General features: G+C 37.6%; 9 protein-coding genes across 9 annotated transcripts in view; 1 reads left to right on the forward strand and 8 right to left on the reverse strand.

Moving 5' to 3' along the window:
• Positions 1-1,640: 1,640 nt before the first annotated feature.
• Positions 1,641-2,579, reverse strand: LOC117668841 (olfactory receptor 2AP1-like). Its single transcript, XM_034422896.2, has one exon. The coding sequence runs from the start codon at positions 2,577-2,579 to the stop codon at positions 1,641-1,643; it is 939 nt and encodes a 312-aa protein (XP_034278787.2).
• Positions 2,580-4,811: 2,232 nt separating this feature from the next.
• Positions 4,812-5,678, reverse strand: LOC117668842 (olfactory receptor 2AP1-like). The gene has a single exon (XM_034422897.2). It carries the CDS (start codon positions 5,661-5,663, stop codon positions 4,812-4,814), a length of 852 nt encoding a protein of 283 aa, XP_034278788.2. The 5' UTR covers positions 5,664-5,678.
• Positions 5,679-16,938: 11,260 nt separating this feature from the next.
• On the reverse strand, positions 16,939-17,904 carry LOC117668843 (olfactory receptor 10A2-like). The gene has a single exon (XM_034422898.2). The coding sequence runs from the start codon at positions 17,902-17,904 to the stop codon at positions 16,939-16,941; it is 966 nt and encodes a 321-aa protein (XP_034278789.2).
• An 11,418-nt stretch (positions 17,905-29,322) lies between these two features.
• Positions 29,323-30,352, reverse strand: LOC117668844 (olfactory receptor 8U3-like). The gene has a single exon (XM_034422900.3). It carries the CDS (start codon positions 30,259-30,261, stop codon positions 29,323-29,325), a length of 939 nt encoding a protein of 312 aa, XP_034278791.2. The 5' UTR covers positions 30,262-30,352.
• A 1,945-nt stretch (positions 30,353-32,297) lies between these two features.
• Positions 32,298-33,266, reverse strand: LOC117668845 (olfactory receptor 6C3-like). Its single transcript, XM_034422901.1, has one exon. The coding sequence runs from the start codon at positions 33,264-33,266 to the stop codon at positions 32,298-32,300; it is 969 nt and encodes a 322-aa protein (XP_034278792.1).
• Positions 33,267-38,349: 5,083 nt separating this feature from the next.
• Positions 38,350-45,243, reverse strand: LOC117668846 (olfactory receptor 2AP1-like). Its single transcript, XM_034422902.2, has 2 exons — positions 45,224-45,243; positions 38,350-39,316 (listed from the first exon to the last, which is right to left on the reverse strand). Exons 1-2 carry the CDS (start codon positions 45,241-45,243, stop codon positions 38,350-38,352), a joined length of 987 nt encoding a protein of 328 aa, XP_034278793.2.
• Positions 45,244-52,709: 7,466 nt separating this feature from the next.
• Positions 52,710-54,159, reverse strand: LOC117668910 (olfactory receptor 5B21-like). The gene has a single exon (XM_034422963.2). The coding sequence runs from the start codon at positions 54,072-54,074 to the stop codon at positions 52,848-52,850; it is 1,227 nt and encodes a 408-aa protein (XP_034278854.2). The 5' UTR covers positions 54,075-54,159; the 3' UTR covers positions 52,710-52,847.
• Positions 54,160-69,890: 15,731 nt separating this feature from the next.
• The window catches only part of LOC117668849 (olfactory receptor 10A7-like), an 8,534-nt gene continuing 6,335 nt past the window's right edge, over positions 69,891-72,089 (forward strand). Inside the window, exon 1 of the mRNA XM_034422906.2 lies at positions 69,891-69,912. Coding sequence (XP_034278797.2) covers positions 69,891-69,912 — 22 coding nt within the window. The remainder of the gene's footprint in view (positions 69,913-72,089) is intronic.
• LOC117668848 (olfactory receptor 11L1-like) overlaps positions 71,732-72,089 on the reverse strand; it is a 936-nt gene continuing 578 nt past the window's right edge. Inside the window, exon 1 of the mRNA XM_034422905.1 lies at positions 71,732-72,089. This exon is cut by the window's right edge and continues 578 nt beyond it. Within this exon, the coding sequence (XP_034278796.1) occupies positions 71,732-72,089 (358 nt within the window).

Raw genomic sequence — 72,089 nt, forward strand, 5'->3', positions numbered from 1 at the left:
GGAATAAATTAAAGCAAAGGCTGTTGTTCTTAGAGTGTTATCATCAGTGCCCCAAGCTGTTCCAGACAATCTGTTTAGTAAATTATTATGGCTTTTCAATTTTGCAGCTGTTTGTTCCAGGTGTTGCAGGAAGGTTAATTATCTATCTAATGTTACCTCCAGATACTTTGGAGAATTATTACATTGTAAAATCTGAATCTGGAACTTCACTGAAAGCTGGTAATTTGCCAACCTATTGCTGGGGTGGAATATGATTGTTTCTGTTTTTGTTAGGCTTGGTTTGAGGTGTCATTTTATATATTAAATTTATATTGTTCCTCCTCTCAAATATATGATTGTGGCTAACAAACAAAGTAATAAATAACATAGACAACATCCAGTATAAATGCAAATTAACAAAATCAGAATACAGGCTCAACAACATATATTGTAGGCTTAGTACATAACAGGTCTTTGAGGCATTACAGAAAGTCAGTGGGGCCAAGTCTAATCTCCCAGAAAATAATGTTGCAGAGGCCATGTGACACGATAGAAGAGGTTGTCTTCCTGGGTCCCTCCAGATGGCAGAAACCTCCACAGAATGCTTCTCCTGCAAAATTTAATAGGTCAAGTAGGTAAGCCAGGAAGAGGCTTTCCTGCAGTTGTGAATTTCTCTCATTTCCTCTAGATGAAATAGCTATTATAAAGTTATGCGGCTGCCATGGTCATGGCTAGAGAATTTTGTTGAAGATGTAGCACTAGCAAAGAATATGACAAGCATCTGAACCTCAGAATTTACTTCCACATCTCTAAGTCTGATAATTCCACACTTCCTATATGTATAGAACCTTCATGTTTATGTGAGATCTCTCCCTCTCTCTCTTTCTCTCTCTCCTGGTTTTATATTGGAATAGCTGTACTCATTAACAACCTCAAGATTGATTTGAAGTAACTTGATTTGATTTCATTTGATTTGACATTGAGCTACTGGAACTTCCCACTAAAGAGAAACTAAAGAAAATCTTTAAAGCTCATGTATCTAGTTTCGAAATCCTGCTAAAACATTATGTGAAATTAGAATATTTTGAGAATGTATAGATATTTTATTTTTTTAATTTATTAGTTAAGCAAGTATTGAATTTAAGACTAAAGACTAAAAAAACAACAACTCCTGATGTTTATGTAGACTATCTTCAGGAAATGACTAGTTGTCTGAATAGTGTTCCATCTAATCTATGAAAGGATGTGTGTGTGTGTGTAGATGGCAATAAACATAAGCATAGTGCATTGATTTCAATAAATGTGCAAGGGCAAAGCATTGTTATATTTATTTATAGAGAACGTGTATTATTATAAAAGTAAGGCAAAATTATTGGAAGGGCTAACACTATTAAAAATATTGCTTAGCACTTCATTTTATTGTATGACTGAAATTGTTAGTTTTTTTCCTTCATTTTTGATGGGGTTTTTTAAAAATATTTTAGTTTATAAACTCTATTAATGGGCTGGAAGAAAGGTGGGATATAAATTGAATCAACAAATAGTTAAAAGTTTCTTTGTGTATTTTATGTACAGAGTATAATAAATATATATCAATGGTACCATAACACGATTTTTCATCATTTCTCAATTGTCCCATTTTATAAATCATTATAGCTGCCTTAATGAACTTTTGGGGATATAAGTTTTCTTGCTACCCTCTTGATGGCATCCTTTACTTCATTATTTCTCAGGGTGTATATGAAAGGATTGGCAACAGGAGTTAAAATTGTGTACAATAAAGAAAAAATTTTGTTGACATCACTAAGTATTTTACCCTTTGGTAACATATACACAATCATGATGGCTCCATAAAACAGAGAAACCACTATCAGATGAGATGAGCAAGTGGAAAAAGCCTTTTTCCTCCCAACAACAGAAGGTATTTTCATGATAGTAGATATAATGTATATATAGGAAGTCAAGGTAAGAAGAAAAGGTGGTAAAGTAAAAGCAAAAGCAAGGATAAAACTTATAAGTTCTACAAAGCTGGTGTCGCTACAGGAAAGTTTCATAATTGGATATGTATCACAAAAATAATGATCAATTTCATTTGGACCACAGAATGTAAGCTGCAACATGACACTTAAGAGGATGAAACCAGCTATAAGGCTACTTATCCATGAAGAAGCTGCTAGCTGGATACAGATTCGAGTAGTCATACTTGTTGTATAATGCAAAGGTTTGCATATTGCTAAATATCGATCATATGACATTGCAGATAGGAGATAACATTCAGTTGCCATAAGGTAGCTAAAGAAGAAAAATTGTACAAAGCAACTGCTGAAAGAAATGGTGTTTTTATCAGTCAATAAGCCAGCCATCGTTTTGGGTACAATATTTGAGATGTAGCAAGTCTCTAGGCATGACAAATTTTCCAGGAAGAAGTACATGGGTGTATGAAGATGTTGATCAACTGTAACTAAAGTCACAATGAGAATATTCCCAGCCATGGCTACAATATAAACCAGAAGGAAAACAAAGAAGAGGAGAGATTGCCATTGTCCAAAGTTTCCAAACCCCAAAATGATAAATTCTGTGATATTCATCGTTATGTTCATTCTTCTATCATTGAAATATGCATATAGCAGGGAAAGCACAGATCGTCTTATGCATCTTTGGAGCAGTAATGGGGGATGGGGAGAGAGAAAAATAAGCAAAATTTGTATATTATAAAATAAACATCAGTTCTTTTTCACATGGGGACTGGTATCTTTAAGATAATCACGACAATTTTCATAAATGAATTTCTTTTCGAGGTCATGAATATGCTATCTATATCATATTAAAAGTATTCCATTCAGAAAGCAATTTCTCTAGTTCTGAGTGAATAAGTAACAACTCAATATATGAAACATTGATAGAATCCTGTTTGTAGAAATAGATAAAGTTTGGCACATCTATTTGTCTTGATCTTGATACTTGTAATACTATCAAGAGCTTATCCCAATGCCTGGAGCCTGGCAGGTTCTGGATAGGAAGGAACAGCCAAAATTCAACCAGACAACCCTGAGTAGCTTCTGTGCCAAGTTTCTTCACCCTTAGTTTTGAAGGCAGTTGCAGTTTCCCAGACAGAAATGGTGAGCAGTTTGTGAGTATTTCTGACTTGTGCAAAGTAATACTTTGCTTTAATTTACTAGATCACTAAGTAGCTGAATTTCATGCATGGTAATATTTTCAATGCTATTTGATTTTCTTTCAACATGAAATTAGTTTTCATGGATAAACTCATTGTTTACCCCAATTTGTTTCAAAAAGAGTTATGAGAAAAGAAGGTGATTACCTGTGTGATATCAGATCAAGGACATCATCATGATCCAGAATGAAGATCATTATTCATATCCTCACTTTATGAACATTCATCTTATTGGTGATTACATCAGTTTAGGAAATTATAACTTACAATGTAATATCTTTTTAAAGACATAAATACCCCAGAGGGGAAGTGTTAACCAGATACTCATTGCTTTTATTCACTATCATGGGAGAATGCTTTCCTAGATACATTACTTAATTGGCTTTTCAAATAATTGGATACTTTTAAAATATTTTTAAACGTTTTAAAGAAATAATATATTCTCTTTTTTCATGTTGTTTCTGGTTATATGGAAAGCAAGCAGGCAAATAACATTGGCAAGTTTGGATTTGATAGTAGGCGATTCCAATCAGAAACTGTAGGGCTGCAGTTTTATTTTGCTTCATTTTTCTGATTAACACTATTTCCTTTCAATGTATCTAGCAAAGGACATACAAATACTGCATGTATTGTACTGAAACTGATACATACATCCACAATAATATCTTCATGGTTGGGTTATATTTATTCCCCAATATTCCTTGGAATGTTTCTTGAAAATCAACTGGTCAAATTTATTTGGGACTTCATCACATTTAGTCCAACATTTAGTGACTAATGGATGTGAAACTTCCAAGATAGGCTAAAAACCACATATCAAGCCTTTGTAAAGTGAAATAACATATAACAATGTTAGGCAGAGTCAACAATAACAATGGAAGGCTGAGTCAACCTTGAGCTGGTTATAATCGAACTCTTGGCAGTTGACAGTAAGTCAGCCTGTAATACTACATTCTAACCACTGTGCCATCATGATATAACAAAGCAATGGTAAAATGCCTGTTTGAATATAGAGAATATTAAATAATAGAAATATAAAAATATTACTTATATACATAAATATAATAATGGTTGACAATTTCAATCTATTAGAAAATTTGAAGAAGAAAAGATATCCTTCCAATCTCTACACTACCTGACTCTCTACTACTATGATAAAACAATATTCATTTTCATTTCCTATACATTAACATCAAATAACTGGCCTAACCACAGTTAGGTTCAAAAGGAAAAGAGTTTTTATAACAAAATTAAAATAGGCACATTTTTATGGATGCTACATTATATTATTTGTTCAGAATGGTATTTATATTCATAAAAATACTTCTCTTTCTGCTGGCCAATAATCTTCCCATGTTCTAAACAATGAGATTTTCCTGTCTGATATTTATTGTAACATTTATTGTATGATTCTGAGCATCAAATCATAATTTCATTGGAAGTAGTTTTGTCAGACATAGTACAATTAGTTCTAATTTACAATATAATGCATTTTAATAATTTACAATATATTACAACATAATATATTTTAATAACGTAACACTTCCAGACTTTTAATTTGAAAAGCTCTTCTGTATATATTCAGAAAATGAATCAAGTATATAATCTTTCTTTCATCCATCACTATGTTCTCCTTCAGTCTTCTGCTTTTTTTTTTTTACATAAGCAATTTTCTTCTGATTTTCTTTAAAAGTAAATGAAAATTCCTGCAGATATTTTTTCTTAGAGCACCTTTGACTTCCTTATTTCTCAGACTGTATATAAAGGGATTGAGCAGGGGAGGCAAAACTGTGTATAACAAAGAGGAGATTTTTTGCATCTCCCTTCCAATTTTAGCCTTTGGTGTCATATATACAATAATTAGAGATCCATAGAAAACGAAAACTACAATCAAGTGAGATGAACAGGTAGAAAAAGCCTTCTGTCTTCCAGTAGTCGAGGGGATCTTTAAGATGGCAACAATAATATAAACATAAGATGTAAGTGTCAGAAGAAAAGGAGGAAATGTGAAAACAGAGGCTACCAAGAAGCTCAAAATTTGCACCATGCTAATATCACTGCAGGAGAGTCTTAGAATAGGAAAATATTCACAGAAGTAATGGTCTATCTCATTGGAGTTACAGAAGTTTAACTGCAACATCAAAACGAGGAGAACAGTCAAAGCCACAAATCCATTGATCCAAGAGATGGCTACTAGTTGGATACATGTCCAGCTTTTCATGATGGTTGCATAATGCAATGGTTTACAGATTGCTAAATATCTATCATAAGACATCACACAGAGTAAACAGCATTCTGAAGATACCAATGAACCAAAGAAATAGAGTTGTGTGAAACAGCTGTTGAAGGAAATTCTCCTGTTCCCAGTCAAGAGAGCTGAAATCATCCTTGGAAATATATTTGAACTGTAGCAAGCCTCCAGAAAGGACAGGTTTCCCAGAAAAAAATACATAGGACTTTTAAGATGTGGATCCAAGATGATCAACAGAAGAACAAGAATGTTTCCCATTATGGTCACAATGTAAATTGTTAAAAAGGTCAAGAAAAACAGAATCCGCAGTTCAGAGAATTCTTGAAACCCCAACAAGATAAATTCTTTTGTCTTTGAATGATTTCTGACCATGATAGATATGGGAACAAATCCTGAAAGAATGGGAAATATAGTTAAAGGGGAAATAGGTAAATATATATATAGGAAGATGAAATTTAGCTTAATTAATGGCCTATTCAAAGCAAAATGCTTATAAAATAATTTTGATCTTAAGTATTTTCTACTTAAAGAACCAATTTATTAACTAGGATCCTACCCAAGACACTGATTTAAAAATTATGGCTTATTTTTTTAGCAACCATAGAAATACTGTTGTGGTACAATGCACTGGTGAACAAGGGGAGTTATATGTGTAAGCAATTTCAGCAAATCAGACTGCACATAGATATCTTTTTTTTTTTTTGGTTATTTTCAAATGCATCTCACAGCAATAAAGTAAAGTAAAATAAAACCTCTTAATACTCTGTTTCCCCCCAAATAAGACATCTCTTGATAATAAGCCTAATCAGGCTTTTGAGTGCATGGCAATAAGGCCAAGCACTTATTTCAAGGTTCAAAAAAATATAAGACAGGGTATTATTTTTGGGTAAACATCCCCAAACAATAAAACATATAAAATTGAAACAAGAGTTTATAATCATTGTAAAATAGGTTGATGCAATTAGCTTTCATCACAATTATATCATTTGATACAATATTTTTTTGTGCCTATATCGTTTGCTTGAGGGAGACAAAAGCTATCTCTATAACTTATCTCCTCTGTTTCTGTCTTTATTATCTCACCTTTATATATCTGCATTTATTTCCTTTGATTTTATTCTAAAACACAGTGAGGTAAAACTCATTAATGAATTGCATTCAAATCCTGTTACAATCAGAATTGACTTACAAATGTAAGATGAATTTTTCATGTGTCCCTGAAAAACATTTATTCCTGTTCGTTACTTTTAAGTTATTGATGTGCTAAGCATCATCCTATAAATAATTCCCCAATATTTTCTGATTTCCATAATTGCTTGCAAGGCAATAAAGGCTACATGATCAAGGGAAAACATAAGGCAATTATGAGTCTCCAAAGTCTTTGATCTTCGTAGAAGTATTAACAACAACAAAAAAGACAAGTTGACATTTAGGTTGTAAAAAATAATATAAGGGAGAATAATAATAAAAAATAATATAAGGGAGAATAGATATGTGTGAAATTGGAGACCCACAAAAAGGAATATTGACTTGGTTCCATTGTTGTAAAAGGGTTCACCCATCAGTCCCATTACTTTTATGGATCTCCATTTATCTCATCAAATGAGTAAGGAACTAGCACAAGGCAGAACAAATTAAAAATTGATCCTTTAAAATCCAGTTCAAGATGAACTGTCTATAAGGCCACTTATCTATGAACAAGCTACTAGCTGGATGCACATTCATGCATTCATACCGTTACATAATGCAAGGATTTGCATATTGCTAAATATTGATCATATGACATTACAGATAAGAGATAATATTTAGTTTCCATGAAATAGCCAAAGAAAAAAATGTAAAAAGCAGCCATTGAAAAAAATTAATAACTCCACAATCGTCCTGGGCACTATATTTGAGATATAAAAAATTTCTAGGGATGACAAGTTTCCCAGGAAGAAGTATATGGGTGTATGAAGTTGTTGATCAATTGCAACTAAAATTGCAATGAGAATATTCCCAGCCATGGCTATAACGTAAACTGAGAAGGCAAGGACAAGGATAGATTGCTATTGCCCAAACTTTTAAAATTCAAAAATGATAATTCTGTGATATTTATCTGTTATTTTCATTTTATTTAATACCATAATTGAAAGAACTCCCACAGTTGGTATTAAACAGATCTCCTATTAAATCCTTGATAAAAAAAGAAGAAGCATAACGTTTAGATGTTGCAAAACAAATTATAATATATTCTGTCTGAAAATGGGATTGGTAATTCTGACATACTTTGAACAAGCCTTAAGGACAAATGCGTGCAAAGCCAGAATTGAGAAGACAGCAACAGACAGTAAATGCCACCCATGCAAAGAAACTGAAGAAATAGTGGGCCATCTAGTAAGCTGCTGCAAGAAGATTGCACAGACTGACTACAAGCAGCAGTATGACAAAGTAGCAACAGGGCCGGATTTTCCTATAGGCTAACTAGGCTTCAGCCTAGGGCCTCAAGATCAAGAGGGGCCTACACAGTGGTGGGATTCTGGGGGTTCTAGGGGGTTTGGCCGAACCCTTTGTTAAATTGCTGGCTCGCCCACCCCTCGCATCCCACCTGCGTGGCGCCAGCCTACCGTAGCCAGGGGTAGGCAATTGTGGCTCTTTTACAACCTGTGGACTTCAACTTCCAGAATTCCTGAGACAGCTTGACTGTCTCAGGAATTCTGGGAGTTGAAGGCCACAGGTTGTAAAAGAGCCACAATTGCCCACCCCTTCCCTAGCCTGAGTTCCGCTGCCTGGGATCCACTTGGGCTGCCACGTGGTTCCCCACTGGCTCCGGACGCAAGAGAGCAGGATGGAGAAAGCAGCTTCCACGCCTTCACTCACCCTCACTCTCTGCTCTGTTGGGTCGCCGGCCGTTCGCTTACCCCGCCCACTCCCAATCTATTGCTGCCTCCGATGGCTAGAGGAAAAAAAAACTTCAAATTCTTGCCACGGGGCTTCAAAGGGGCGCTCTAGAGCCAGTGGTGCAGCCGAACCCTTTGTTAAATTGCTGGCTTGCCCCACCCCTCCGCACCACTATTTATTGCCAATAAATAGTGGTGGGCGAGGGGTGGGGGAGCCAGCAATTTAACAAAAGGTTCGGTGTTTTTTTTGTAATTTTATTGGCCCACGGAGCTTCAGCATAGGCTAATTGGCCTCCCGGCTCTCAGCTGATTTGTCTCAGCTGTTTTGCTCAGGGCTCTTCTGCTTCCTTGCAAAGAGTGCTGATTTTTTCCCCCCTAGCTATGCTGAGAAACGAAACTGAAACTGCTTTGCTGTTGCTGCAAGGTTGGACAATTAGGCAGGCAGAATTCTTTTCTTTTTCCTCACCAAAAAAGGTAGGTGTAAACAATGGGAAATTTAGGGAAAAAGAGGAGAGTTCAGGATTTTAAAACACAAAAGAAAAAAAGCTCTATTTAACTAGGGAATTGTAATAATTGAGATACTATTAATTGTATATTTCTGAAAGCAGAAATGGTTAAGTTGTGGTTTGGAGGAATATATGGGGGAAATTATTTGGTTTATTATTATTGGTAAATATAATTAATTGATTTGTAAGAAATTGGATTGCATGGAAATAATTGGAATATTCATGTTCATATTGATTAATATACAAAAAAGGTAGTTATATAACTAATTGCTTTATATTAAAATGTTGAATTTATATTAAACAACTAATATTACATAATTAACCAATGTGAGGATGGATATAAAAATAGATGACAATGGGAAGGGGTATAATATAGAATAGAAGGGAAAAAATGAATTTGATTAAGATTAGAGATGAGGATGAAGGGTAATATTGGTTTTTTACAAAAATAGATGGGGAATAAATATGGCAAAAAGGAAATATAGAAATTGTAAATTTAATTGAAATGACTAAACACTGTTTAAATTTGTGAAGCGGCCAAATACTCTGTTCAAAGAAAATACATTGTATGTTTGTATGTGTGTTTCTAATTATTGTTATTTATTCATATTTGTTCTCTTTTATTCTTTAAAGTTTAACAATTCATTCTTTATCTTAATATCTTTATATTTGTTTGGGGTTGGCTTTCTTCCCTTTCATCTTTTTTATTGTACAGCAATCTTTCTCCTCAAACCTACTACCTCTCTCTTTTCTTTCCTTCTTACTTTCTCTTCCTCCCCCTCTTCTTCTCCTCCCTACTTCCTCTTCCTTTCTCCTTCTCCTCCTCTCTTCCTCCCTCTCTTACCCTCCCTCCTACTCTAATTTCCCTTCCCTTCCTTCATCCCTCTCTATTGCTGTATCCTTTCATGCATATGGACTACTCAGAGGGCTGAAAAAATTATTTTTGACTGGTCCTCGCACTTTTGACCAGTCTTCGAACTTACGACTGTCCTCACATTTTACGTTTTTGCCCTATCTTGTCACCATGGTGAAGAGAAGCAGTTGTGAAATGAGTGACATGGTTGTTAAGAATGCTACAATGGGCATAAATGATGACCAGTCATAAGTGCAAAGACCAGTCAAAAGTGCGAGGAGGACCTGTCAGAAATCACTTTTTTCAGCCCTCTGGGTAGTCCTTTTGTGCATATGGACTACTCAGAGGGCTGAAAAAGTTATTTTTGACTGGTGCTTGCACTTTTGACCAGTCCTCGAACTTACGACTGTCCTCACATTTTACGTTTTTGCCCTATCTTGTCACCATGGTGAAGAGAAGCAGTTGTGAAATGAGTGACATGGTTGTTAAGAAAGCTGCACGGGCATAAATGTGAGGATGGTCATAAGTGTGAGGACCGGTCAAAAGTGCAAGGCCTAGTAAGAAATGACTTTCAGCCCTCTGAATAGTCCCTATGCACATAGCCACGCCCACCCGGTCACATGATGAGCTACCCACGCCTACACAGTCACGTGACCAGCTAGCCACGCCCACCCAGTCACATGATTGCCAAGCCACACCCCCAACTAAGCCACGCCCACAGAACCTGTTGTTAAAAAAATTGAATCCCACCACTGGTGAAAGGGCCTCATAAGGGGAATAGCCTAGGGCCTCTTTTCATCTAAATCCGGCCCTGAGTAGCAACATTGGAAATTCTGTAAGAAATATATTTGCCTGCAAGCAAGATCTGTGGGATCATAAAATAGAGAAAGTCACAGAAAATGAAGAAGTTAAATTGCTCTGGGACTTTAGAATTCAAACAGACAGGCATCTGCCACATAACACTCCAGACTTAACAATTGTTGATAAGAAAGACCAAAAAAAAAAAGTCTGGATAATGGATGTGGCAAGGCCTGGAGATAGCAGAAGAGAAGAGAAAGAACTGGAGAAGATAACAAAATACAAAGACCTACAAATAGAAATAGAATGACTATGGCAAAGGCAAGCAAGGGTAGGACCAATAGTAATAGGTGTCTTGGGTGCAATCTCAAAACAGCTAGAGTATCACTTGAATACTATTGGCATTGACAAATTTGCCATCAATCAATTGCAGAAGGCAGAACAGCTTTCATCCTGCGACAATATCTGCAATACTATTAAACATCCAGATCTGCCTATCTTATGTCCTTGATAAGGACTCAATAGGTAGACAAAAATGCCAAACACAGTGTGAATATCTGGCTGATTGTGCAAAGATTAATAATAACAACAATAATAATGAAGTTGAAATCAAATGAAGAATCTTCCAAAGAACTCATTGTCACTTCACTAACAAGCATTTTGAACAAAACAAACTGTGGCTATGAATTGGCTAAAAAGGGATAGAAAATTTCCCATTTGCTCTACATGGATGATTTAAAACTGGAAAAACAAAAGCTGAATTGAACTCACTACTAAAAATCACTGAGGAAATTAGCAGAGACATTGAAATACAATTTGGCTTTGACAAATATGCAACAATTGCTGTTAAGGCAGGAAATATTGTTGAATATGATGAATTTGAACTTGAAAATGAGGAGCTGATAAAAGCAGTAACACTAGAGGAGGGTACAAGTACTTAGAATTTTTAGAAACAACTGACCTGTTGTAGAACCAAATCAAGGAAACTACTTCAATAAAATACATAAAGCAAGTCTGGAAAATCTTGAGATCCAAACTAAGTACAGGAAATATCATAAAGGCAATTAACACTTGGGCAGTGCCTATAATACAATACTCAGCTGGAATAATTGATTGGACTCAGCTAGAACTTGATAATTTGGAACTAATGACAATATACCATGTTCTGCATCCAAAAAATGATATTGGTCAATTGTACTTGCCTAGATCTCAGGATGGAACATGACTCTTTATAGGTGAAACTCTTATAGGTGAAACAAATTGTGGAAGAGGAAAAGCATGGCCTAACCCTAACTCTAAGTGACTAGATTTAAAAAAAAGCAAAAAAAAAAAAAAACCCTTTGCTGAAGAAGATGAACAAAGGAAACCTCTTGAAAACAATGAGATTAAAAACAGAATATCAAAAGTAATAATTGAGCATCAAGTTTCTAACTGGAAAAAGACATTTTTGCATAGTCAGTACCTGAAGGACATTGAAAGAAAGATAGATACAAAGCTAACATGGAGATGGTTGAGATCAGGGGTGCTAAAGAAAGAAACTGAAGGCTTCATTTTGACTGCCCAAGAATAAGCCCTGCTGACCAATTCCATAGAAGCAAAAATTCAACTTGTTAGTAACAATAACAAATGTTGCTTATGCAGTAAGAAAAATGAAACAGTGGATCACCTTATCAGCAAAATGTTAAAAACTGGTTATCTACGTCATGATCCAGTTGCAAAAAACATACATTGGAAGCTTTACCAGAAGTTTGGGTTCAAATGCAGAAAAAATTATTGGGAACATCAGATTGACAAAGTTCTTGAAAATGAACAGGTCAAGATCACATAGGACTTTTGTATCCAAACAGTCATCTGGACCATAAAACACCTGACATTACTATTGTGGAAAAGAAAAAAGTTTGCTTCATTGATATTGCAATACCAGGTGATGCACAAATTGAAGAAAAACAACTAGAAAAAATAACAAAATACCAAAATCCAAAATACCAAAATTAAGTTATTGTGGAGGAAGAAATTAATGCTGTACCAATAGTATTAGGAGCCTTTGAAGCAATGCCCAAAGGGTTGCCTAGATGCATGGAAATTTTGAATTTATCAGGCCTGAATATTCTGACTTTGCAAAAAACTACCTTACTCGGAATTGCTTATATATTCAGATATTACTTTAACAGTTCTTAGGTCCTTGGTTAGAACTTGAACTGTTAAGTTTTTACCAGTTCCAGATTGTGAATAGAATTCTTAAATAATAATAATAATTTTACACGGCTGGATTTATTTAAAACATTTCAGAATCACACTTTAATTTCCATGGTGTTTGTCTTTTTTATGAGTTTTATTTTGCAGCATAGTGAGCCAAGGTATAAAAACTATGCTAATGCTTTTGATCAGAGCTGCTCAGTTCATTAGAAATCCAATGCGTATTGTATGCATATTAACAAATGTATGTTGTACCTTCAAACTTATTTGCTTGGATTAAGTAAGCCAGATTTTGGCCACAACAATGCTTTGAAGACAACTTAGTAATTGTAGATGATGCCAAATTTGTCAGTCTGTTTGTAACAGCATTTTAGCAATGTGACTCATGCCAGTTTCTAAGTACAATTGTAGGTGCTATTTAAGTCCTTCAGAAATCAGTGTTAGCTGTGAGCAATCTTCTTCCATTTGAAGGAAATAATTAGCAATTTAGGGAATGGAGAAGGTGGCTATTGATGGTTAGAGTAGCTCATACTTTGAGGTTGCAACGATATCCTCATTGCAAGCCTTTGGAAACAGCTAAAACATATTTTTCTCAGTGCATTTAGGATTTAAAGTATTATTACATATACTTGCTGTATTTATTTATTTTTGTAGACTATGGTATTATTTTAGGCTTGGTTTTATGATTGTCATTGTTAAGAGAATTGAGTAATTGGCTAATCTTGGTGCTATAACATACTATGTTTGAATATAACCATTCTAGAGTATCTTGATGAGTGTTCTAAAATGTTATAAACTTGATATCAAAAATGCTATAATCCAGACTCAAGACTACACTGAGATAAGGAAGCTTAAGTAACTTTTGTCATGAAAATAAAATATAAGATGGTTAGAAGTAAGTTGCCTTGACCTCCTTATGAAAAGGTGGGAACTACATATAGCAAAGGAAATGTATAAATAAGGGAATCTGCATTTAAATGAGTGTGTACAGATATCGATTTGTGGATGCTCATCATTTTCAAATTTTGGAACTAATGATAATGACTATGGTCATAAATATACAAACAAAGAAATAAAATGAAGAAATAAAATCCAGGAAGTGAGAAGTATAAGAGCATATGTATTATATATGTAGCCATAGACTTAACAGTGGATATACAATATTTAATGCAATTATATATATGTGTGTGTGTGTGTGTGTGTGTGTATATATATATATATATATATATATATATATATATATATATATATATATATATATATATATATATATATATATATATATAATATATATTTATATCTCCGGAGACTCAGGGCAGCTTACAATGCGCTAAGCAATAGCCTTCATCCTTTTGTATATTTATACAAAGTCAGCTTATTGCCCCCACAACTGGGTCCTCAATTTACCTACCTTAGAAAGGATGGAAGGCTGAGTCAACCTTGAGCCTGGCGAGATTCAAACCTGCAGTAATTGCAAGCAGCTGGTCTTAATAACAGGGTGCTTTAGACCACTGTACTACCAAGTCTCTTGGTAGTACAGTGTATATTGTTATTAATATAAAATTTATAACAATTTTTTGTTATTGTTAATAGATTTAACAATAACAATCCACTGCATGTTGAAGACTACACCCAATTATCTATTACATTAATATAAAGCCTATTAGTGTATAGATTATTGTTTTGTTTTTGTAATTTCATAGTTTAGCTTTAAGTGAAATGACCACCCCAGAATTACCCACCTATATTATGGTTTGAGGACTAACAGTCTTCTGATTTCTAATATACTGCCTTTATCAGTATAGCAAACTGAATGTGTGGACAAGCTGGCTGCAACATCTGTCACTCCACTGATCACCAGGGTTGATTGGCTGAACTGGCTGGCTAGGTGGATTTGCTCTTCCTCCATCACCACTTCATGTGAATCTCTCCTGAAGTTGCACACTCAGATTGGAGTATATCAAACTTCGGTCAAGGATATAAAATAACAATACTCGTCTGCTAGAACCTTCAAATAAGCTCAAGCAAATTGACTGTTTTCTGTCTCTGTTTCTAACTTAGAAGCTTTTTTTTCTAAGGAATAGAATGTTCCATATAAGTTTCTAAGTGCTAAAATGAAACATTGAAGAAATGCTTTTTGAATATAGAAAACATTTACATTTTTGTAAATAATAGTATTACAAAATATTATTATTTACAAAAATGTAAATGTTACATGTAAATGTTAATATTACATTATTACAAATATGTAATGGTTGAGATCTTCCATCTATTGGATGACTTAAAGAATTTTTTTTCCAATTTTACATAATCTACTTAACTACAGTCCTATAATATCTCAAATATTTGGTTTATAATTCAAAATAATCCTATTAAGAACAATAAGTCTTCTAAAACAAAATTAAGAAGAGAAAGCCTATTATTTTCCAAATGCATAATTTCAATGTTGATTAATAATCTTTCAAAGCTTTTTATTAAAAAAATGGAAAATCTCATGTAAGGTATTTATTGTAACAAGTAGTATGATCCTGAGCATCAACTCTCAAACGCAAAATAATTTTTTTTTAACAGATGGCAGTGAAATAAAGTAGTTTTAGTTTTGATATAATATATTACAACATTTGCAGATTTCTATTTATAAACAGTTTGGGAAGAAAGTAATCTGATATTGACTAAAGGAATCTCACTATTCTCTTTCTTTCCCACAACTTATCTTCCTTTTTTTTTAAAAAAAGTTTTTTTTATTAATAATAACAAAATTTTAAAAAAAAATTGGACATAGATATGACATCACTGGTTCCAAACATCTTCCACCACTTTACAATAATATTAGTACTCATATAAAGATATAGTTCTTAAGCTTTGTTCACTATTTAAGCATAATATATGATATCAATACTTTTCCCCTTATTTCTGTATATTTATTTATCTCTTAAACATACATTATCTATAATAGCTATATTTTTGTTCTAACACTATGCATTTATCTTGGTTACCCTCTTGTTATCTATCCAATCATAAAATTGTTTCCAGATTTTGTAGTACTTAGTTTCGCTTTTATCCTTGAGTTTCAAAGTGAGTCTGTCCATTTTTGAGCAGTTAAAGATTTTCTGTAATATTTCCTCTTCAGTTGGAATATCTTTCTCTTTTCATTTTTGAGCAAAGGCTATTCGTGCAGCTGTGAGTATATACAGTAATAAATAATTTGTATCTTTCTTATATTTTATTTCTATAATTCCCAATAAGAAAAATTCCGGTTTGACTCTATATCTGTTAGCAAAATTTCTTCCAGCCAGTTCTTTAGTAAATTCCAAAATTTTTGTGCCTTTGGGCATTCCCACCCACATGTGGTAGTAATTCCCAATTCCCTTCACACTTCCAGCATATCGAGGATTTTCCCTTATTCATTCGTGCTAATGTTGTGGGGGGGGGAGATGTCACCTATAGAACATCTTATAGAGGCTTTCCTTGTAGGAAGTTGCTAGTGTAATTTTTAATTTTTTTTTCCCCATAAACTTTGCCAATTGTCCAAATTGATACGGTGCCCAAAATATTTACACCAAATTATCATCGTTTCTTTCACCTATTCCTCAATCATATCTTGTTCTAATAAATATTGATATAGTTTACTTATGGTCTTCCTTCCCTGCTAAATAAAATTTTATCTAATTCTGATGATTCCTTCTTTATGCCACATTCCTTTTTATCTTTGCTAAATTTAGATTGAATTTGGAAATATGCCCATCATTCCAATTCGATTCCTTCTTCTTTTAAAGTATTTCTCATTTTTAATTCTCGTTTCTCATTCAAAATATCTTTATAGGTGACAGCTCCCCCTTGTTTTGTCAAATTTGGATGTGTGTACATTTCTAATGTTGACACCCAATTAGGAATTTCCATATAATTATTTCTTTTTGTTTTTTTCCAAATATCCAATAGTGCTCTCCTAATATAATGACTCCGGAAGTACTGATGGACTAAATGTTTTTCCTCCCATAGAATAGCATGCCATCCTGTCTGTAAATCATGACCTTCTAGTTCATTCCACTCACTTAGCCAAACTAATGCCCCTGCCTGATAATACTTTGTCCAGTCTGGTATGCCAAATCCTCCTCTTTCTCTAGCATCTTGTAAAAATTTGAATCTGATTCTCGGTCGTTTCCCTTGCCATATGAATTTTGAAATGAGTCTGTCCAAATTTGTAAAGAAATCTTTTTTGTGCCAAATTGGTATGCATTGAAGTAAAAACAACATTTTCGGAAGAACATTCATTTTGATGGTGGCTTATCCTCCTTTTTTGACTACATAAAAAACTTTCTTCTGACTTGTTTGAAAAGTAAACAAAAATTCCTGCAGATACTATTTCTTAGGGCATCTTTCACTTCCTTATTTTTCAGACTGTATATAAATGGATTGATGAGCGGAGACAAAACTGTGTATGACAGAGAGAGAAATTTTTGAATGTCCCTTCTAATTACAGTCTTTGGTGTCATATATACAATAATTAGAGATCCATAGAAAACAAAAACTACAATCAAGTGAGATGAACAGGTAGAAAAAGTCTTTTGCCTCCCAGTAGTTGAGGGAATGTTTAAGATGGCAACAGTAATACAAACATAAGATGTAAGTGTCAGAAGAAAAGGAGGAAATGTGAATAGGGAAGCCACCATGAAACTCAAAATTTGCATCATGCTAATATCACTACAGGAGAGTCTTAGAATAGGAAAATATTCACAGAAATAATGATCAATCTCATTGGAGCTACAGAAGTTTAAGTGCAGCATCAAAACGAGGAGAACAGTCAAAGCCACAAATCCATTGATCCAAGAGACGGCTACTAGTTGGATACTTGTCCAGCTTTTCATGATGGTTGCATAATGTAATGGTTTACAGATAGCTAAATATCTATCATAAGACATCACACAGAGTAAATAACATTCTGCACATACAAAAGAACCAACAAAATACATTTGTGTGAAACAGTTGTTGAAGGAAATTGTTTTGTCTCCAGTCAACAGAGCTGAAATCATCTTTGGAAATATACTGGAACTGTAGCAAGCCTCCAGAAAAGACAAGTTTCCCAGAAAAAAGTACATAGGACTTTTAAGATGTGAGTCCAAGACAATCAACAGAAGAACCAGGATGTTCCCCATTATGGTCACAATGTAAATCGTTAAAAAGATCAGGAAGAAAAGTACCTGCAATTCAGAAAATTCTTGAAACCCCATCAGGATAAATTCTTTTATCTTTGTATGGTTTCTGACCATGATAGATATGGGAACAAGTCCTAAAATAATGTGCAACGTAATAAAAAGGAAAATATGTAAATCTATATACAGCTACATTAGCTAAATTAATGCCCTCGTCAAAAACATGATGCTTATAAGTAGATAATTTTGCTTTGATCTTAAATATTTTCTATTAAAAGATATAATTATTTGATGTCAAGCCTGAACACATTTTTAAAGTAAGCTTTGTTCAAAGTATTTATTTTTTTAAAATGTCTCAATGTGTTCTCATTCTCAAATCTATGCAAATCTTAATTAAAAGCAAACAAGTAAGCAAACAAAATTGGAACAATAGTATATAAAAATTACAAATTAAAATGAAATGACAAATAGTTGTATTTCCTGTTAGATTATTCTATAAAATACCTTTTTGTGTTTTAAACCATTGTTCTTAAATATCAACATGCATTTTTTTTTTAAAAAAAGATCTTCAACATTAGGGAAAATAATGTCTTTCCGCTGAAATTATTCAAAATATTTTAGTTGTATTTCTGAGAGAGGCATAACAACTAATGTGTGTGTATGTGCGTATGTGCATTATGTGTGTGTATATGTGTGTATATGAATGTGTGGGTGTACACATAATCATATTTTACACAGACATATATATAGAGATTTTCTGAGTGGGGTGTGTGTGTGTGTGTGTGTGTGTGTGTGTGTATGTGCTTGTCCTTATACCTATTTACAAACACAAACATATGTTCGTTCATTCATTCATTCATTCATTCATCTCCTTTATTTTATTTTTTACAAATATATATATAAAATGACTTCGATTAATTAGTTACACTTATATCCTGCCACATTCACAATAGACTTATGACTGGGAGGTGACTTACTGTTGAGCCTTTGAAAACATATTTTTTCATGGTGGACTACTTTAAGAGACTAGTGTAATAAACATTACTGTGTGAACGTTTTCCCTATATTCTAACATTCCCCTAACAGCTTGCATGACAATTACACCTGCTTGATCATGGGAAAACAAAACAAATATGAGTCTCTAGAGCAGTGGTTCTCAACCTTCCTAATGCCGCGACCCTTTAATACAGTTCCTCAAGTTGTGGTGACCCCCAACCAGGGGTGGGTTCTAATTTTTTTTACTAGCGGTTCTGTGGGCGTGGCTTATTTTGTGGGCGTGGCTTGGAGGTCATGTGACTGGGTGGATGTGGTTAGCTGGTCATGTGACTGGGTGGGCGTGGCTATGTGCATAGGGACTACTCAGAGGGCTGAAAAAAGTCATTTCTGACAGGTCCTCGTACTTTTGACTGGTCCTCACACTTATGACCATCCTCACATTTATGCCCGTGCAGCATTCTTAACAACCATGTCACTAATTTCACAACTGCTTCTTTTCACCATGGTGATAAGATAGGGCAAAAAACGTAAAATGTGAGGATAGTCGTAAATTCGAGATCTGGTCAAAAGTGCGAGGACCAGTCAAAAGTAACATTTTCAGCTCTCTGAGTAGTCCATATGCACAAAAGGACTACCCAGAGGACTGAAAAAAGTGATTTCTGTCAGGTCCTCGCACTTTTGACCGGTCTTCGCACTTATGACTGGTCATCATTTATGCCCATTGTAGCATTCTTAACAACTATGTCACTCATTTCTCAACTGCTTCTCTTCAACATGGTGACAAGATAGGGCAAAAATGTAAAATGTGAGTACAGTCGTAAGTTTGAGGACTGGTCAAAAGTGCGAGGACCAGTCAAAAATAACTTTTTCAGCCCTCTGAGTAGTCCATATGCATAAAAAGATACAGCAATAGAGAGGGATGAAGGAAGGGAAGGGAAATTAGAGTAGGAGGGAGGGTAAGAGAGGGAGGATGAGAGAAGGAGAAGGAGAAAGGAAGAGGAAGTAGGGAGGAGAAGAAGAGGGGGAGGAAGAGAAAGTAAGAAGGAAAGAAAAGAGAGAGGTGGTAGGTTTGAGGAGAAAGATTGCTGTACAATAAAAAAGATGAAAGGGAAGAAAGCCAACCCCAAACAAATATAAAGATATTAAGATAAAGAATGAATTGTTAAACTTTAAAGAATAAAAGAGAACAAATATGAATAAATAACAATAATTAGAAACACACATACAAACATACAATGTATTTTCTTTGAACAGAGTATTTGGCCGGTTCACAAATTTAAACAGTGTTTAGTCATTTCAATTAAATTTACAATTTCTATATTTCCTTTTTGCCATATTTATTCCTCCTCTATTTTTTAAAAAAATCAATATTACCCTTCATCCTCATCTCTAATCTTAATCAAATTCAATTTTTCCCTTCTATTCTATATTATACCCCTTCCCATTGTCATCTATTTTTATATCCATCCTCACATTGGTTAATTATGTAATATTACAGTTGTTTAATATAAATTCAACATTTTAATATAAATCAATTAGTTATATAACTACCTTTTTTGTATATTAATCAATATGAACATGAATATTCCAATTATTTCCATGCAATCCAATTCCTTACAAATCAATTAATTATATTTACCAATAATAATAAACCAAATAATTTCCCCCATATATTCCTCCAAACCACAACTTAACCAATTCTGCTTTCAACACAATATACAATTAATAGTATCTCAATTATTATAGTATCTCAATTATTACAATTCCCTATTTAAATAGAGCTTTTTTTCTTTTGTGTTTTAAAATCTTGAACCCTCTTTTGCCTTAAATTTCCCATTGTTTGCACCTACCTTTTTTGGTGAGGAAAAAGAAAAGAAATCTGCCTGCCTAATTTTTCAACATTGCAGCAACAGCAAAGCCAACAGCCTGCTTTACTTTCAATTTCATTTTTCAGGATAGCTAGGGGAAAAAAATCTGCTCTAGCAAGCAGCAGAGCCCTGAGCAAAACAGCTGAGAGCAAATCAGCTGAGAGTCAGGAGCCGATCTAATCAAGGGCTAATTAGCCTATGCTGAAGTTCCGCGGGCCAATAAAATTACAAAAAAACACCGAACCATTTGTTAAATTGCTGGCTCGCCTGCCCCTCGCCCACCACTATTTATTGGCAATAAATAGTGGTGTGGAGGGGTGGGGCAAGGGGTGGGGTCAGCCAGCAATTTAACAAATGGCTCGGCCGAACCCCCTAGAACCAGCAGAATCCCAACACTGGCTGTAGGGCAGCCCTTTGAAGCCCCGCGGCAAGAATTTAAACAGTTTTTTTTTTCTCTAGCCATCAGCTGGGACTCAGGAGACAGCAATAGATTGGGAGTGGGCAGGGTAAGCGAACGGCCGGCGATCCAACAGAGCAGAGAGTGAGGGTGAGTGAAGGTGTGGCGGGGGCAAGAGAGGGCTTTGGTGACCCCTGTGAAATGGCCGTTCGACCCCCAAAGGGGTCACGACCCCCAGGTTGAGAACCACTGCTCTAGAGTTTTTGGCCTTAAAGAGAAGATTAACAAATAAAAAGAAGGTTCCATATTGGATATAAAAATATTATTTTATTTATTTACCAAATTTAGGTATTACCATCTCACTCTCAGACTTGTGTATGCCCAACACTGCTGTCTGAATATGAATGAAACTGGAGATGCAACTGGGAGGGCTAGCCAATTGGTTCCATTGCTGTAAAAAGAGTTCAGCCATTGGCTACCCCACTTTGACAGATCTTCATATCTCAGTGAATCAGCGCAGAACTGATGCAGGGAAAAGTGCATAGTGCAGAACTGATGCAGGGAAAAGAAGATAGAGAGAGAAAAAAGGGGGTTTCTGAGACCAAGATCTAGATTATTTTAGTGCATACTATAAGGTAGCATTGGATATCAAAGATACGATATAGATTTCAACTAAACATTTGCAGCAAGAGATAATAAGTGATATCTTGGAACACTGCAGGCTCTCTATACTGTTCTCATCCTCTGGAATACCATTTCCCTGAGGTCCATTTTACCCCAACCCTGCTGCTTTTTAGAAAATCTTCAAAAATATGGCCTTTTTAATAGGTCATAGGTTAGGGAGATTTGTCATATTACTGTATTGAAACATTCTTTCTTGTTTTTTTCTTTATATGTACATACAGTGTGTGTGTGTGTGTGTGTATTTATTCATGCATGCATGTAGACATGTATGTATGTATATATGGAAGAAGTAATTTCTTAAATTATTATTTTTATTACTATCACCAGAAGTTTATTTTTTGCAATTTAATTATTCATTCATATTTTTCTGTGAAACAGAATCTTAATCCTTAGTTAGGGTTAAGTATTTGAATGTGATCAGACTAACAAGTTGTTATTTCATATGTCTGTATTTCAAACATACTAGAAAATATTACTTGGAAGGTTTATTTATTAGTTATACATCTATTTTCATTTCAAGAGCTATATGTAAGGTCAGTGGTGGGATTCAGTTTTTTTAACAACCAGTTTTGTGCGCGTGGCTTGGTGGGTGTGGCTGGTGATCATGTGATTGGGTGGGTGTGGGTGGGTGGTCATGTGACCGGGTGGGCATGGCCAACTCGACATCACTCATGTCAAGGGGTGCTTTGCCCAGCCCCTCCCCTCCCAGCCACTTCTTGTCACCCCCAGCCTCAACGTATCTATAGTGCTGTAAAATGTTGTTCACTTTTTTCGACTTTATTATCTGCATCTACATACTATAGATGTCCTTTCATGGACCACTGAAAGGAGGAAATGGCTCACATGCTTTGCCCAAGAGTGTGATAGGCAACAGGCTTTTAAGGGGCTGCCAGAAAGAAGTGGGGGCAATGTATTTTCCAAAACAGCAGAAGGAAAAATAAGAAGCAATGGATGGAAACTGAACAAAGAGAGAAGCAACCTAAAACTAAGGAGAAACTTCCTGACAGTGAGAACAATTAAGCAATGGAACTGCTTGTCTTCAGAAGTTCTGGGTGCTCCAACACTTGAGGTGTTCAAGAAGAGACTGGACAGCCATTTCTCTGAAATGTTATAGGGTCCCCTCCAGGGTCCCTTCTAAGTATTATTCTGACACCTTTCCTAGGCCCTCTGCTCAGATTTGGCATCCTCAGTTTTCCTGCATGAACAGGGGGTTGGACTAGAACAGAGGTCTTCAAACTTGGTAGCTTTAAGACTTTAAGCTATGCTGGCTGAAGAATTCTGGGAGTTAAGTCCACAAGTCTTAAAGCTGCCAAGTTTGGGGGTCCCTGGACTAGAAGACCTCCAAAGTCCCTTTAAGCTCTGTTATTCTGTTATTCCTAAACTAAATAGCTAAGACCAGTGGTGGGTTGCTCCCAGTTCTCCCCACTTTGGGGAGATTGTGTGCAAAGCACATGCACAAAGTGAACCAGTGACAATACCGTTAGAACCCACCACTGGCTAAGACAGTCATTGGGATCCTCTCTCTTTTAGCATTTCTCTTGACACGTCTCCAAATCCTCATCTCAAGAAGCCACATCTCTCTCCCTCTCCCTCACACACACATTAGATATCTCTCTCCCACCTTCCTTCCCTCTCTGCTTAGGCTTAGAAAATTCCCCCACTGCCTTCTCCAAACACCTCCCCCCATTGCAAAGGTGGCGTGCCGTTCAGGAGGGAAATGCCTGGAATGCAATAAAGCCCACCAATTCACCTCCGGCTGGCAGGCTGGCTAATGGGGGGAGAGGAGAGGTGGGGGAGCCGATCGGAGCCCTCCGAAAGAAGGGGGGCTGAGGGAAAGTTCAGGTGCTCCAGAATCCTGTGGATGCCCTCGCTCACCCTTTGCCTGGCTTCCCTCCTCTTGCGGCCTCCTCAGTGCTCGCTCATGTTCCCCCTCCCCACTCTAGCTTGATTGCAGGCGGAGCCAGGTTGCCTTTTGCAAGCCCGCTGTCGGAGAAGCTGGGTGCTGGTGAGAGCTGGCTTTTTGCCTAGCTTCGTCCAGCTGTCGGGGGGGGCATGGCTTCCTCTTCAGGCCCCCATCCATTTCCCCCCCAACAGCCAAACAAGGCCAGGCAAAAAGCCAGCCCTCACCAGCACCCAGCTCCACCGACAGCAGGCTTGGAAAGGGCAATGTGAGCTTCTACCTGCGTCAACCTAGACTGGGGAGGGAGAGAGTGTGAGCGAGCCAGAGGCCCTTCTCTCCAGCCTTTGCCCAAAGCCCCACACTGCACCAGGAGGCTGAAGTTTGAATTTCTTCCCCACTCCAACCCATGCATACCTTGGCAATGGGACTGATTCCTTCTGCCCCCTTTTCCAGCTGCTGGTTCAGAGGGATGAACCTAGCTTTGCTGCCCATTGCATCTAGGAATCTCAAAGCCAAGAATGAACATTTGTGCTACAAGCAGCCCCTTGATCAGCCTCCTGCAAACTCTGCCTCTCGAGGAGCCCGGCCAAACTTTTGCACACTACTTGCTGAGGCGGAGGGTGGGGCTGGAACTAATAGGTAGCCAAATTAAGTGCCCAAAGGACCCCATCCTGTCATCAGGAGTCCTGGTGCCTCAGCGAGTGAAATTTTGGCTGGGCTCCTCAGAAGACCATGGAGTTTGCAGGCCGCCTGCCTAGCTAGCACCCAGATTGGCTGCAACACAAGCATTTATTCTTGTCTTTATTTGAGATTCCTAGCTGCGATGGATAGCAAAGCTAGGACTGACCCCAGTTTCTCATTTAGGGAGCCTCTGCTGATCGGGAGGGCCATGCAGCAAGAGAAAAGGCATTACATATCAGCCTCATCTGAGACAACTGGCTGGGAGGGGCAAGGGGTGTGACCAGGTGTGGTTAGCTACCGGTTCTGGTGAACCGGTGCAAACCGGCTGAATCCCACCACTGTGTAAGGTACAGAATTCTACCTTTTTTCACTCTTCAGTAACCACATTATTATATTCTTTGACAATGTGTCTAAATTAGTGGACCAGCAAAATGCTTTGGACATAATTTACTTGAAAGTCAGCAAGGAATTTGATAATGTAGACTACAACCCACTACTTCTATAATATAGAAAAATATAAATTAGGCAGCATTACCACCAGACAGAGTAGTAACCACATTCAACATGTAATCCTTAATGGAATTGCATCCAAGGCTCTGTCTTAGGCCCAGTACTTCATCATATCTTCTGATTTAGATGAGGGGATAGAAGGGGGACTAATCAAATTTGCAGATGACACCGAATTCATAGGAAATAGTCAATACTCCAGAATATATGTTCAAGGATCTCAACAGACTTGAACAGTGGGCTCTATCTATCTAGTATCATTATTGAGTTCCTTAATGCTTAGGTTTATATAATTGTGAAGCTTCCAAGATCCAACAGCATGTGGAACCACCCACAAATATTTAAAACACTTAACATGATCAATTTTATTCTCTGTAACCATCCACATTTTTAAAATCTTTTTTAAGCAAAGACCACTATTGTAGTTTTTTGGTAGTTAATCACCAAACCTTATTCTTTGCAGTTGTTAACAAAGTGATTGACTAAGTCCAACTGAAATTTATCAGATAATAGTAATGTCCTCAGCACATAAGAGAACTGGTATACTGAAGTGGATACAAATTAAATCAGTGAGGTGACTTGTTAGGGAATTTAGGTAAAAGATAAATAACATGAAGCCCAAAGTACAATTTTGTCCATTTCTTTTCTGACAGATTAGCACCGGCAGGTTACTTCTCATATTACTTTCAATACAAACATTAAATGAAGAAAAAATGAATGTCTATGCTAGTGTTTTTCAATTTTAATCACTGATTAAATTTTAATCTCACCACATGTCTATGAATGTACCAAGGACAAAAATAATAACATACTTTGCTTTATGATGAGCCATGGTGGTGCAGTGGTTAGAATGCAGTACTGCAGGCTACTTCTGCTGACTTCCAGCTGACTGCAATTTATCAGTTTGAATCTCACCAGGCTCAAGGTTGATTCAGCCTTCCATCTTCCGAGGTCGGTAAAATGAGTACCCAGATTGGGGCAATATGTTGATGCTGTAAACCACTTAGAGAGGGCTGTAAAACACTGTGAAGTAGTACACGTAAGTGCTATTGCTATACCACTCCTATTAGCTATTGCTATTTATGAGTATATCTTTCAATTTAATGGTATAAAACCAACACATGAACATAGGTAGGAAATTTTTTATTTATTTTATTTATTTATCAAATTTTTATACAGCCCTTCTCCCGAAGGGACTCAGGGCAGTGTACCGCCAAGATAAAAAGCAACAATATAAGAGTTAAAAACAAGACCAGCCCTGCTTGATGGAATAATAGCATTTTAAGGGCACGGCGGAAGGTACAGAGGTACAGAGGTCGGAAATCCAACAAATCTCCGGGGGCAGCTTGTTCCAGAGGGCAGGTGCTCCCACAGAGAAGGGTCTTCCCCTGAAGGTCACCAGTCAACACTGTCTAACCAACGGCACCCTGAGGAGAACCTCTCTGTGGGAGTGTACTGGTCGGTGGGAGACTATTGGAGGCAGAAGGCGGTCTCGTAAATATCCAGGTCCTATGTCATGGAGCGCTTTAAAGGTAGTGACCAACACCTTGAATCGCTCCCGGAAGACCACTGGGAGCCAGTGCAGCTCCCGCAGGAGTGGTGTTACATGGGAGCACCGAGTTGCCCCCATAATCATCCGCACGGCTGCATTCTGGACCAGCTGGAGCCTCCAGGTGCTCTTCAAGGGGAGCCCCATGTAGAGAGTGTTACAGTAGTCCAGATGGGAAGTGATGAGGGCGTGAGTGACTGTGCACAAGGCGTCCCGGTCCAGAAAGGGCACAACTGGTGGATCAGGCGAACCTGATAGAAAGCCCCCTTGGCCACAGCCGTCAGATGGTCTTCTTTTTATATATATATAATTTTTATTAATATATTCTATACACCAATACACAAATAAAATATACAATCCTGCCACCATGGTATAATGTGATTACGTTGTCCATAAATATAAAATCATTCCTTTATACATACATATTTGCCATCATATATATACATCATCATATATCTATTCTATCCCACCTTTTCTGGACCCAATCGTATCATAATTTCCAACTGTTATAAAATTCTGAATCTTTTTTACCATTGATCAATCTAGTTAATCTATCTGATTCCGCACACTCATTAATTTTATATATTATTTTCAAATCCATCGGTAAGTATTGATTTTTCCACTCCTGCGCATATGCTAATCTTGCTGTAGTAATAATGTGAATCAACAAGAACCATATATCTGATTTAACATTCAAAAGTTTTGCCCCCAATAGGAAAATCGCGGGCCTTAATTCCAAATTAATCTGTGTAATTTCCAAAATCCATTGCCGTATTTTTTTCCAATATTTAACCGCCTGCAGGCAGGTCCACCATTAGTGAAAATAAGTTCCAGTACTGTAAACGCACTTCTAACAGCAGGCAGATGTCCTGGGAAACATTTTAGCTAGTCTCACAGGGGAGAGATGCCACCAGTAGACCATTTTATATATTTCTTTGTATGAAGCAGCCATGGTTAATTCCATATTTTTCAACCAAATCTGTTCCCGTTGCTGGAAGTCAAGGGGATATCCAAAATTTCGCCCCCATGCTATCATACAATCCTTCATTACATCCTGTCCTATCTGCAGAGACAATAAATATGCATAACATTTAGATAGTATCCCTTTCCCTCCTTCTAATAAGATCTTATCCAATTCTTGTCTTTTACGGTAGATTCCTTTACTATATAAATCTTTTTTATACCTGGAGTGCACTTGAGAATAAGACCACCAGTCTATTTTATATTCTTGAAGAGTTAATAATGCTCATGACTTCGGATTACCCTGAACATCCAAAAAAACTTCATACGTCAAGGTTTTCTCCCCTTTATACAATGTTGGGTCAGATGGTCTTCTAAAGACAACTGAGAGTCCAGGAGGAGACCCAAGTTGCAAACCCTCTCTGAGGGGGCCAAAGTCTCATCCCCTATAGTCAGTGATGGAACCAACTGACTATGAAGGGATGCAGAAACCACAGCCACTCAGTCTTGGAGGGGTTGAGCCTAGCTTGTTCCTCCCCATCCAGATCTGTATGGCCTCCAGGCACTGGGTCATCACTTCAAGGGCATCATTGGGGTGGCCCGGGGTGGAAATGTACAGCTGAGTGTCATCAGTGTACTGATGGAAATCCACTCCGAAGCCACGGATGATCTCACCCAACGGCTTCACATAAATGTTGAACAGGAGAGGCGAGAGGACCGACCCCTGTGGCACCCCACAAACTAGGCACCTCGGGGTCGACCTCTGCCCCCCTGTCAACACAGACTGCGTACGGTCAGAAAGGAAGGAGAACTACCATAACACAGTGCCCCCCACCCCTAACCCCTCCAACTGATGCAACATGATACCAAGCCTGAGAGATCTAATAGGACCAGGACAGAGGAACAACCCCTGTCCCGAGCCCTCCAGAGATCATCAACCAATGCGACCAATGCCGTTTCCATGCTATACCCAGGCCTGAAGCCCGACTGGAACAGATCTAGATAGTCCACTTCATCCAGGTACTGGGGAAGCTGTTGCGCCACCACACTCTCCACAACCTTTGCCACAAAGCGAAGGTTGGAGACTGGACGATACTTTGATAAAACAACCGGGTCCAGAGAAGGCTTCTTGAGGCTTCATTCTAATTTCATTCTCAAATTAGAATGAAAACTTGCTTGTTCATTACCTGATAGAATAGATTCCTTCTTTATCCAATCCTGCAATTTATAATCTAGAAGACATGCACATAGCTTACTAATTATGCATAAAAAACTAATAAATCTATCAATTAGTCAGATCTCCTCTGTTCACTTTCTTGAAGCTGATGATATTGATGGCTGCACCAATGTGGGATATTTCCTGTTTGATCCATTTATGTGAAGAGAGAGATAAAAACAAGAGTTCACCAGGCAATATTCAGCTTAATTTTATTTTTTGTGTGGGACCGTTTTATTATTGACATTGTTTGTATTTGTGAAACAATATAAGAAGTATTGTCAGTCAAAATACTAAATACTATAATTCTAAATACTAATTCTAAATACTATAAAATAACCGTAAACTACAATAATTACAAAGATTTCCTAGTATAGGTACAACAATAATATAAACATTTGGCAGCTGATTTTATGGCTGAATAAAACTCCTACAAAATAAATATTTTAAGGAAAATGTTAAAGTACTATCAGGTGAAACTGATATCTCTCACAAAGAACCAAACAATATAATGATTGTTGAAAATAAAAAGTGAAGTGTATAGGGAGAGATCAAAGGCTATACATACAAAAATTTTCAATACTTGACTCAAGAGGTGGAAAACAGTCAGTATGATCTGTCAACAAATTACTGAACTAAACCACAAGGGACCTAACTGAAATATTAACTAGCAGCTTGGACATATTTGAACAAATATTTAATGAATTCTCATATGAAGAAGGCAGAAAGTTCAAAGATTTAAAGTAAGATTCATAGCAATGTTCTTGCTTTTAATCATCATAATTCTCCTCTGTAAAACCTAAAAGATATAAACTTTCTTGATATCTTCTTCATGGCATCCTTCACCTCCTTATTTCTCAAGCTGTAAATGAGAGGATTTGCAACAGGGGGAAGGACTGTATATAACAAAGAAAATATTTTGCTAACCTCACTAAGTGCTTCAGATTTTGGTAACAAGTATACAATCATAATGGCTCCATAAAACATAGAAACCACTGTCAGGTGAGATGAACAAGTGGAAAAGGCTTTTTTCCTCCCAATAGTGGAAGGGATTCTCAAGATAGTAATTATGATCTGTATATAGGAAGTCACAGTAAGGACAAAAGGAGGTAGAGTAAATACAAAGGTAAAGATAAAACTAGTAAGTTCTACTAAATTGGTATCACTACAGGAAAGTTTTATTAATGGAAGAGTGTCACAAAAGTAATGATCAATTTCATTTTGACCACAGAATGTAAGTTGTAGCATTAAACTTAAAAGGATCAAAGCAGCTATAAGGCCATTTATCCATGAAAATGCTGCTAGCTGGATACAAATTCGAACATTCATACTTGTTACATAATACAATGGTTTGCATATTGCTAAATATCGATCATATGACATTACAGACAGGAGATAACATTCAGTAGCCACTAGCAAGCCAAAACAAAAAAATTGCAAAAAACAACTATTGAATGGAATGGTATTTTCATCAGTCAATAAGCCGACCATCATCTTGGGTAAAATATTTGAAATATAGCAAATTTCCAGGCATGACAAATTTCCCAGAAAGAAGTACATGGGTGTATGAAGATGTTGATCAACAGCAACTAAAATTACAATGAGACTATTCCCAGCCATGGCTACAATATAAAACACTAGGAAAGTAAAGAAGAGAAGAGACTGCCATTGTCCAAAGTTTCCAAACCCCAAAATTATAAATTCTGTTATATTCATCTAACTTCTTCAAGCCATTTATTACATAATTTTTTTAAAATGCATGTATTTTGAATAAATAGATCTTCTATTGCATCCTGGGGAAAAAGAGAGATATAGGATAAAACAATAACCAATACATTCCATCTGAAAAGGGGACTAGTAATCAATTCTTTTTTTCCCTTCATTATCACTTCTGCAATAATGATTTTATGTTAAAGGGCAAGTGAATATTGCTTTTTGCAGTGCAAACACTCTTTTATTTTGATTGACTAGAGTTGTAAATATACTGTATGAATAAAAGGCAAACCATTGTCCTCAACACCGCATGAACTTTTAAATCAAGAAATCCATTTTTTTTAAAAAAATGATTACATTCTTTTCTGAATATTGTCAGAAAAAAACTTATGAAATACAAAGAGGCTTACCTCTGTGATATAACAACAAGGGCATCTTTGTGATTCAGAATGACTGTTGCAGCATTTCCTTATTTATGTCCACACCTTTTGAACACTTGTCTTTCTGGTGATTGGGAGTTTACAGAATCATAACTTGCTCTTGCTCTCTCTGTCTCTATCCCTCTCAAGAGAACATTAATTATCCCACAGGAGAAAAGTTAATCTGGTGCCTATTGCTTCAATTCATCATGTTAATACTGCTGTTCTTCCAAAAAAAAAAAAAAAATTCCTCTACTTTCATAACCAAGTATTTGAGGAACATTCTGTGTCTCTCCCATTCAGTATTAGGCCATAAATCTTGTTTTCATAACTTTTTTATATAAATAGAGATATATTTATTTTTCTTTTTAAAAAATAAAAAAAATCTATCTGCTATTATCGTTGTGATCGAAGAAGCATCAGCTTTCTATATTTCCAATTTTTACTTTGGACAAAAATATACAAACATTCATACAATTTAAAAAATGTTAGGAAGGAAAAATTAAAGCAAATTCGAATAGGAAAAATTGTACACTCATTGTCTAGCATCCAGTTGCGCTATATCTGTTGAAATCAGAACTAGCAGGGACCATATAATCAATAGTATTCACTATAGAGACAGCACTGCTTATACTTAAATAATCATTGGCAGAACTGAGATAGAGGCAGTGCATCTTTCCTTGTGTACCTTGAACTCTTAGCAACTTTCATAACTATCAACTATGATACCCTTCTAGATCAGTGGCTTCTTTGGTAATGGGAGACACTGCAGTTCATTGATTTGCCTTCTGCCTTAACAGTTAATCCCAGTGAGAAGGGGAAAAATCATGCTTATTGCTCCTCTTTTGGGTGCTTCAAGGATTGATTCTTCTCCACAGGAATACTCTTTAGATATGTGCAATACTACAATACTACTAATTAAAAAAGAAAATCATTCTTTTTTTAAAAAAATGAAACTGAATACTATAATTGATGTTAATATAACTGCATGTGGCTGGCAAAATGACTGGCTAAATGACTTGATCCTTTTAATTAGTCAGTGTTACAAACCAACAAACAAGCAAACACTATTTGAAAAATTTATTTATTTATTCCATCGTACATTCATGAGTACTATGCAGGTTCCATAATTCTTCTTATTCCTATTTTCCTGATAACAATCATCATGCAGGAATATTTATTTTTGAATAAATGTATGGACGAAAACATGTGAAGCATCACTAAGAAGCTGTTTCATCAACTACCCACCTACTTTTAAAAACTTTCTTCATGTATATATAGAAGGTGAATAAGACATACAAATACAAAAATTGCCTTGCAATATTGCAATGCAATGAATGGGATGTATAATATACATTCCATCCTATGTAGTTCGATCATTCTCAGATGCTCTGCTTTGAGTATCCTTCTACATGAAGATGGGATGAATGAGTACTCAATAAAGAACTTGGATATTTTGGTACTAAGTAAAGATCTTCTTATACAAGCAGGCCTGATGGAGTTTCAAAAACATAATATTGTGATTTTAATGTATAAATCAACAATGGGTTTTTTTTAAAAAAAAACAAAACAAAACTTGAAATACTATCAAACTTTTCCCAGATATAGCATTTCTGTATCCTAAATGGAGGTTGGCTTGTATAGTATCAGTCTACCAATATTATTTCTTAGGGCCTCTTTGACCTCCTTATTTCTTAGACTATATATAAATGGGTTTGCTAATGGAGGCAAAGCTATGTATAAAAAAGAAGAAAATTTTGACACATCTGCTTTTTCAGTTCTTGGCAGCATGTAAGCAATCATGAGAGATCCATAGAAAATAGAAACCACAAGCAGATGTGAAGAGCAGGTGGAAAAGGCTTTCTGCCTTCCAGTGGCAGAGGGAATTTTTAAGACAGCACCTATAATATATACGTAGGATAAGAGTGTTAAGAGAAAAGGAGGAAGTGTGAAGATGGCAGCTACAATATAACTCATAATTTCCAATAACCAGGTTGCACTACAGGAAATGCTTAGAAGGGCAAAATAGTCACAGAAATAATGGTTTATTTCATTAGATCTGCAAAATGTTAATTGCTGTAACATGAAAATGAGCAATATTGAAAATACAGCAAATCCATTGATCCAAGATGAAGCTGTTAAATGAATACAAGTCTGAGAATTCATGGTTGTCAAATAATGCAGTGGTTTACAGATTGCTAGGTATCTGTCATAAGACATCACACACAGTAAGCAGCATTCTGTAGCTACCAAAGAACTACACAGATACCACTGCATAAAACAGTTGTTGAAAGAAATGGTTCCATTTCGAGTTAGGAGAGTTGAAAGCATCCTTGGGAATATATTGGAACTATAACAAATTTCAAGAAAAGAAAGGCTTCCTAGGAAGAAATACATAGGCACTTTAAGATGCTCATCAAAGACAACTAGCATAACAATGAGAAAGTTTCCAATCATGGTTACAATGTAAATTACTAGAAAACACAGAAAAAGAAATATTTGAAATTCAGAGAATTCATGAAATCCAAGCAGAATGAATTCATCTATCTTTGTCTGATTCCCCAGCATTGTGGCAACTAGGAAATCCATGTCCTATTTAAAAAAAGAAAAGAAAGAAAATGCACAAGCTAAAGATATTGTCATAGTCATATTCAAGCTATCTTTTTTCTTAGTTTGTTCTTATTTTGACCAACAAGTCAAAGTGTTGTCATATCTATCATCTGACTGACACACTTTAATTTTTTTTTCTATACTTGATGCAGAATCTATAATAATAGGATTGACAAAAATAGCTGGAAAATGTTTTGTCTCTACATTTCATTTGTTTATACATTTTGCATGACCAGTTATTCATGATGCAAAACATGGAACTAATCAAAGATTCTATTTTTGTCGTATTATTTTGAAGGATAGAATGTGAATCTATAAATTAAACTAATGTAAATAAAAACAGTTTAGTGTCCTTTCAACTAGTACTGTTCTGAACCCAATTAAGTGCATAAATATTTAATTTTGTACTGTATTTTAAAAAGCATACATATATTTCATTATGATACATTATCATAACAATATAAAAACTTTTTTGAGAAAATTCTTGTTTATACGCTCCTTAAAACATTTCTGCTTCCTATAGAGCTATCTTATGTTGAATAATATTTATACATACAATCAGACATTCACAGCTGCGTACACAAATATGTTAAACAGAAGAAAATATTTATTTTTGGCTGTCAAAAAAGCATTAAAAACTACATGGTATACAAAATAATAGCCAATAGTAATGATTTATAATTAACTGTAGGATAAAATAGGCATTCAGTGGCAAAGCTGGTGCATAAATTATCCAGAATATAATGATGAATAGATTTTTGGTTTCTCTGTATTATATTCTAATAGTAATATATCAGAAGTATAATTACTTAAACTAAAACAAAAATATTATTTTAGATTTTTTTGACACCTGGAATAGTATATGGGAATGACCTAAGGAGATAGGAGGAAGAGTGCAGACTATACAACTATCATACAAAACATTGTCCTAAGCAAAATTCTTTTTAATGTCACCTTATATTAAGGGTTCAGCTAGTATTCATAGTTATGCTTCATCTGGACTTCCTTGAAAGGTTAAGATCAAGGTTGCAAGCTTGAAAATATTCCTCCTCTACTTTCATTTTGCTCTCTGGAACATGAGGGAAAGCCCCTTCTGGAATGTTTCCCTTTGCATTTTCAAACTGATATATCTTTTGTATGAATGTTGCTTAATCTTCCCCTTGTCTTCCAAGGTCATTACCACATATCACTACAGAACATATGCAGCTATCTTCATTTAAATATTTATTGTGCCAAATTAATCTGCTAATCTTAAAATGACACTAATGACATCATACTTGTGGTTGTTGTTGAAATAACTAAACATTGCTAGCTATATATTTAGAAACATTCTAAGAATATGTTTGGAAGATCAGTTCTTTAATTATTTCCAAATAACAAAGAAAGTTTATATAATGATAGTTACCATTCTGTTGCTGCTTGGTATTCTCTGTTGAAGTATTTCATGGTGAAAAACTCCTTCTTATCTTATTCAGAATAAATATGTACTACCTGATGTTAATATATAAAGATGTGAACCAATCTGCCTTTTGTTTTCATTTAAAATAATTTCTTCTGGGCTTTTTGTTTTTATTTTTTGATGCAGAAGAATTTACTACCAATAAGAAATGTTGTTTATCTAGATATGATGAAATTTAACCTAAAAGTATAAAGTAGTGATACTTGAATAGTATTACTATCCAAGAATGCTGGTTTTTATTAAGGAGAAGATAGTTAGATATGGAGCCAACAGATACCTATTTTGAAAACAGAAAAGTATGAACTGGATGAGAAACAAAATATGAAAAGTGAAATATTACATCATTGTGCATTCTCAAAGCCCTAATGGGAAAATCCCTCAAGCATTTTGCATTACTAAGGCCTCTGTATCCTTAGAAAAATTAATTGACATATTTGGCCAGAATATCTGAAAAATAGTTCTTTTTGCTGCATATGAAGCCAACAGTTCATAAATGTGAATGATAAAGAGATAAATGATAACTAAAACTGCAAAACATATGGCTATTACAGCCTATTCATTTTATTGGCTAATTAGTTATATCCAGAACTCCTAGCCTGACAACTAAGAGAGATAAAACTCCCAGCGATGTAATTAAAACAGCATGCATCAGCATTGTTTAAAGCAGAAATATAAATTGATCAAAAATAAACAATTTGCCCCTAAAATGTTTTTAACATTTATGAGAGAACTATATAAAAAAAGGCATTCCTTCTTTTTGGGAAAGTGATAATCACACCATATGACCTGCTATTTAGGAAAGAAGAATTAATTGTCATTCACATTTTTTAAAATTCCTGAAATGGGTCTTTTGTTTTATTCCAACAATAAAGACTGTTGTTAGGCAAACAATCTGTTTCTTTTCAGAGTACTATAAATAACCAATATATTTTAAACTGGATTGTGAAATCCTTCCAGGATTTTCACAAAAATTAAACATAAACATGATGAATTATGCTTTTCTTCCCCCTGTGATGGTGGGAGACTTATGTTCGGAAGCTAATGTACTGTTTGTTCATTCTTCTTGAAAGAGATAGTGAAAATTTGCATGTCTGTGTAGGAATGCAGTAGCAAGACCAACAAAAACGTGATGAAACTGAGAACTTGACAGAGTTGATATCTAAAGGTTAATAGGCTAAAGTCTAAAGAATTCACTCAACCTGCTCTTTTAATCTCATGTAACAAAAAGAAAGAAAGATGATCTGTTTTCTAATGCTTCCCCATTATGGATTGTGGATATTTTAAAAAATCAGATTGAATTTGAAATAATAAAACACCTTTAGAAAAGTTTTGCCCTTGAATGTTGAATTACATAGTTTGAATCTGATTTTGAATCAGGAATTTTCAATCTAAAAAAAGATAAAAGGCTGGCTCATGCAAGCCCACAATGTGAAGCTTTTGGCTGTGTATGTATGTGTGGTGGGGGGGGGAGGACAATATGTACAGTATATCTTAATTTGAGAAGCTCTCCAAAACTATCTAAATAAAAAAAGGATTTATGTTGAAAACTGTCAAAACATAATAATGATATATATTAAATTATCAAGGATAATTTAAATTAGGAAAACTGCTCTCCAAATACATTTGTGATGCAAAACAGAAATAAAGTATATTAGGCAGAATACAGATAAAACAAATGTAAATATATTATTAAACTTATGCAGGAATGGAGAAACATTATTTATTTATTTATTTATTTTATTTTATTCAATTTGTATACTGCCCTTCTCCTAGTGGACTCAGGGCGGTGCACAGCCAGAACTAAAACACATAACAATACAAAATTTAAAATTATTAAAAGAATTATATACTTTGGCCCAAATTTAAAACAATTCGAATTAAAACTCATTAACAGATTAAAAGCTAAACAATTAAAAAACTAAAAAAGGGGGCGGGGTTCACGCCAGCCGTGCTTGATGGAAAAGAAAAGTTTTCAGGGCACAGCGAAAGACCCAGAGATCTGATATCCTTCTTATCTCTGGGGGCAAATCGTTCCAGAGGGCGGGAGCTGCCACAGAGAAAGCCCTCCCCCTGGGGGTCGCCAGCCGACATTGCCTGGCTGACGGCACCCTGAGGAGTCCCTCTCTGTGGGAGCGTATTATTTAACAATAATCATGAAGAAAGACAAATTACAACTGATTAGTTTCTAGACTACAGGGAGATTCCCATTGTGTCAATGTGGTAACCATATTTAGCCAAGATGGGAACTGTGATTTTAAATTTCTACTGAGATATTACAGTAAAGAGATGGATACTGTTAAGCCCATTGCCGTGCATAGCAGAGGTGGGTTTCAGCAGGTTCTGACCAGTTCTGGAGAACCGGTAGCGGAAATTTTGAGTAGTTCAGAGAACCAGTAGTAAAAATTCTGACTGGCCCCATCCCCATCTATTCTCTGCTTCCCAAGTCCCAGCTGATCAGGAGGAAATGGGGATTTTGTAGTAACCTTCCCCTGGAGTGGAGTGGGAATGGGGATTTTACAGTATCCTTCCCCTGCCACGCCCACCAAGTCACGCTCACCAAGCCACACCCACAGAACCGGTAGTAAAAAATTTTGAAACCCACCACTGGTGCAGAGCTATCCAGGACCCCATATGCAGTTCTTTTACACTTCAAGAGTATGATGTCCCAAACCAGACAGAGTTTTTTTCTATATATAGCTAGTCATATTCTTCCTGTGGTTGATGCAAGAAGAATGTTCTTCCTGAATCAACAAGAAGTTTGGACTGTCTCAGTAGCTATTAATACAGTTCCACACAGGAATTATTGAATCAGTCATTTGTACTTCTATAACTGACTAGTTTGGTACAGCAATTAAACAGGACAGTTACAGCCTCCAACGAATAGTTAGGACTGCAGAAGAAATAATCTGCCTTTCATAGAAGACCTGCATATTGCATAAATCAGAATGAGGGCTGAGAAAATAACCACAGACCCTTTACATCCTAGACATACTCCTCCCCTTGGGATGCTGTTATAGGGCATCCTTTGGCATATTTACATGCCAAAACAACTAGACACAGAGACATTTTTTCCCTCATGCCATCACTTTGCTGAACACCTAATCCACACATATAATCTTATGTCTAAGTAGATTCTTCCATGTTGTATGGCTGTATTATTATTAATAACCCTCTCATCTTCTCTATTACCTCTATTATTGCTATCATTATTATGATTATTAGTATTCAGTTGCTTTGCATGTACATTGACAGCTTTGCACTGGAGACATATTCCTTGTGCCTCTAATCACAGTTGGCCAAATAAAGTATTTTCTCTTCTCTTCTCTTCTCTTCTCTTCTCTTCTCTTCTCTTCTCTTCTCTTCTCTTCTCTTCTCTTCTCTTCTCTTCTCTTCCCTTCCCTTCCCTTCCCTTCCCTTCCCTTCCCTTCCCTTCCCTTCTCCCCTCCCCTCCCCTCCCCTCTCCTCTCCTCCCCTCCCCTCCCCTCCCATTCCATCCCATCCCATCCCATTCCATCCCACCCCATTCCATTCCATTCCATTCCATTCTATTCTGTCAAGCTCAAGAAGCTTGAAAAAAAAAGAAGCTTATGTGGTATGTCCCTTTTAGTATATCTTTATAATATTAATTAGTTTTGGGGACCTTATCCTACATTGCACAAGCTTTCTAATGTTATTTCTCAGTGCCTCTTTGACTTCCTTGTTCCTTAGGCTGTATATGAAAGGATTGGTGAGAGGGGGCACAACTGTGTATAACAGAGACGAGAATTTTTCCATCTCTCTATTGACATCATTCTTTGGTAGCATATACACAATCATAAGTGAACCATAAAAAATGGAAACCACAACCAAGTGAGAGGAACACGTAGAAAAAGCCTTCTGCCTTCCAGTGGTAGAAGGAATTTTCAGTACAGCAGCTATGATATATATGTAAGAGATCAGAGTTAGGAGAAAAGGTGGAAGTGTGAATAGGATAGCCACAATAAATCCAATAATTTCTATCAAGCTAGTGTCAGTGCAAGAGAGATTAAGAACTGAGAAGTAGTCACAAAAATAGTGATCCATTTCATTTGAGCTACAAAATGTTAGTTGTAACATGAGATGAAATAATGTCACAATAGTTATAAAACCATTGATCCAAGATGCAGCAACTAATTGGATACAAGTTTGGGCTTGCATAATTGTTGCATAGTGCAGTGGTTTACAGATAGCTAGATATCGGTCATACGACATTGCACAGAGTAAGCAACATTCTGTAGCCTCTAAGGAACCAAAGAGATACCACTGTGTGAAGCAGCTATTAAATGAAATAATGTTGTTTCCAGTAAGAAGAGCAAAAAGCAATCTTGGAAATATATTGGAGCTGTAGAAAACCTCCAAGAAGGAGAGGTTCCCTAGGAAGAAGTACATGGGTGTGTGAAGGTGATGATCAAAGATAACTAGTGCCACAATAAGAGTGTTTCCAGTTACAGATACTCCATAAATTATTAGGAAGATCAGGAAAAGAAGTGTCTGTGCTTTATTGTATTCCCCAAATCCAAGAAGGACAAATTCTGTAATTTTTGTTTGATTTCTGATCATCATGGAAATAAGAACTTCATATTCTGTTTAAAAAAAAGAATTAGGAATGTTATCACAGATAAATTTTCTTTTTTTCAGATAGCTCCCAGAAGTTTATACACATTTTTTAAAAAAAAATTTAATTTATTTTTTTAATTTGATTTATATGCCGCCCTTCTCCGGAGACTCAGGGCGGCTTACAATGTGCTCAGCAATAGCCTTCATCCTTTTGTATATTTATACAAAGTCAGCTTATTGCCCCCACAATGGGGTCCTCAATTTACCTACCTTAGAAAGGATGGAAGGCTGAGTCAACCTTGAGCCTTGGCGAGATTCGAACCTGCAGTAATTGCAGGCAGCTGGTCTTAATAACCAGCTTAATAACTGGGTGCCTTAGACCACTGTACTACCAAGGCTCACATTAAATTAAATACATTGGAACAAGATACAGAATCCTGTGAATGGAAATAGGGAAACTGTCAAACAACCTTTCCTATCCTTATGCTGAGAGGGGACATTTAACATTGGAATGACCATGTGTCCCACCAACACTTTAATTATGTATTTGATTTCTTGTACAGAAAGTTAAACTATTGTGGGAGTTACTATAATGCTGTAATATTCACAATGTATGAAAGAATTCAGTCTTGAACAGGTCATCAAATTTAGATTCAAAATCATCCTGAAAAACAGAAGATATCTTGTCTGAGATAGTAAATTATCAGTTTATTGTTAAAGAATGGTTCAGCTCTATCGCTTCAGGAACTGCTTTCTTAGGGTTGAGACAGACTGACTGGAAAAAGATTATCCAGCTCATTGGTGTGTTTAAAGAATTTGGGTTCCTTGCTCCTAATCTAACACCATAATAACTAGACGATACTAGTTTTTACATTAAAAAAAATCATTTTTGATAAGCATTTAAATATATGTTAGTATCTTTTTATCTATTTATGAATAATAGATTTAGATTTCTAAAGCCACTTAATCACCTTTTTTTAAAAAAAATCTTAATTTCTTATTAGTATTCAAGACTGATTTCTGAAAAGAACTTCAACACCATTTTATCCATCCATAAAGACACATACTGATGTACTGTAAATATCTTTTATGTTAGAATTTTTAATTCTTTTATTTACAATGCAAATTAGATAAGAGCGTCTTGTATATTCAGAGTTGTATATTCAGAAGATGATAGATTACAATAAATCTTCTGACTAGTTCAATGTATCTAGCTATTACACATTTCAAACCACCAGATATTCCTCTATTCCCCCCTCCCTCTCTGCCTCTCTCTCACTCTTTCTCTCCCTCCCTCTTTCTCTCTCTCCCCCTCTTCTCCTCTCCCTTTTCCTCTATATGCCTGTGGAGATTCTCAGTCATCCAGATCATAATTGTCTCAAAAGTACTTTTTTCAAAAGGCATCTGGACTATCTATTCTTCTGTTCCCCACATCACAACTGTCAAATCTTCTTCAATGAGAAGTGAAATGTTTTGTTCTTTTTCCTAGTCCAGTTTTTTTTTTTAAACAACTTTGAGACTCTCTCTGTATATATAGCATCTATCTCTTTCCTCACTGAATGGAAAAGTTGTATGTAGATGAAATTTTATATTTTTCTCCATCTTTCCTTAAAAAAATGTTCAAATAATAATATTACCTTTCCACGTTTATAATACAGACTTACTTAAGATATTTTTTTAATCTATCAGAAACACATTAGGAACAAATAGTTATATAATGAGGAGTAGAAATCCATTTGCACAATTTAAAAGTTCTTACCTTTCTGCAGCTTAATAAATGTTTGTCTTTATTAAGTGTATGTGTTTTCTTTTTCACAGGCAGAAGAAAATATAGATTCTTCAAGACAATGCAAGTTATTTCTTTCTTAATGACAAAAAATTATGTCACACACCATTGTACACAAATGTGTAAGAACATTGATATTCAGCACAGAACACATTTTTTACTTTACATCCAACAGATTGACTGCCGTGGTCTAGGAAGAGGGCTTCCTCTACCATTTTCCCCACCTTGTCAAATATCCTCCCTCCAGGTGGGCTCCTTCCATCTTGGACTTTCAATGGAGTTGACAGCATTGACAGTCCTCTTTCTACCTTTTAAATTTAACTTATTCTATTGTTCTTTCATGTAGCTCTTTTTATTGATATGTCATATTTTATATGGTTTTTAGACATTTATGTGTTTGTCTGTACACTGTTCAGAGTCATCTTGTGAGTGAGATAGGAAATAAATAAATAAATAAATAAATAAATAAATAAATAAATGTCAACTTCTCTTACCTAGGGTTCATCTGTACTGTACATTTAGGAACACCTTTTGAAAACCATAGACTTAGTCACAAGAATAGTATATTTATGTACATAATTTCATAGTAATATGCTATTAATAAAGTGTGAATAGTTCCCTCAAGGGAATATCTGAAAATAGAATCCTCCCAGCATGCTTTTTTTTATGAAGAGGCAGAAATAATAAATAAGTCAATCACTGGGGAAATAATCTCATAAATGCACATATCTTAATCATTGTTTTGATATTACTACTGTCCAGAGATAAAATAGGGATGGCTTCTCTCTGTGCAGAATGGGAAGTTTTCTGACATGAATGTGGTATTAAGATTTATTGACCACATAGGTAGATTTTCTCTATGACTATCTGTCCCCAGCTGATCCTTCCAATCTTACAACCCTTTACCGAGTCAATACATTCACCTTGATATATTCTTGTCTTTCCTTCCACTTTTTACCAGCATTAATGTATTCTCTAGAAAACTAAGCCTTGCACAATGTATCTAAAGTAGCTTGGTCATTTGGGCCTCAAAGGAGAACTTTGGTTTGATAATTTGGTTTGGTGATGCATAGGTTTGTTTTATTGACTGTCCATGGTATTATCAGGAATTTTCTTCAGCACCAAATTTCAGGATCAACACTCTTTCTGTCCCACTTCTTCAATGTTCAGCTTTTGCCTCAGTCACAAGCACCATATCTTTCTTACAAATTCTCATGATTTCAAATTGAATTTAATCATAAATATAATCAATTACCTCTTCCTATTCACAAGTGTGATTAAAGCAAATTTTAGATGATCATATTAAGTCCCTTGGGAGTTGAGTGGCATAGAAATGTGATAAATTAAATTAAATTAAATTAAATTAAATAATTGATCTTATCTCATAATTGATACCATTGTAGCCAAATACTTTTTTTGTAGATATAAGAGCCACTTCTTTTGTTTTGTTTGACTTCTTTGTTTTTCATTTTCCAAGTGGTAAATATATGTATCAATATTCCATTACTGGAAGCAACAATTTCCTTTCTGGACTAATTAATTCATGCCAATGTTTTCCCATCAAGTTTTAAAATTTTAATTTCCAGCAACTGTCGATATTTCTCAGTATGTTTATTTGGATATTCAGTTGTGTTTACTTTCAGCTCAAGGTTTATGTCATAATTTTAAACCACTCCCATTCATCTCAACCTATAGAATTTAAAAACTAAAAACAAAAGATTTTGATGCTTCAATATTTTCCCTTGAGATCTCCTATTATACATATTTTTAGTAGAACTTAGCTTCTAAATATCTAGGGATATCTCCTTAATTTGTCAGATAAACCATGTTCAATGTGAGATGCCATCCATTAGTTACTTAATAACTTGTATACTAAATTCAAAGGAGGAAAGGCTGGACTTTCAATGAAGACACAATAAAGACAAAGGATCTGCAACATTCAGAGTTCTGGATCTATTTTTCATCATTAAAGTTACAATATATTAACATATAATGAAAGTATTAATTTCTGCTTCAGAAACATTGCAAGTAAGATTTATGCTTATGTACTAATTATTTCAATAAATTCAGAAAGAAAGAAAAAACATCTTGCAAATCAATAACATTAGATAGGGGCTAAGGTAAGCCCCTATCATTTTATCATTAATATATATGATTTGCATGCTGTTCATTGTTGAAACACATTTAATTGATTATCATAATAACAAAAGTAACCTACTTTTCTAACAAAATAATTCATATTAGGATAAATAATGAACTATCTATTGATTGAAATTTGAATTATTAAATATCTGTAGGTTATCTTTGTTTTGCCTTTCTTTTCCCCTTCCCTTTTTGTTTTTTGCTACTGGTTCTTGAATATTCTTAAAACTCTAGTATTCAAGCACTATATATATATATATATATATATATATATATATATATATATATATATATGTGTGTGTGTGTGTGTGTGTGTGTGTGTGTGTGTGTGTGTAAAACAAAATATATATAGTATAACAAAAGAAGAAAAGAATGGAAGTTGGCTGGATGCAGAATTGATGTTGCTGTTATTTTTCTCCCTTGCAGGGATGAAAGTGTCAGCCCATCTTTCCTAAATATTAATAAATACCGATCAATATTCTAATTGTTTTGCAAAGATGATTATCTGATTTGTTGGAAAGTAGTTTGTATGACTATTCTATCTATTTTACAATTCTGCATACTATCAAAATTGATTTGTTTGGTCATCTTGCAACAGGGGTAGCAAGGAATGGGAAACTAGCAGTTCAGTATATGCTAAATTTCCATGAATGTAGCTATTAACAAAAATAAGGCTAAACCTGAAAGTAAAAAAAAAAAAAAGTTTGAGAGAAAAGAATTGTACTTACTAGATCATAATCAACATAATACTCATAGTCCTAATCATTTTAAAACACAATTGTAATTATTGTATCAACTATAGAACTTTAAATGATTAAAATGTCAACTCTGATTGTACTTAAATATGATTATAATCATAACCATCTCCCAAAGAGATAATTTTAATAGGAATTTCATGGCTCCCAAATCAGCAATGTTTATATTGTGATTTAGATTTACCAGCTAAGCATGGCTCATCAAACTACTAAACCATGGTCTTTATTTTCTCAGAGCAAAGGTAATTAAATTAATTATTCAGACTATGATATGAAATTTGGAGATATATTCTGTGTATGAAATACAATGAAAAATTGTATCTCATACACAGGCTGTACCCATGTTTACTGTACTGTACTGTACCCATTGGTAATTGTTTCCTACTACAATATCACATCAGTCTTTTACCTTAATAGACGCATGGAAAAGAAGGTTAAGAATGGATGAGGAACAAAGAGAGAACCAAACTCATGTGACTATATTTATTCTCCTGGGATTCAAAAATTTGGAACATCTGTGGATTCTTCCATTTCTGGCATTCCTCTTTACATATATTTTCACAATGACAGGGAATCTTCTCATTTTTGTTCTTGTTGTAATTGACCAACATCTTCATACACCCATGTACTTCTTCCTTTGTAACTTGGCATGCCTAGAGATCTGCTACAGCTCAACTCTCAGTCCCATACTGTTGACTACACTTTTGATGAATGGAAAGGCAATTTCATTCAGCAACTGCTTTCTGCAATTATTTTTTTTCGGCTACTGTTTGGGGACAGAATGTTATTTGCTATCTGTGATGTCTTATGACAGGTACTTAGCCATATGTAAACCACTGCATTATGCAATAGTTATGAATACCAGGAAATGTGTCCAGTTAGCAGCAGTATCTTGGACAAATGGCTTCATAGGCATTTCTGTAATAATGACTGCAATGCTGCAGTTAAAATACTGTGGTCCTAATGAAATTGATCATTACTTTTGTGATTCTGTGCCACTTAAAGAACTTTCTTGCAGTGACACATATTTGGTGGAACATCTAAATTTAATCTTGCTATTTATTTACACTATGCCTCCATTTCTAATAACCTTGGCATCCTATATATATATTATAGCAGCCATCCTAAGAATTCGATCCACTATTGGAAGGAAAAAGGCCTTCTCTACCTGTTCTTCCCACCTCAGTGTTGTTTCCATTTATTATGGCTCTTTAATAACAGTGTATCTTTTGCCACCATCCTCTTCAATGAACAAAGTTTGTTCTCTTTTGTACACAATTCTTCCACCATTGGTTAACCCTCTTATATATAGCCTTAGAAACAAAGATGTAAAGAAAGCTTTGAGAAGAGTAAAAAATAAAGTGGCAATTTTCAATCTAATCCAAAATACATTGAGAGTCCTGGTTAATGTTAAAAACAAATGAAAGAAAGGGAGGGAGGGAGGGAGGGAGGAAGGAAGGAAGGAAGGAAGGAAGGAAGGAAGGAAGGAAGGAAGGAAGGAAGGAAATTGGGGAGAAAGAGAGAAACAGAGACACGCAGGGTGTATTGTCCTCTTCAGGCTGCTATAATATATATATAGGATGCCAAGATTATTAGAAATGGAGGCATAGTGTAAATAAATAGCAAAATTTCAAGTCCTCTTTTATTGTAAATAAAAATGTTTTTAGAAAAAGACTTTTCACTTCTTTTTTTGGGGAAAGAAATTTTAATACCATATGTCTATGTCTATACATGAATACACATGCTTTAAGTAAGCAAAACTTATTTTAGGACATACAGTGCACTTTCTGAACATCTCAAAATGTGATTTAACCAAACCATCAATTTTCTAAAATTATTGTCAGAATTGGCTTTGATAATAGGATTGGAACTCAACTTTCTCTGGTCTTGCCGTTGAGTGAAGAAATGGAGTTTATATCATGCCAAACTTTTACTACAATTGTATTATTAATAAATCTATTATTTCACTATTAACAGCCCTGTTTATAAAAGAATGAATTCACAACGCTGATTGAGCAGGCATTTCCCTTTTCTTCCTGAGCTCCAGATCTTTGGTGCTGCCTGGAAATAAAGTTTAAAACAGCCTGCTTTCATTTTAATTGTGTCCCTTAAAATGGACAGAAATCAGATCTGTAGGTAGGTGTGGCAAGAAATAAACTGAGCTAGAAAAACCAGTAAAGAAATAAGGAGAAAACCTTCATTACAAAGCTAAGCAGCAAGCAATTCAATTGCTTGCTTCAATTCAATTGCTTGAAGGCCCTGGAGGGTGGAAGAAACTGCAAATATTGGAACTGCAAGATCCATGAGAGATGGAAATAAAAAAAAAAAAATAGGATGGAAAAAAGATTCTGGACCAGAATCTGCAAAAAGAGTAACTAAAACAAACCAGATACAGAATTCCCAAAATTAATTCCAGGAAGACAAGAATGTGAATGCTGAAGTGATTGCCCCTTTTGCAAGTCTACAGAGAAATGAAGATGATTTTCAAGTGCAAAAGAGTTGAGTTTGGCTATAAGAGCTGAAAGCCTGAGGAAATACCAAAGACTCAAAGAACTAGGAAATAGTTAAGATAAGAAAATATATTGCTACAAACATAGAGGTATCAACATAAACATAGAGGTCGACCTGTAAAGATTAAATTATAAAGGTAAAGGTTTCCCTGTCAGTTGTGTGTGACTCTACAGTGTGGTGCGCATCTCTGTTTCTTAGATGAGGGAGCCAGTATTGTCTGTGGTCATGTAGCCAGCATGAATATATACTAAAGGCACACAGAATGCTGTTAACTTCCCACCAAAGTAGTACTTATTTATCTATTCACATTTGCATGCTTTCAAACGGCTAGGTGGGCAGGAACTGGGGCAAGAATGGGAGCTCATTCCATTGTTGGCACTTGGGTCTCAAACACGGAGTGTCAGCTTTCCAGCTGACAAGCTCAGTGTCTTTAACCGCTGAGCCATCATGCCCCCTAAATTATTAAAAAATAATTGTAAATTTATACTAATAGAAAGGTTCTACAGTAGGATAGGCGGGAAGTACTTCAGGAGGAAAATAGAAACAATGATAGAATTAGCATTAAAATGACAAGCTTAATTTTTGCATAACAAAATGGCCTTTGTGGGACAAAAAAACACAAATTAAAGTTTGTTTTGGTGATCTGTGCCTAATTAAAATGAAATAAATATAACACTGTTGTATTCTTATTATTAATTGGTATATATATATATTTATATAGCTTTTAATTGTAAGCATTTTTGAGAATTAGAGTTTGATTATACATGCATTACCCTTGAGGTAAGATGGGCTCCCACCTTCCAATTTTCCATAAGGGCTTGAAGACCTGACTCTGCCAGGTGGCTTGGGGCCCCAATGGGGAAGCATCACATTGGTTGGTGAATTAAGAGGCAATCCCATGCCGCCTGTGCATCCTGCTGTTTCCCTTCCATTTTTCAATTGTAATTTTATCTTTGAGTGTAATTCTGTTTTTATTGTTTTAGAGATATTGGTAGTTATCTTTTATTATGCTTTAAATGCTTTAAGCTGCTCAGTAACTTCGAAATGAGATAGACAGCAAATCAAATCAAATAAAGCAAAGATTCACCTAGTTATTCACATTGTGCTTTGTTTATAACCTTTAACTTGTCCTATTAAACAAGATTATAATAACAAGATTGATATTATAATATTGATGATAATTTATGTTTCAGCATCACATTTTGGTTTTCATGCATTTTATTGATGTCTTTGGACAAATTGTGGGATATCTGCTAACTGAACTAAATCAGAATTGATTCCTTAAGTTAAAAATGGTTTATATATATTTTTTAAAATGTATCCTGAATATTTTAGTTTTTAAGATACTTTTACTTCAAATAATAAATAATTGCACTGTATTTTAACCTTATTTTTCAAAATAAAATAAAAAAAATATTCAAGAATGATTGAATTGCAAGATACATTACATACATTTCATTGTCTGGAAAATCAGAATTTTAACCATTCTAAAAAATATTATTTGCATTGAGTTATGCAAATTTTAACCATGTCTTGTGGAATGGGAAATGTGCATAAACAGGATTTGCTTAGAATACAAAAGAAAAGTCATAACAACATGGATAAATATGATAACATGATTGAAAACAAAGCAGATCAAGGAATTGAAGAGGAAAATTTTGTTGCAGCTTTATATCAAGAAATAAAAATTGTTCCCCATCCATTCATTTTTAATGGTTGATTGATCTGATCTAAAGCAATTTACATGTATTTATTCATAGATCTGTTTTCTTTAATATTATTATTATTATTATTATTATTATTATTATTATTATTATTATTATTATTATTAATTTAATTTGTATACCGCCCTTCTCCCAGAAGGGACTCAGGGCGGTGAACAGCCAAAATTAAAAAACAGACAAATGCAAAAGTTAAGATAATTAAAAGAATTAAATCATTGGCTACCCAATTTAAAATCCAAATCCATAAAATTTAAAATCCCAATTAAAAACCATTTAGGCTAGGCCGGCTTGATGAAATAAAAACGTCTTCAGGGCTTTACGGAAGGTCCAGAGGTCCGGGATCAATCGTATTCCAGGAGGCAGCTCATTCCACAGGGCGGGTGCCCCCACAGAGAAGGCTCGCCCCCTGGGGGCCGCCAGCCGACATTGTCTGACCGACGGCACCCCGAGGAGGCCCTCTCTGTGAGAGCGTATTGGCCGGTGGGAGGTTATCGGTAGCAGCAGGCGGTCTCGCAAATACCCTGGCCCTAAGCCATGGAGCGCTTTAAAGATGAGAACCAACACCTTAAAGCGCACCCGGAAGACCACCGGGAGCCAATGCAGCTCGCGCAGGAGAGGTGTTACGTCGCTCCCATAATCACGTCGCTCCCATAATCGCCACGTCGCTCCCATAATCACCCGCGCGGCCGCATTCTGCACCAGCTGGAGCCTCCGGGTGCTCCTCAGGGGGAGCCCCATGTAGAGAGCATTACAGTAGTCCAGGCATGACGTAACCAAGGCATGAGTGACTGTGCACAAGGAGTCCCGCTCCAGAAAGGGGCACAACTGGCGTATCAGGCGAACCTGATAAAAAGCCCCCCTGGCCACAGCCGTCATATGATCTTCTAAAGACAGCCGTGTGTCCAGGAGGATGCCCAAGTTGCGAGCCCCCTCTGTGGGGGTCAGTGACTTGCCCCCAATAGCCAGCGATGGCACCAGCTGGCTATACCGGGACGCCAGCATCCACAGCCACTCGGTCTTGGAAGGGTTGAGCCGAAGCCTGTTCCTCCCCATCCAGACCCGCATGGCCTCCAGACACTGGGACATCACTTCGAGGGCATCATTGGGGTGGTCTGGGGTGGAAATGTACAGCTGAGTGTCATCAGCGTACAGATGGCATCGCACCCCAAAACCACAGATGATCTCACCCAGTGGCTTCACATAAATGTTGAACAGGAGCGGCGAGAGGACCGACCCTTGCGGCACCCCGCAAGCAAGGCACCTCGAGGTCGACCTCTGCCCCCCTGCCAACACAGACTGCGACCGGTCAGAGAGATAGGAGGAGAACCACCACAGCACGGTGCCTCCCACCCCCAGTCCCTCCAGCCGGCACAGCATGATACCATGGTCGATGGTATCAAAAGCCGCTGAGAGGTCTAACAGGACCAGAACAGAGGAACAACCCCTGTCCCGAGCCCTCCAGAGATCATCCACCAATGCGACCAATGCCATCTCTGTGCTGTACCCAGGCCTGAAGCCGGACTGGCACGGATCTAGATAGACGGTTTCATCCAGGAACTGTGGGAGCTGTCGCGCAACCACACTCTCCACAACCTTCGCAACAAAGCGAAGGTTGGAGACCGGACGATAGTTTGCCAAAACGGCCGGGTCCAGAGAAGGCTTCTTGAGGAGCCTTAATTTCATATTAAGTTGCAGACATTTTCTGAGGTTCATGAGGAAACCAGGATGTTATTAAGCAATTAGTCATATGCCAATTTTTATAGCTACTCTACTGGAAAGCTGATTTCCCCAAATCAGTAACTTTTAAAAGCAATTCAGTTTTGATTTGCCCTAATGCTGATTTTCCAAAAGTTGCCACAAAGCAATTTTTATCTTTATTATATATTTTATCATTGTATCATTTTTAACTTTTTAGCATTCCAATCTAACCAGCAAAGAAATGAAATGCACCATTGTGCAATACATCATTTTAGATAAATGATTTTATTTCCTTTCAAAAAGTAGATAGTACAGTAAGGTGGAACTATACAATATCTCTAAACAAGACCAATTTTTCAGAAAGAAAAATTCCTCCATCACTGCTCCATTATGTCTCTCCCGAAGCTGCATGCTCGGTGGAAGAGGACAACCATCCCAGATAGAAGGAATGTACCACTTCAGTCAAGGGTATACGATAGCTACATTCCCCTACTAGAACTTCCAGACAACCTGAAGGCATCCATATAAGTTCTTCTTAGATTCATATAATTAGTTTTTTTAGCTTTATTCATTTCTGTATTTAGCAGGCAGCTAATATGTAAAAATGTATCCAATTGTTTTTTAAAATAACTAACTTTGGCTCAATTGTGCTGAGGTACATTCTGTTAAGAGAAGTTTCCTGAGGATGGGTTCCAATATGGGTTCAGAAACTTGGAAGACTAAATGTCTGTTCCCGGGACTGACTCAGATTGGATCCTACAACATTATCAAACCCTAATTCAATAGCATAATCCTGCTGTTATTTTCTCAAAAGATTTGCTCTAATATTACATTTTCTATGTAACAGCCTGGATGGTTTTCTTAAAGATATAGTATATTTCAAATAAACAGTCTACAATTAAAAAAACAAAAACAAAACACACACCCAAGTTGTTAAACCAATTTTCATCTGCTTTTCAAACTCCCCTATTTGGGGAAGATAGATCAGTTGATGGCATGAAGTGGACTGACTATACACATTTCAGGCTAGATTATAGCACTGAGACAGACTTTGGTTGTAGTTGTGAATGACTTGTTGAGGGCTCTCAACCCCATTTAATATATTTTTCTGAACAAAGTCTGGAGGTTGTGAGTAGGATACTGTTTCGCTGGTTCTGTTACAATTGGCAATGTTAGAGTATGAGAGGCTTAGTCCTAAACTAAGTTTCTTAGTATTTCAGTCTTCCAATTCTTTTTTTAAGATTTACATGAAACTGCTGGGAGAATACATAGTATAGGTCAAGGATAGATAACCCTTTTGCCATCGTGTGCCAGGAGTGGGGAGTTAGAGGAGGTTGCACGCATGCATGCTCATTCCCATAATTCTATGTGCCCCACATCTGTGCATGCACATGTGACTCCCCCGCTACCCCCCCGCTCCTGGCACGCAATGACATGGTGGGCCCGGTAGGCCTGTTTTCTCTCTCCCCAGGTTCCAGAGCCTGGGAGGGCAAAAACGGCCTTCCCCACCCCCATGGAGGCCCTCCGGAAGCTGGATATGGCCCATTTGCCAACTTCTGGTGGGACTGGAAGGCCCATTTTTTGCTCTTCCTCAGGCTCCAGAGCCTTTCTAGGAGGTTGGGTAGGATGAAAATGGCCTTCCCACTCCCCTCGGAGGCCCTCCGGAGGCCTGAAATGCACAGTACACACCAAAAGGAGACTTGGGAAGGTAAGTAGAGCAGTGAGGTGGGGGGGCATCGACTGTGCCACGTAATTTAGATTCACTATAAAGCAGGATTTCCTGTTTTCTAGCAATCTAAAATTGCATGGCACAGCTGATCATCAGAAATACCAGTTCGGAGGAACCGGTAGCTTTTTTTTACTACTGGTTCGCCCGACCGGTAGTTTTTATCACTACTAGTTCCCCCAAACTGGTGCGAACTGGTAGCATTTCACCACTGTTCTGGATATTTGACTTCTGGTGGGTTTGTACTCCTCTGACAAAACTTGTGTGCATACTCCTGTACTGATGTCTTCTGCTCAAGGAACAGCTGTGAAAGATGGGGTCTTTGCACAGATTCATCCTGTACACTAATTTCACCAAGATTCACTCATGATCTAACGATCACTAAATGGATCGTTGGAACACACAGTTCTCCAACTGTTCAGATTTTATAGATGTATATGCCACTGTTGTGTGGACAATTTTGGCTTCCACATTCTTTCCAGTTGTGATCTATGAGACTGATTAAACATAATTCATGATCATGTTTAAAGCCCAGAATGCCAATGAGGTTAGATTATATGCAGGATGGCCTCTCTCAGTTTTTGGCTCACTATCCCATTAGGTTTTACAGAATGGCATAGTCCAGGCTCTTCCACCAATGTTGCCCTCTAATGGGTAGCATACCTCCTTGATTGCTGTCTCTGCCTTTAGAATACCATTTCCTCTGACATCCAGAAGGTCCCTACCATCTTAGCCTTCTAAAAAGCTTTGAAAAAGTAGCTTTTCCCACAGCATTGGGGGTTGTGTGAGGCCAGAAATGTTCTCTATGGATATTTGAAGATGCACTGTGGTTTGGAGTGGTAGGGTTAACTGATATAGTTACAAATCCTTTGGATTAATCAAAGTTTGAACTCTATAATTTTCTAATCTATATCAAAGTTCTGCAGCCATTTACAGGCCAAAGATACATTTGGATTTGGGTGGCATATCATGTAGTAAAATAATTTAAAAGTTGTAAGCTCCCAGAGTTGTTGGATACAAGATGGGTAGCAAATAAATTTCATAAATACATAAACAAACAAATAAATCAATTTAATTCAATAAATACACTCCATGGACAATCATGCACCATTTAAGCAAAATCAACAATTACAAACTAATGTTCATGTTAATTTGGAAGCTGTAAGAGTCTATCAGGTTTTGGATCATTGATTTACACATTGTCTATCCAACAACTTTCCTGAAACTTTTCTCAGAGCATCTTTAACATCCTTATTTCTCAGGCTATATATGAGAGGATTGAGTAAAGGGGGCAGGACTGTATACAAGAGAGAAAATATTTTATTGAAATCTCTCACTTCCTCTGTTTTTGGTACCAGATACACAATCACAATGGCTCCATAGAAAATAGAAACAACAATCAAGTGAGAGGAGCAAGTAGAAAAAGCTTTTTGTCTGCCTGTGGTAGATGGGATTTTCAGGATGGCAACAATAATATAGATATAGGAGATCAAAGTTGAAACAAAAGGAGGGAAAGTGATGATCAAAACCACAATGAAAGTAACAAGCTTTACCAGAAATGTGTCACTGCAGGAGAGTTTCAGCAGTGGGAGAGCCTCACAAAAGAAATGGTCAATTTCATTTTGCCCACAGAACTGCAATTGTAAAATCAAGCCCAAATACAGGGTGATGGCTAAAATACTATTGAGCCATGAGCCTGCTGCTAGATGTATGCAGACCTTGCTATTCATAAGAGTTGAATAATGTAAAGGCTTGCAAACAGCTAAGAAACGGTCATAAGACATTACAGAGAGGAGATAACATTCTGTACAAACCAGGAATGAACCAAAATAAAACTGTGTCATGCATCCTTTTACAGAGATGGTGTTGTCTCCAGTCATGAGAGCAGCTATCATCCTGGGAAGAATGGCTGAACTATATATCATCTCCAAGCAGGCTAAATTTCCTAAAAAGAAGTACATTGGCGTGTGCAGGGATTGAGCAAGCACAATTACAATAACAGTAAGGAAATTGGCCACCATAGTTGAAATGAAGATCACTAAAAACACAAGGAACAGAAAGATCTGCAGATGATGGATCTCCCCAAATCCCAAAAGTATAAATTCAGTAATTTCAGTTTGGTTCCTCTGCAGTGCATTCATTATAATGTTTATAATATAATATAGTACAAGGAGAATATTTGAAATAACTGATATAATATTGCATACATTACTCAGAAAATACAATAATAGTATATATGTGTGCTGATCAGTCACTATCATAAAAGAGACAGGGTTGCTGGAATTTAGAATTATAGTGTCAATCTCTAAAAATATTTGGAACAGAAATAAATGCAGAAGATGAAATTTCCAAAATCTCAAGCTGAAAAATTCTAGAGTTATAATTTGTCTCTTGTGTACTAAGTTTCTCATAATAAATATTTGAGGTTATGATTTAAACAATTTGAACATGAAATATATAAATTCTAGCATGCATATACAATTTCATATAGAATTTCTAATTATAGATTACATGAATTTTTAGTACAATTTTCTCAAAACTGGAAATGCATAGATGAGCTCCATATAAAATCCTATAATCCTGATCTGGCATGAAGAACAGCTTGATAGGCATCTGTATTCAACTCTCTTGGGAAAACCTGATTTAACTAAACACACATATATGTAAATATAATTAATATTTTGAAGACTCTGAAAAAGAAATCCCTATTTAATAAAACACATGTTTTCAGTCACACATATGCTCATAGTTAACTTATTGCAAATATATCTGAATAAAACATGCATATAAAAACAACAGGGTATTGATCTAGCTGTGCACTATAAAGCATGAGCAATTTAAATATATAGCTTAAATTCTTTCACAACATGAATTGAATCCAGTTGTCTTTCCAAATCTGTTAATCTAGAAACTAAAACTAAATTCATAGAAATAGACTTTTCCATTCTCTTTCAGCTCCTATCTGTTCCTGCCCCCCCACCCCCATGTTGTGCAAAATCTAAAATATTGTGATTGTATGCAGAACTTCCTCTTCCCTTTCAGTTATTAGAATTTTAGTTTGTTCTATGTTTCCCTTTGGCTTTTTTAAAAACTCCATTTCTTCATTATATAGGAACACTGAACTTGTTATAATATACACATCATTAAAATATGATATTTTCCAGTTTCAGTTCTGCAAGTAAATCAACTTCTTTCACAGCTAATATTTAGTTTAAGATGTAATAGCAAAGTTATTATGTAGACTTATTGAACATTAGGCCTGCATATTTATTTCACTTATATATTCTAAAAAGTAATACATTCGGAATAGAATTATCCTTTTAAAGGCAAAAGTGTATTCACATACACATACATTAATCATTTAACTCCTTTATCCTGTTTGCTTATATTATCTTACAGCAATGCATTTAAAAATGCATATTTTTTAAAAAATATATCTCTTTAATAAGCAAAGGTGACCCCTAAGAGGATAGAAAGAGTAGTTACGGCTTATACTGAAAACATAAATTATGTGCATAAAAATTAAGATGATAATTTCAGTTAAAATTTATGTTCTTTTTTAAAAATATATTTTCTTTTTATCTTTTTAGTTTTTTTGAATACTTTTTTTTACTATGTTGAAAAATTCTAAAGTATATGAAAGAGATAGAGATAGTAGGAAAAGAAATGTATATACATAAAATTTGTGCCAAATTTAAGCAACTCTATCCATACCCATGTCTAGAAAAATGCTATAAAAATAACTTTAATTATATTATATTAATGGGTAAGATATAAGAAGTATAAAACATCTACATACCAAACAGCAAATTTGGTTACAATTTTGCTGTTACAAATTACAATTAAAAATTGACAAAATTCCCAGATTCAAAAATGCATAATTATGGATTATGTTTGGTAGTGAAGTAAATGTTAAGTAAATTTATAAATTTACATTTTAAATTTACATTTATAAAGTAAAAGTAAAGTAAATTTATTGACACATCAATAAATATCTTAAACAACATAAATTATGCCTTTCTCTTTTTACAATAATGAGTAATCTTTGATTAAGTTAGAGATAAAGTAAACAGAATTAACTTCCAGATTCTTGTATTGCTGACTACAATCCATTCCTTCATGAAAAAGAAATCTAAACAAATAATAAATTTCATTAATTTACTTAGGTGTGTCAAGTAAAGAATCAGAATCAACATTATAATGTAGACCATAGGTTTTCCAGCTAAATCAAAATCATACTCAGAAACCTTAATGAAAAGTATTATGTGATACAGATATATATATTAGGATACAATGACTTACTACATCTTATTTATCCAACAATAACTGATCTTCTGTTATATTCCACTTAGCTTATATGAGAACAGAGGTTTTATTTTTAAAAAAATGCCCCTTTGGATATTATTAAAAAAAAGTCTCAGGAGATTTTGAGTACTGACTGAAGTGGGAATGCTCAACTCTGTTGAAATTCAGATTACATTTGAAGTAATGTGATAGATTGTGGTAATTTCCAAAATCCTCACTCAATATGTCATTTTGTTTTTAACCTATTCTGTTATTAGATTATTGATTGGAAACAATAGGAGAGAAATTGACTTACTATTCTGCATACAGGATTTCTGAATTTCTGATTTCGAGTTCTTGGTACAAAAATAGGATGCCAGAGTAGATGTATCACTTCTCTGATTTATTTAGTATTTGCTCATTTTCATGTTACTAAGATTTAATATCATTGTTCAGAAAGCAAAAAAAATATAAATGGAGTTCATGATTTCCTCAGAGCTATTGTTGAATGAAATCTTTGTCATGGTTAAATCATTTCCTCACCCAAATGAAATTGCAGTTCAGGAATCTTGCAATATCTACTTTTATAGCATAGCTTCCTGCAGACAAAGAATAGGGGAGATGACTAGCAAGTAATAAAAAGGAAACACTGGACTCTTCAAAGGTCTGCTGAAGGTTTTTATCTTCAATCCCTTGAGCTTTCAAGGACAGAGTTTGAAAATAATAAAAAATAAATAAAATACCTAACCAAGGAAGTAACGTCATGATCACCATGATCGCCAATGTTCGGTGACGGATATGGCACAAGAAGAAGCCAAGGAAATAAACTATTCTGACAGATTATTCTGACAAATTATTCTTACTAATTTTTCCAACTATGGATATTTGCAGTACTTAATTTGTGAAAAATAGAGTACTTAAGTAGTGCCTTTGTCTGGCCAGTACAATGTTTCAAATTCAAGCAACTCAGAAGAATGGCACAGTTCATTTGCAAAGGCTTCGTAACAGTAGTTTAATAGTTTTTTAGTCTTTAATTTTCTCGAACACCACATCCTTATCCTCTTGCTTTTGTTAGAGTAGATCTTATTCGCACATGTTGGAAATGATCCTTCTCTCCTGAGGTGACTTTCTTATGAGGAGGCTGCAATCCTTTACTAAACTTTTCTTGTGTTCTATCATTAATGCACTACAGATAAGTTCAAATATGATAATTAAAGCAATTGCTTACATTTTAATAAGAGAATCCTGACATGTGGACTCTGATAAAATAAAGGAAATGCTCTCTAGTTTGTGTCACTTGTGGACTGGATCCATATTGCACTTGTGAATGCAAGCTGGTCAATGATTCATTGCAGAAGAGAATCTTCTGAGAGCAGGAAGTTGGGATATTGACTTTACTTTACTTTAATTAGTGGAGATGTACAGCTGAGTGTCGTCAGTGTACTGATGGAACTTCACCCGGAAACCACAGATGATCTTACCCAGTGACTTCATATAATTGTTGAACAGAAGGGGCAAGAGAACCGACCTTGTGGCACCCCACAAACAAGGCGCCTCGAGGTCGACCTCTGTCCCCCTGCCAACACAAGCTGTGTATGGTCGGAGAGGAAGGAGGAGAACCACTGCAACACAGTGCCCCCCACTCCCAACCCCTCCAATCATCACAGCATGATACCATGATCGATGGTATCAAAAGCTGCTGAGAGGTCTAATAGGACCAGAACAGAGGAGCAACCCCAGTCCCAAGCCTGCCAGAGATCATCTCTTGGCTTCCAATAGACCGTGCTCACTAGACCACAGAAACCACACGTAGACAGCTCGACAAGGTATCTCGGTTTAATGGTGACAACGGCTCTTTCACGAAGCCGGACTGCTAAGCAAAACTAAGACGCGGCTAGTGTCTAGCAAATGCAGTGGTTTTTTATAGTGCCGGGTTAATTCCAGCCAGCTGGGTGCATTTGAATGTCCCGCGGTTCTCTTCCGGGCGCGCGGTAGTGACATCATCATTGCCGGTCCCGTGGCAGCAATGCCGATCGCTCATTGTTCGTCGTCCTCCCCCAGGTTTCCCTCGTGCACCCACATAACTCCCCGTGCTCCGTATACACCTAGCCGCAATCCCTAGTCCCATCACCAACACCCCGTGCCCCTCGACCCCCCATAAACCCCCCTGGGTAGCTGCCGCCTCCATGGCGTTCGGGCAAGGTGTCGAGTGCTGTTTGACGCTCAACAGGCGGCTCCCCCTACCAGGCATCCGTCTACAAGAGAGGAAAAACAAACACAGATTAACGCCTACACTGTGGCTTTGGTTGGGGTTTGTGGGGATGGTGTCTATGGAACCGTTTTAATAAACGCGGAGCATTTATATCGTGTAGTGGGACCCATGACGCTTCGGTATCGGGCTACCCCGTCCACCTAACCAAGTATTGTAGATGACCCCTATGGTATCGGGAATCGATGATGTCGCTGGCTTCGTAATGTGATCCCCTTACAGGCCCTGGGGTTTCTTGTGGGACTTTGAGTGTACTGACGGGTTTCAATAAACTAGAATGAAATACTGGGTGGATTTTTCCAAGCAAAGGTGGTAGTTTCAACATGACCGTTACCGGATTTATGATTTTCGTTATAGGGAAAGGGCCTATGTATTTGGGACCTAGTTTGCGGGTCGGTATTCGTAGTCACAGATACTTGGTTGAAAGGTATACTTGGTCTCCCGGTTTGAATGGAGGGCAGGTAGATCGTTTTTTGTTTGCTTAACTCTTGTATTCTTTTGTTGTCTTGTCTAGAGCTTCCTTTACCTGGGACCATAGTTTTCGTATCTTGTGGGCCCAGTCATGAGGGGTAGTGGTCACCGGGGTGTGGGGATCTAACTCAGGGATGGCCGTAAATTCCCGTCCCATCACAACCTGGAATGGGGTGTATCCTGTACTACGGTGTACCGAGTTGTTATAGGCCGTTTCAGCAAAGAGCAACAGGTCCACCCAGTCCTTTTATTGATATGATACATATGAGCACAAATACCACTCTATCATGGCATTAGCTCGTTCTACGGCTCCGTTCGTACTGGGATGATATGCTGAGCTTAGGCCTTGGGTGGCTCCTATTTCATTGAGAAACCCTTTCCAGAACCGAGCTGTGAATTGCACCCCTCTATCTGATATGATTTGCTTAGGCACCCCGTGTAGGCGATATATATGTTGTAGGAGCAGTTTTACTAGCTGTCGTGCTGATGGTAGTCCTTTACATGGGATGAAATGGGCTTGTTTTGAAAAAAGATCCAGTACTGTCCAGATTACAGTATAGCCCTTACTGCTAGGGAGGTCTACGATGAAGTCCATCGAGATTTCATCCCAAAGTCTGTTAGGTTCTGCGACTGTTTGTAGGAGCCCTAATGGTTTCCCGGACCATCGTTTAGAGACAGCACAAACATGACAATTTTGGACGTATTCCTCAATTTCTTTTCACATCTTAGGCCACCAGAATTGCCTTCTGGCTAAATGCAAGGTCTTTAGGAATTCAAAATGCCCCACAGTTTTAACATTATGGCATTGTTTTAAGATCTGCTGTCTTAGTGTAGCAGGGACATACAATCGATCCCCCCACCATGCCAACCCATCTCGGTGGGTCACTCCTGTTCAATTACTCAATAGCCACTCATCAGATAACAACACTGTCTGTAACGTGGGGAACCAACCGTCGGTTCATCGGGCTCCTCCAGCGCATGTCTCGGCTTGCCTAGGTGGTATCAAAACCATCAACGAGTTGTCCCTTTTACTCCCGTATTGTGGCATTCGGGATAGGCCATTGGCTAAGAACATTTTCCCTGCAGGTTTGTACTTCAGGGAAAATCGGAACCGTTGGAAGTATTGCACCCATCTGATTTGTTTAGGGGATAGTCTTCAGGGTGTCTGGAGGGCTTCCAGGTTTTTGTGATCTGTCCAGACCTCAAATGGGTGTACACTGCCTTCCAATAAATGCCGCCAGGTCTGCAACGCCCACTTCACAGCGAAGGCTTCCTTCTCCCAAATGGCCCAGTTCCGTTCCGATGATGTAAACTTTCAGGACGTATATGCACAGGGTCGCAGATCACCCACTATGGCCTTTTGTAAGAGGACGGCACCGACAGCCACATCACTGGCGTCGGCCTGTACAATAAATGGTAGTGATGTGTCTGGATGTTTTAGGACGGGCTCCTTGGAGAATAGGTGTTTGAGCCTCTCGAATGCTTCTTGGCATTTAGAGGTCCAGGGTAATATACGCCCTGGTTTGGGTTTCACCCCAGGTGGGGTCACTCCTTTTGTGCATAATAAATCCGTTAACGGCAAAGCCGTTTCAGCGAATGATGGAATGAAATGTCAGTAGAAATTCAGGAAGCCTAGAAAGTTTTGCAATTGTTTCTGTGTTCGCGGGGCCTGCCAATTCAGTACTGCCTCTACCTTTTTTGGATCCATCTGTATCCCTGTGTCCTTAATCCGGAATCCAAGGTAGTCTATTTCCCTTCGGTGGAATTCGCACTTCGAGAGCTTGACAAACAGGCGCGCCTCCAATAACCTAGCGAGTACCTGTCTAACTAAGAGGATGTGTTTCTCCAACGTGTCCGAGTAGATGAGTATGTCGTCTAAATAGACCAACACCCCACGGTATAAGAAATCATGTAATATGCCATTGATTAATTGCATAAAGACAGCCGGGGCCCCCTGCAACCCAAATGGCATCGCAAGAAAGTGGTAACTCCCTAGAGGACTGTTGAACATGGTTTTCCACTCATCACTTGGACGTATATGTACTCAATAGTATGCTTCACGGAGGTCTAATTTGGTGAAGATCTTTCCAGTTGCTAACGTTGTCAACAGGTCATTTATCAGGGGTAGCGGATATAACGGTTCAACACAAACAGCGTTTAAACCCCGGTAATCAATGCATAACCGTAGTCCCCCGTCCTTCTTCTCACGGAAGAGCACCGGGGCTGCCAGGTAGGATCGACTGGGGCGTATGAAGCCTCTTGCTAGGTTTTTGTCAATATATTTCCTCAGTTCCTCTAACTCCCTTGGCGTCATTGAATACATCCGCGGTTTCGGTAGTTTCGCCCCGGGGACCAACTCAATCCCGCAGTATGTGTCCCGATGCGGTGGTAAAACATTGCATTAGTCTTCACTGAACACTTGGGCAAGATCGTTGTAATCCGGGGGGTATGGTTGGTTAGCTACCGCTCCAGGTTGGACTAATGTGCATGGCTCTGTTGTTATCGGAAGGCGTACTTTCCGGAAACCCCCCTCCCACCAGATGGTTGGTTCCCATTTATCCAACCACGCAAGCCCAAGGATTACAGGCTCAACCATTCGTGTGATGACCACGAAACAGAGCAGTTCTTGGTGTTCCCCAATGCTTAAAAGGACAGGCTCAGTTATGTGGGCAGTTGGCTTTCCGCCAAGAAGAGACCCGTCTACCTGTTCGAATCTAATAGGGATGCACAAAGTGGAGATCTGGAGCACTAATTCTTCTGCCACAGAGTGGCGAATCAGACACCTAGTACACCCTGAATCAATTAAAGCTTCCTGCTTACACTCCTGTTTCGTTCTTGGGTGATGTAACACGATGGTTATTAGGAACGGGTGTATGGGATCACTTACCATAGGATCCTGGATGTCCTCATCGTCCTCACTGGTCCCTGTGGCCTCGGGAACACGAGCTGTCCCAGGCGAACTGCTAACAGTGGACTGCATCGTTGTCTCTGACATGGAGGTGTTGGCCGCTGCTCGGGAATGTTCCGGTGTATGGACAAATCGGTCTTTGGGCACGGTGTTCAGCCCCTGTGGTCATGGGGTAGACACCTGTGGTGGTGGTAGGGGGCAGTCAGCTGCCCTATGCCCCTCCTGGTTGCACCGGAAGCAGCGGAACGGATGTCTGTTTGCCTCTCCACCCCCAGTACCCACCAATGGAGGCAGCCTAGCCAGGCCCCTCCCAGCAGACCGGCCACTGGGACCCCACCCTGGTTGGCTTTGGCTCACGACCCGGGGTCTGAATTCCCGGAGACCGACGTCCAAAGCAATGGCCGCTTTGTACCATTCTGATAAACGAGGACCTAGCCCCCAGTACACACATGTCTGGTATATCTCCCTGTCTAACCCGGTTTGGAGTTGATGGATAAGGAGGCATTCCGGCCAGGATCGCAGCTTACTGGCTAGGTTGTGGAACTCTTTAACGTAGTCCTTCGCTGGACGACCACGTTGTCTCAATCCCATGAGTTCCCCCTCAATCACTTGGGTTTGGGTTTCATCCTTGAACTGGGCTCTCAACGCCTCCAAGAAGAGCCCGAGGTCTGTTAATTCATGGGCATGCTCGCTGGGTAAGTCAGCGACCCAGTCTGTGGCTTCACCAGTAAGTACTGCTGTCACAGCTACCACCATGGACCACTGTGAAGGGTAAAGCCTACCGTACAGGTCCATATGGCTAATCACCTGACTGAGGAATAGCGTGACCTTTTCTGGGGTCCCATAAACGTGGCCTGCAAGGGGGGTAGACCCCAATGGTTTTGTGGGGTCCACACTCCAGGGCCCCACTGTGGTAGCGGATCTATCTGGCGGGGCTGTGGTGGTCTGTTCCCTGCCCCACCATAAGGTCGCTGCCCATCGGCCCCTGGGTCTCTTCCCCATTCCCTACTGGGTCGGGCGGCCGCCCTTGGTGGTGTGCAGCCACTATCCCCACCAAAGGAGAGACCAGCACCAGTGGTTACTGGTGGAAGCTCCCCGCTGGCTCTACTCGTTCATCGCTTGGGCTTGAATTTAGGGCTAGCGATCCGAAGTCTGCTGTCGGCTCCGCTCCCCTGCCACATCCCAGAAGATTCTGCGCTGGGCGCCCAGGGCTGCCAGGAGGGTGCATCATGGAAACTGGCCTCCCCGAACCTGTCTCGCAGTATGTCCATCGTGGTTGCACCCGGACCCGTGGAGTAACTCCACTCTCCATCTTCGTTTTCGACCCACTGGCATTCCCGCCAGCCTTGAAACTGGGCACCAGTGTAAGGAGGGGTTTGCACCCGTGCGCCAGTTAGGACCAAACTATGCCACCAGTTCCCAGCCCCAACGGGCTGTCGCCCCAAGGCCATGCATGTCCTCAAGCCCTGTCTCTGTTCGGGGCTCCGTGGTTACCTCCTTCCATGGCTCCCACTGTTTTGGCCACACCACCAGTTGGTCGCTCATATCTGGCGCCTCGACAACCATATCGTCGGTTGCCTCCTCTTCCATCCCGAGCTCCTCTGGCAGCGCGTCCGCGGAGACCCCCTCTGCCATGCTGCCCCTGTTTTGGCTCAGCGCAACGTTCACAAGACGATGGAGGATGTTATCCTCCCAGATAACATTCTCAAGACCCACCTCCATCACCCCATCTGAACCTACCCAATCAGAGTCCAGGCCTTCCCAAATCTGAGTGACTCTGTCATGCAGGAATTGCACAAAATTCTCAGCCCTGCCCTGTAAGGAGTCTTCCCTCAATCCAGGTGAAGGAGGGAGCGGGTCACCCTAAACAGGGCTGCTGGGCGGTTCTCTGCAGACCCGATAAGAGTGGGAAAATAATTAGATTTTGCTCCTTTTATCACCACTAGGTAAATCTTAATATGGGACCTCACCAGTGTTTGGTCAGATTTGGAGCGGCTGACCCTCCAATCGCTCTCCAGGCATCTTTTCCAGCGCTTCATCTCTCTCAGGTCCTTAGAGAACCAAGGAGCCAATTGAGATCCTTGGTTAGAGGCCGCAAAGGCACGACATGGTCCAGAGCTCCAATGGCTGCCCTGTCCCAGGTGGCCACCAGTTCTTCAGTCGTGCCATGAGCATGAGTCTCGGGGAATGACCCAAGCTCCATCAGGAACCTGTCCATCCGGCGCCTGGGATGGAACCATCTAGTCGGCTTCGTCTCCCTGCGGCGAGGGGTAGTGGTTTGAAAGTCCATGCAAAGCAGAGTGATCAGACCATGACAAGGGTTTGATGACTAAATCCCCTATTTCCAGATCACTCTACCACTGACCAGAGACAAAAATCAGATCCAGAGTGTGTTCCCCCATGTGAGTAGGGGGAACTAACTGGGTCAGGTCCAAGGCCATCATGGAAGCCATGAGCTCCCGAGCCACCATAGACATTTCACTGACAGATGGCAGGTTGAAATCCCCCATAACCATAAGCCTGGGGGTATCAACCGCCACCTCGGCTATCACGTCAGGATTAGGGTTAGGGTTAGGGCCGGGCAGGGCAGGGCTGCTGCCATGCAGCAGGGAGTCAAGTACGTAATCAGCAGGCCCATCTGCACCCCACGACCCCACTTCACAAGGACGGACTCACACCCGGCTATCTTAGGTACAGTGGTCTCCCTCGGATATAGACTTTTTAAAATAATAACCGCCACCACCACCCCCACCTCTACCCTAGGCTCTCGGCTGATGGAATGCCTGGAAACCTGATGGGCACATTTCAACAAGGGACACCTCCCCTTCTGGACCCATATCCCTTCCGGATATGACCTGTATTTACAAGACTTTCACTGGATTAAATCAATTTTGACTATCTTCAAGGGGATGGTACTGAATGGAGAGGGAAACATGCAATTAGAAGACTTTCTAGAAGAAATGGATTATCTGAATTCTTTAAATCTGAATCCAGGTACAGGCAGAAGATAGAAATGCAGGAATTCAGTCATAGCTAAACCTCTTCTGGTTCCTTTGGGCTTAATACCATTAGTCATGATATCATTCCTGAATGTCTGCAAAGTTTTTAGAGTGAAAGTATTATTTTACAATGAAATTTTACTCTGAAATTTGGTAATTATAGTAAAAGATTTAGAGTTGGTGCTACTCACATATGGAATATCATAAGAGTCAGATGTCTCTTTTTGTTTAATTAACACATATTCGAAGCACTTGGGAGAGAACATCCATCAGTCCAGAATCCAATATCATCCTTATGCTATATACTATATAACCCATTTTTCACGCGACTAGGTCAGACTAGTGATGGAGTAGAAATCTTGTTTCAATACCTGGAGTCTGGATGTGATAAGTAGGTTGAAGATGGACCCAAGAAAAGTAGAACTATTAGCTAATTGAGATTCTGTAGTGTTGACTTTTATGGAAAACTTCCTAAGAGAACAAATCTGTGTTTTGGGCATAGTATTTAATTACCATATTTTTTAGAGCATAAGATGCACCTTTTTCCCTGCTAAAGAGGCTGAAAATTTGGGTGCACCTTATACTCTGAATGTAGCTTTTTTGAAGCCTTTTTTCAGCCCTAACAAGGCACTAACGAGACACTAGCAAGCAATCTTCAACTCTCTGCTGTGCTTTAATGAGGCAATCCCCATGCTTTGCTCTGACTCTCAGCTGTTCTTTAGAAGCTTTTTTTTTTCAGCCCTAACTGGGCGCTAGCCGAGTGAAGTGATCTCCCCACATGGTTTGTCTGCTTTTCTCATTGCTGCTTCCTCTCAGCTGTGCCTTAGAAGCTGTTTTTTATCCCCAAGCCAGATGAATACAGGGTAGGCAGATATTATTTTCCCTTATTTTCCTCCCCCAAAACTAAGCTGTGTCTTATGCTCCGGTGCATCTTATATTCTGAAAAATATGGCAATAGATATTGCTAGATACAAAGGTGAAGGCCATACCCATGAGGCATTTACTTAGCTTCAGCTGGAGTGATAGTTGTAGTCGTACTTAGAATGTAAAGTCTGTGCAATAGTAATTCATCACCTTATTAACATCCACATAAGCTATTGCAATATGCTTTATATATTTTCCTTGAAATTTTATATGGGACTGCCTTTGAAGACCACTGGGAATCTACAAGCATTTAATAGTGAGTGCCATACCATGGCTCCTGAGGATGTGGACAGGGTACTGGGTAAGATTAGTGCCGCCACATGTTTATTGGACCCATGTCCCTCCTGGTTGGTACTGGCCTCCCGGGAGGTTATACGAGACTGGCTCCAGGGAATTATAAGTGCGTCTCTGAGTGAGGGTGCCTTTCCTGCCACCTTGAATGAGGCGGTAGTGAGGCCCCTCCTCAAGAAGCCCTCCCTGGATCCGGCTGAATTATCCAACTATCGTCCGGTCTCCAACCTTCGTTTTGTAGTGAAGGTTGTTGAGAGTGTGGTGGCACAACAGCTTCCCCGGCACCTGGATGAAGCTATCTATCTGGACCCATACCAATCAGGCTTCAGGCAGGGATACAGCACAGAAACAGCATTGGTCGCGTTGGTGGATGATCTTTGGAGGGCTCGGGACAGGGGTTACTCCTCTGTCCTGGTCCTATTAGATCTCTCAGTGGCTTTTGATACCATCGACCATGGTATCATGCTGCAGCAGTTGAGGGGGTTAGGAATAGGGGGCACCGTTCTGCAGTGGTTCTCCTTCTTCCTCTCCGTCTGCTCGCAGTTTGTATTGGCAGGGCGGCAGAGGTCGACCTCGAGGCGCCTCGCATGGGGAATGCCGCAAGGGTCAGTCCTCTCACCCCTTCTGTTCAACATTTATGTGAAGCCACTGAGTGAGATCATCTGTGGTTTTGGGGTAAAGTGTCATCTGTATGCTGATGATACTCAGCTGTACATCTCCACCCCAGACCACCCCAATGATGCCTCTTGATGTGGAGGCCATGCGGGTCTGGATAGGGAAGAACAGGCTCAGACTCAACCCTTCCAAGACCGAGTGGCTGTGATTTCTGGTGTCCCGATATAGTCAGCAGGTGCCATCGCTGAATATTGGGACTGAATCTTTGCCCCCCACAGAGAGGGCTCGCAATCTGGGTGTCCTCCTGGATGCACGGCTGTCTTTAGAAGAGCATATGACGGCCATGGCCAGGGGGGCCTTTTATCAGGTTCACCTGATTCGCCAGTTGCAGCCCTTTCTGGACCGGGATTCCTTGCGCACAGTCAGTCACACCCTTGTCACCTCCTCGCTGGACTATTGTAATGCTCTCTACATGGGGCTCCCCTTGAAGAGCACTCGGAGGCTCCAACTGGTCCAGAATGCGGCCGCACGGGTGGTTATGGGCGCAACTCGTTGTGCCCATGTGACACCCCTCCTGCGCGAGCTGCACTGGCTCCCAGTGGTCTTCCAAGTGTGATTCAAGGTGTTGGTCACCACCTTTAAAGCACTCCATGGCATAGGACCCGGGTACCTCCGAGACCGTCCTCTGCTACCAATAGCCTCCCACTGGCCAGTTTGCTCTCACAGAGAGGGTCTCCTCAGGGTGCCATCGGCCAAGTTATGTTGGCTGGCAACACCCAGGGGGAGGGCCTTCTCTGTGGGAGCCCCAGCCCTGTGGAATGAACTGCCCCCGGAAATGCGTAAGATTTCCGACCTCTGGGTATTTCGCTGTGCACTCAAGACCCTGTTGTTCCACCAGGCTGGGCTATCAACATAATAATTTTAAATTGGGTGTTTTAAATTTCTGGGGTTTTAAATTGAGCCGAATTATTTAATAATTTTAAATTATTTTAATTTATGCTTGTCTTGTGCTTTTAATAGGCTGTACACTGCCCTGAGTCCTTCAGGAGAAGGGCGGTATAGAAATAAAATTATTATTATTATTATTATTATTATTATTATTATTATTATTATTATTATTAAATCTTTAGTGAGATTCACAGCCTTTGAGGCTGGTTAATAGCTCAGCAGCTCGAGTCCTAACCAAGGACCTAGGAACTGTTAAGGTATCGTTGGAGGATGTAAGCTGTTCCGAGTAAGATGGTTTTTTGTAGAGTCAAAATGTTCAAGTCCGGCAAAATTATTATTATTATTATTATTATTATTATTATTATTATTATTATTATTTGCACTAATCAAACAGGTGGCAAGAAAGTAGGGGCAGTCACAACACAGGTTATGTAGACAGTAAACACAGGGTCAATCAAAATGGACTAAAATGTCTATAGATCAATGCACAGAGTATGAGGAATAAATAGGGTGAATTAGAAATTCAAGTAAAATGAGGGCAGATATGATATTGTTACCATTATGGAAACTTGTGGGATGAAACCCACAAATGGAACATACAGCTAGTGGGATTTAAATTACTTAAAAGAAATGGACCAAATAAAAGAGGAGGTGGAGTTGCATTATATATAAGAAATAACTACATCTCTACAGAAATAGAGCACAACAATGTTGAATACACAATTATATTGAATACATTTGGGTCAATCTTAAAGGGGGAAAATATTAAAGGGGTATAAATTGTAGAGAATATAGAAATTAGTAACTAATATATAAAATGTGTGTATATATAGTTGGTTATAGATATTATCTATAGTTTTAACTGGGTTGTTTTAAATTGATGGCCAAAATGATTTAATGTCTTTTAAACTGCTTTTAAATTCTATATGTTGTGTTTTACCATGGCTGTTCACTGCCCTGAGTCCTGTTGGAGAAGGGCAGTATATAAATAAATTAAATAAATAAATTATCAAAGATGCTGGTATCGGAAAGCTGTAAAAATGTAACAATGATGTTAAAGATGTAAATGTTGAATAAAAATTATTTTAAAAAAAATAAAGGGGAAAAATGACATTGCCATAGGTATATACTATAGGCCACCCAACCAAACAGATGAACTTTTTGCTAGTCAGATAACTAATGTATGTAGGAAACACATCACAATAGTAATGGGGGATTTTAACTACTCTGACATCATCTGGGAGACAAACTGCATCAAGTGAAAGATCCAACAGATTTCTAACAAATCTAGCAGACAACTTTGTTTCCCAAAAAGTAGAAAATGGGAACAAGGGGAAAGTGGCAAGCAACAGGGAGAAAGCAGAACTACTTAACTCATTTTTGCATCTATCTTTACACAAAGGGAAAAAACAGTACAACCTATTAAAAACAGCACCACAAAAAACAGATTAGGAACACAAGTTAAAATAGGGAAGAAAATGGTAAGTGAACACCTGCCTACCCTATACGAGTTCAAATCACCAGAACCAGATGGATTACACCCCAAGGTTCTGAAGGAACTGGCAGACAAGATCTCAGAACCATTGAACTATATCTTTCAAAGATCCTGGAGCACAGGGGAACTGCCAGAGGACTGGAAAAGAGCTGATGTAGTTCCCATCTTCAAAAAAGGAAAGAAAAAAAAAACAGATCCAGGAAACTACAGATCTATCAGCCTGACTTCAATATCAGGGAAGATTCTGGAAAAGATAATCAAGCAACGAATCAGCGAACACCTAGAAGCAAACAAAGTAATAACCAAAAGCCAGCATGGGTTTGTCAAAAACAGATCATGCAGACTAATCTTATTGCATTCTTTGACAAAGTGACAAAATTAATGAACCAGAGGAATATTGTCCATATAATTTACTTGGACTTCAGTAAGGCATTTAATAAAGTAGACTATAACCTACTACTAAAGTAGAAAAATGTTGGTTAGACAGCGTCACCACCAGATGGATTTGTAACTGGTTGATCAGCCACACTCAACATGTAGTCGTCAATAAAATTGCATCTACATGGAGGGAAGTATGCAGTGTAGTATCCCAAGGCTCTGTTTTAGGCCCAGTATTCTTCAACATCTTCCTCTATGACTTGGACGAGGGGATAGATGGGGAATTCATCAAATTTGCACATGACACCAAGCTGGCAGGAATAGCCAACATTCCGGAACATAGGCTTAAGATACAGACGGATCTTGACAGACTTGAACATTGGGCGCTATCTAACAAAATCAAATTCAATGGTGAAAAAAGTAAAGTTCTACATTTAGGCAAGAAAAACAAAATGCACAGATATAGCATATGTGTAACCTTGCTCAATAGTAGTAACTGTGAGAGGGATCTTGGAGTCCTAGTGGACAACCATTTAAATATGAGCCAGCAATGTGCAGCAGCTGCCAAAAATGCCAACACAGTTCTAGACGGCATAAACAGAGGGACAGAATCAAGATCATGTGAAGTGTTAATATCATTTTATAATGCCTTGGAAAGGCCAGACTTGGAATACTGCATTCAGTTTTGGTCGTCAGGATGTAAAAAAGATGTTGAGACTCTAGAAAAAATGCAGAAAAGAGCAACAAAAATGATTAGGGGACTAAAACATATAATGCAGGAACTGGGTATGTCTAGTTTAATAACTATGGCAGACATGATAACAGTGTTCCAATATCTCAGGGGCTGCTCAAAGAAGAGGGAGTCAAGCTATTCTCCAAAGCACCTGGGGGTAGGCCATGAAACAATGGGTAGAAACTAATCAAAGAGAGAAGCAACTTAGAACTAAGGAGAAATTTCCTGACAGTTAGAACAATTAATAAGTGGAACAACTTGCCTGCAGAAGTTGTGAATGGAACACTGGAAATTTTAAAGAAGATGTTGGATAACCATTTGTCTGAAGTGGTGAAAGGTTTCCTCACTAAGCAGGATGTTGGACTAGAAGATCTCCAAGGACCCTTCCAACTCTGTTATTCTATATTCTACAATTGTATAGAATGTGCCAAATGTAACTCCTAGTAATTTCAAAATTTAGGAGATAAGGGAATCAGTATCTTCCTATACACTGCAGGAGTGTCAAATTGGCGGCCAGGAGGTCGGATACCTCATATGCAGGCCACACTCACCCCACTCCACAAAGAACAAAAGCGTCACGAAATGTCACGTGACAGCAACATGATGTGGTGAGTTTGACACCTGTGCTGTTCAGCATAACTTCCCTTGGCATATTAAATTAAATAAGCCTTGGGCAGTTTGAATCTTTGTTTCAGAATCAATTGCTCTGGCAGAAAAAGCATAATTCCTGAGTCATGCTTGAAGACACAGTTCAATCAATGGAAGCTTAAACATTCCAAAATATTTATATAACAAATGGACAAAACTAGGTCCTATGCAACTTCAATTGCATTTGGAAGTCTACTGATAATCAATGCATCTTGGATAGTAAGAAAGCTACTTAGGCATAATTGTTCAAACTAATGCATTTTTCACAACTTGCAGCAGAAAGACTATTTGGTTTTACATTTATTTTGAAACTGTTCCATCATCATCAATTTTCAATTAAAATTGTAACTTGTAATTTTTTTTATTATAAGTGTCCATATATATTTTCTTTGAAATTTTATATACTTCAGTAAAGTTTATTCAAAATGTTTCAATTACAGCTTTACTAGAATTTTTAAATGCCATGTGTATTTCATAAATATTTTGTCAAAAAAATTGATAAAAGCTTTTGTAATAAAAGTTATCTAGAAGACCATATAAATTATCAATTCTATCACCCTATCCATAAAAAATTAAAGCCAATCATAAAAGGAATAGTGACAAGTGGGAGAGGAAAGACTTAAGAATTTCAGACTGTTGACAAATTAATATGAACTTTACTCATACTTAAATTGCTGAAACATAATATTTAATAAAACAGAATTAGAATACTATTAAATATTCAGGAAATAATCAGCTGTATTTAATTTACTTTGAAAATTTAATATAATTTAAATTAATTAATAAAAATATTTAATAAAACCAAATAAAATATTTTCCATAGTCCTTCCCTGTTTTTAACATTGTCTTCTTATTCTTACTGGAATACAATCTAGCACATCATTCAAAGCCAACATGCAGCTCTCAGCTGAGACAGGTTGTACATTTTGCTTCCTACCAAGATAATTTTGAGAGGGAAAATATTTTATACAGTCTCATTTCTATTATTATTCATATAATAATAGAATAATAATAAATCATAATAATAAGTACATAAATCCATTTATTTATTTTCTGTTCGTTTAACCATAAAAGGAAAGAATCTACTTAGACTTCAGTCTCCAATTTACACATGGATTTTCAGAATATTTGCCATCATCTTTTTCATGGCTTCTTTGACATCTTTGTTTCTCAGGCTATATATGAGAGGGTTAGCTATGGGTGGAAGGACTGTGTAAAGGACAGAAGCTAGTTTATTGAGGTTTATGGTTTCAGTTTTGGGTATTAGATATACAATTATTAATGCTCCATAGAAAATAGAGACTACAATCAGGTGAGAAGAACAGGTAGCAAAAGTCCTTTGTCTCCCTGTAGTGCTTGGAATTTTTAGGATAGTAATAATAATATACGCATAAGATGTCAGTGTCAAAACAAAAGGAGGAAAAGTAAAGATGAATGAAACTATTATTGTGACATTTTTCACA

The sequence above is a fragment of the Pantherophis guttatus genome, chromosome 4 (assembly GCF_059756535.1).
Source record: "Pantherophis guttatus breed Tessera chromosome 4, ASM5975653v1, whole genome shotgun sequence".
NCBI classification, from domain to species: domain Eukaryota; kingdom Metazoa; phylum Chordata; class Lepidosauria; order Squamata; family Colubridae; genus Pantherophis; species Pantherophis guttatus.

Excerpts from the sequence above, each read along its gene's own strand:
- LOC117668841 (XM_034422896.2), bottom strand. The coding sequence starts at position 2,579 with ATGAACATAACGATGAATATCACAGAATTTATCATTTTGGGGTTTGGA.
- LOC117668842 (XM_034422897.2), bottom strand. The coding sequence starts at position 5,663 with ATGGGAAACATTCTTGTTCTTCTGTTGATCATCTTGGATCCACATCTT.
- LOC117668843 (XM_034422898.2), bottom strand. The coding sequence starts at position 17,904 with ATGGTCAGAAACCATACAAAGATAAAAGAATTTATCCTGATGGGGTTT.
- LOC117668844 (XM_034422900.3), bottom strand. The coding sequence starts at position 30,261 with ATGAATATAACAGAATTTATAATTTTGGGGTTTGGAAACTTTGGACAA.
- LOC117668845 (XM_034422901.1), bottom strand. The coding sequence starts at position 33,266 with ATGGATTTCCTAGTTGCCACAATGCTGGGGAATCAGACAAAGATAGAT.
- LOC117668846 (XM_034422902.2), bottom strand. The coding sequence starts at position 45,243 with ATGGTGGCAAAAGATACACT. Across the intron at positions 39,317-45,223 it reads ATGGTGGCAAAAGATACACT|AAATCAAACAAAAATTACAG; the intron begins GTTATTAAAGAG and ends CATGATGATCAG.
- LOC117668910 (XM_034422963.2), bottom strand. The coding sequence starts at position 54,074 with ATGAGAAACTTAGTACACAAGAGACAAATTATAACTCTAGAATTTTTC.